Genomic DNA, 72,089 nt, shown 5'->3' on the forward strand with positions numbered 1-72,089 from the left:
ACCTGCCCCACATTTTACCACATTCCCAAAATACATAAAGACAACCTGCACCCCCCTGGGAGACCAATTGTTTCCTCGGTTCAGGGACTGACGGAACATGTTTCAAAGTTTCTTGACTATTTTCTGGCGAACTTGGTGACCAAGTTATCTTCCCATGTGAAAGACACCAAGGATTTTTTGACTAAAATCCAAAATGTACAATGGCAATCTGACTACCTACTTGTTGTGCTTGATATAACGAGTCTTTACACCTGTATTGAACACTCAAAGGGGATAGAGGCGGTTACTGTCTATCTAAAGAAAAGAGAGTTAAGATATGCGCAACACAATTGCATGTTGATTGAGTTTTTGCATTTTTGTTAACTAACAACATTTTCCTTTTTGAAGAAGAATATTACAAACAGGTATCTGGTACGGCGATGGGCACCTGCTTCGCTCCCAGCTATGCGAACTTGTTCGTTGGCTGGTGGGAGTAGCGGGTGCCCAGAACCTATAGGGATGACATATCAAGCAGCTCGGTGATAAAATGGCATCGATACATCGATGATTTATTTATCATCTGGCAAGGGACAGAAGAGACTGCACGTCACTATATCGCCAATTTGAATGAAAACGATCACAACTTGCACTTCTCGTAGACAATTAGTCCAGTGGCAGTGAACTACTTGGACCTGAGAGTGCAAGTTGTTGGGGGTAAGATCGAGACTTCTTTATATCGAAAAGCCATGGCTGGCAATTCGATATTGTATGCAACAAGCAGCCACCCCCCCAAACTAGTGCAAAGCATCCCCTATGGGGAGTTACTTAGACTCAGGAGGAATTGCACACGCAATTGTGACTTTGAAACAGCAGCATCTGAGAGTGTAGCCAGATTCGTTGGAAGGGGTTACAATCCTGTTACCCTGAACAAAACACTATGCAAAGTAAGAGCAATGACCAGATAATTTATTGAGTCAGAGTAAGAACAAGAAAACAGAAGGAGGTAAATTCCGACTGATCACCCCATACTCAGCAGAGGCAAATCATTTAAAAAACATGCTGAAAAAAAACTGGCATATCCTCAAAACGGATAATGTAATAGGTGGGGATGTCCCTGATTTTCCTTTGGTCACATTTAAAAAGGCTAGGTCCATCCGAGATCAATTGGTATGAAGCCATCTGGATAAGACACCATCCAAGACTAACACCCTCAAAGACATGAAAGGTTTTTTCCCCTGTCATAAATGAAAAGCGTGTTGTAACAGCAAAAGGGCGCTTACATATACTATTCAAGGTACTGGTATGGTCAAAAAAATCAGCAAGTTTATTACTTGCAGCACATCATATGTGGTGTATTGTCTTGTTTGCCCTTGTGGGCTGCGCTACATAGGCAGTACTGTGCACCCATTTAAAATGCGGATATTAGAGCACATGAGGGCAATAGACAAGGTGGACCAAGCATATCCGGTCGCAAGACACTTTGCGGAAAAACATAAAAGTGATCGGAATCAGTTACTCTGTTTTGGACTTGATTTAGTCCCTGACAATATCAGAGGAGGGGATCGATTAAAGAAACTTCAAAGATTGGAATCGAGGTACATTATTGACCTCCATACCAAAATTCCTTGAGGTATTAATAGTGGTGAAGACCTGATGGTGCATACTGGCACATAAGTAATGAATAACAACATAATGATGATATTGCCAAAGATGTGGGGACTGTGGTAACTCTATTTTGTATATATGTATATTTGTATATATGCATATAAGGAACAGTGTTTTGGGGCTAATCTGGATGAAATAATGTTATCTTTTTGGATTTAAGATTAATTTGTGATTCTGAATTTCTATTTCAAGTTAAGAGAGGTACTTGGTAGGCTCCATGATTGTAAACATGAATTTGATAAGAGACATTGAAACAATGAAAAAATGAAATAAGAGAAAAGTATAGAAATGTTAATATAGATAAAATGGTATATTATTGGTTGATTTGTTTGAATACAGAACGGAATAACATCAAAGGGAGGATAATGGCCGATACACGGCTCAATTTTGTTTGGCAACCAAGTAATTCAATTTCATTCAAATACTGAGAATTGTATATATGGAATGATGGTAAATTGATTACATCTCACATGTCTGATTTTACTTGGGCAATGGAGTGGATAAAGTGTATGTGGAAATCTATAACATACATAAGATCGACCATATCTATGATAATATACACCACTCCAAGATTGCGCTGGTGAATGTCAGTAAGCCATAAGTTCTTCCTTTATTGCGGGGATAGTGTTTTATAAACATGCCGATGTCTAGTGGCTACTGACATCGAGAAAGGCTGTGTGCCGAAACGCGAACGCGTCTGTCTTGTCTGTTGTGAAATAAAACAACCTTTGGTAATTCAGCCCCGCGAGTGTGGATAATTCTTTTGCGAGTGGGAAGAATTTGGAGCACAATATATATATATAGATCGTGAGCAAGGTGCCAGGAGCACTGAAACGCGTTGATCTTTGTTGTTTCCAAGCTGTGCAAAAGCTGTGAATAAATCAATTGTGGAAGGCAGTGAGTGTGCGCCCATTTCTTTCGCCAAAAACGGAGGAGTGTATCATATGGAACGGCGAGGTTCCGCCGTAGGGAGACGCACCCACATTGAGCGCTCGTAGTGCTGGGGAAGCAGGAACCAGTGTGTGAGGATATATATATATATATATATATATATATATATATATATATATATATATATATATATATATATATATAATATATATATATATATATAACAAGCCTGCGGGACAGGCGAAACGCGTCCGAGGGTTGACAAATAAACTAATTTGTCTGGTACACAGTCTCGCCAGCGTGTGGTTTTTCTACTCGTTGCTTCTGTTAATATATATATATATATATATACACTGAAAAAACCATAGGTTTCACACCAGTTATAGTTAGGTGGAAATTTTACTCGCATAAAACCATTGAAATTCCCACGTTATAGTTAGTTGGACTCACTATAACTTGCGCGTGCAATGCACTTCTGATGACGTCACATATTACATCACTCATGACATGGTCAGTGACATCACTCATGACATCACTGATGACATCTCAAATGACATCACTGATGACAACATCCTTGTGACAAAGTGGCAGACCTCCTATCAGCATAAAATAACCTTTGACACACACATTCAAAAATAGAAACTAACATTTTCTTAAAAAAGGAGAAACCAATACCAATTACAACAACTTATTAGGTAATTCCAACATCTACATACACATCCACTCATTCACCAACAGTTCTATATAGTCACTCATGCATGTACTTACTCATCATATGTACTCATACACCTATACATCCTGTTACACACTAATACTCATCCATATAGTTACTCACACACAAAAAACCATTTACTTGATTATACTGCTAAATACACACCACTACACATACTTCTACAGAAACGGAAACATATTTACTCTCTTAAACAATCAATTATAATTATATGTCATTTGAGATGTCATCAGTGATGTCATCAGTGATGTCACTGACCATGTCATTAATGATGTAATATGTGACATCATCAGCAGTGGATTGCGGGTGCGCGATATATAGTTAGTGCAACTAACTATATATGAAATTTCAATAGTTTTGTGTGAGTAAAATAAGGTTTTGTAAATGCTAATTCCTAACTATATATGGTCTATAACCCATGGTTTTTTCAGTGAATTTTCAAGGTTTTGTAAATGCTAATTCCTAACTATATATGGTCTATAACCCATGGTTTTTTCAGTGAATTTCAATGGTTTTTTAATAGCAAATATCAAAAGCTTTAAAATGTGAAGTAGGTGGTAGGTAAAAACATTTTCGTGTTTATGCATGCTGATGTGCTTTGAACGCTGCCCCCCCTGTTTTCTTTTAGGAGTATTCTCTCTTTGCAGATAGTGAAGGGTAGGGAACGCAGGCCTTTGCCCCCGTTGTAATGCGTCGTGCCTGCTTCCCTCTCCATTTGATTGATTGTTATCCAAGCATTTACTGTTTTAGAATTGGTTCTCTTTGGTTCATTCTCTATTTACAAACAAGCACAGAGTCGCAATACTCTGTTTAGTCTTTGCAGATAGTGAAAAATCGTTAAAAAAACAAAAGGAATCAAGCAAAATCAGTAGGCCACTAATGGGATCTCTTTTTGACCTCGCTAAAATAGAAACATTAGGAACAACCCCTCATGAGAAATATGAAACTAGTGAGAGGAACTGAGCTCAACACCATGATGGCTGCAAGACAGCTCGGCTCCGCCGCCCACCCCGCCCAAAATAACGACAAACACTATGCAAATATTATAAATATATACAACACACCAGCAAAGTAACAGGGTAAAACTTTTATTAAATAACTATTTACATGGCAGCCTGCTGCAACATCGATCCAAATGCATGCCGCCATTCCCGGGATTTCTCCCCGACTACTCTGTGGCCTACGAGATGGATCAGTATGGGCAAATATACACTTGGGGATTCACAAGCAACAACAAGCCTTTGTATTTGGGGCTCAAAATCAACAACAGTGACAGAGAACAGAAGCGAACTAAGCACTCAGGGGCTACGTTTAAACGTAACATCATCTCCCCAGAGGTACATCACCTTACACAGACATGCACTCTGATCTCCTTGGCCTCAGTCAAGCATCAATAGTAAGATTTTCATAGGTGAGTGTAGGTTCATGGTTTTCCATCCACAGACTAAAAGCCTGGAGTGGGACTGAAAGAACCATAACTAGGTAAGAAGGAAGGCAGAGGCTGTAGGAAGGACTCTGGATATGGTATGTTGCTTGGTCCCTGAGATGCTTCGATGTCACTGCCTTGCACAAATGGCATAAGTCCTGCATGTTGGGTGCCATAGTTGAGGGTTCCGAGCAGCGCTTGTAACACTGTCTGAAGCTCATTTGCACCTGCTGCAGCTTCACTATTCTCAAAGTAAGTGGGGGCTGTTTGAGGACCTGACTGCATTGGAAAGCAATGTGATGCGGTGCCTCCCTGAACCGCTTGACGGAGGCCCCCGAGGGGCGGTGTGGTGGCGCGGACTCGGAGGGGGCGCTTGGCTCCTGCCCCCTCCCCAAGTCTTGTTGCCCTGGTGTGGCCTGAGATCGCCCCCGACATAGGCGGCCGGCTCCCGGGGTCAGGCGGAACTTTTTGCCTTTTGGTGAATCTTCCATTCTGGACCTTGTCCCACAATCCGTTTGACCTGAAGACACGTCCTGCGGTGCCCTGATCCGACCATCACATATACCTGCGCCAGGAGACGGCGTGGGGTGCACTAGAAGGGAGAGGCGGCGCGAACGAGCCTCCCCCACCTCCCCAGGTGGAGGTTTCTCAGCTACACCCCAGCGCTTCACTCGACCAGCTGACTTGCGCCCGCTCTTGCGACACAGTGCCTCGCTCGGCCAGCTGAATTGCGCCTGCTCTTGCTATTACAGCGTCTCACCCGCAATCCAACGGAATTGCACCCAATCTTGCGGTACAGCGACAGGCGGCTGCCACGGAGCTCACGAAATGACGGTCGGCTCCACAGACTTGGGCCTGGCCTGCAAGGATGGCTCTGGGCAACCCTGGAACTCGGACGCTTGACTGCTAGGGCATGGGCCCCATTCCCAAAAGCGTCCCCTCAGCCTTGAAGATTCTACAAGAGTCACCGGGGCCCCCGACTCCCGCAGACTTCCGGTGGGGAGCGACTGCCATGATTGCTCGCGGAATGGCCACGACGGAGCCACAAGATGGTGGTGTTCTCATGCTGACGCCAGCTTCAGTCTGAAACATCCAGAAACACTGTAGACTACCAATTCGATCAGTTCCGGTGGAGCCCCAACGTGACCCGGTAGAGAAGAACTTGCCCTCCCCTCTTTGACTGATGGTTCTTGTTGCCTGTCCCTTCTGTTGTCATTTAACAGAACTTTTTGGACTGCTGAAAGGGGTTCTGTTCCGACCGCTGGTTGGTGGAGACATTTTGACTATATTCTGGACCTGCATTGTCGCGTAATGCGTCATATGACGCGTCGCGTTAGCGCACCCGGAAGTGCTCCGGTGCGCGAGGCGCGAAGCGCAGCTTCCCGGAAGCGATCCGGGGCGCGGAGCGTTTAACGTAAGCATAACAGGTCATGTGACTTGTTAATAAAACTTTTCATTGGTTCATTTTACTTTTGGTTTCCTAATGATGGAAGGCTTGGTCATATGACCTAAAAATAACACTTTTCATTGGTTTAGAACATTTTTTTTTTCCCAAATGATGAAAGCCCCACCTTTTTTTTTCTCACTCTGACTTGTAAAGCAAAGGACCCAGATGCATTTACAGTTTATCACTAACAATGTTCCAGGCTAATGTATTTTCCCGGGAAATTTACAACTGTCCTGCAAGTAAAATATTCCTATTTCGAGAAAAAGGGCGTTTCTTCATCCCATGAGGGAGCCGTTGAGCAAAAGAGGCTCGGCCTGCTGTCTTAGTCGCTGATAGGCCTGAATATCGGATTCTTATCGATCACTTTATGTTGCAGGAGTGGAAAACACAACAGCCCTTGACCATTTATCTTTACTGCTTACCTGCGTATTATACCGTTTAACCGTCATGTAATCGGGCTGCTTTATTTCACTTGCCTTTTACTGGATCGAAAACAGTGGCTATTATTAAAAACTTTACCAATCTAGGTACTACTACCATGTTTTGTTTTAAAAACCTTTATTGTGAAAATGTCAGTATACAAATACGGGCCTATAACCACGTGGGCCGGCCACGGAGCAAACTGTAATCGTATATGATGAGGGGACATTTACACTGTAGAAGAACGTAACGGGCGGGCCATTAGGTTGCAAGAACTAAGGTGTCTAACAGTTGCGGAATCGGTGGACGTACATTTTATAATTAAAGTACGACAGGGCCAGTTACAATAAAATTATCTAGATATACATTTGCGGGCAAGTACCATGGGTGACATTAATTCGAACTTTCAATAGTACAGTAATCAATAACACATCAGAACTTAATATCAATAGGGATGTCCAAATGTTCAATCAGTACTCGTTCCCGTCCGCCATGTGCTTCAAAACTGCATACGTATCTCGTGATATCAAGGCTGGGCAACCAGTACACAACAAGGAGTTACGAGTCCCATTTATACCGGCGCCATTTTGGACGAGGCCGGGCAGGTCCAGGATATAGTCAAAATGTCTCCACCAACCAGCGGTCGGACCAAAACCCCTTTCGGCAGTCAAAAAAGGTTCCGTTAAATGACAACAGAAGAGATAGGCAACAAGAACCATCAGTCAAAAGAGGGGAGGGCAAGTTCTTCCCTACCGGGTCACGTTGGGGCTACATCGGAACTGATCGAATTGGTAGTCTACAGTGTTTCTGGATGTTTCAGACTGAAGCTGGCGTCAGCATGAGAACACCACCATCTCGTGGCTCCGTCGTGGCCATTCCGCAAGCAATCATGGCAGCCGCTCCCCATCGGAAGCCTGCGGGAGTCGGGGGCCCCGGTGACTTTTGTAGAATCTTCACGGCTGAGGGGACGCTTTCGGGAATGGGGCCCATGCCCTAGCAGGCAAGCGTCCGAGTTCCAAGGTGTCCCAGGGCCATTTTAGTGGACCAGGCCCAAATCCAAAGAGCCGGCCGCCATTTTGAGAGTCCTGTTGCAGTCGCCTATCGCTGCACCGCAAGAGTGGGCGCAATTCAGCTGGATGGTGGGCGAGACGCTGTAGCCGCAAGAGCGGGCGCAACTCAGCTGGATGGCGGGTGAGGCACTGTGCCGCAAGAGCGGGCGCAATTCAGCTGGATGGCGGGTGAGGCACTGTGCCGCAAGAGCGGGCGCAATTCAGCTGGATGGTGGGTGAGGCACTGTGCCGCAAGAGCGGGCGGAACTCAGCTGGATGGCGGGTGAGGTACTGTGCCGCAAGAGCGGGCGGAACTCAGCTGGATGGCGGGTGAAGCACTGTGCCGCAAGAGCGGGCGCAACTCAGCTAGATAGCGAGTGAAACGCCAAGGGGCGCCCCACTGCAGCTGAGGAGCCTCCACCTGGGGAGGCAGGAGAGGCCCGTTCGCGCCGCCTCCCCCCCCGGGGCGCCCCACGCCGTCTTTTGGCGCAGCATTGTAGGATGGCCACACCAGTGCGGCAAATTGCTGGACACCACCTCGGTGCCATCCGGATCTCGGCGTGTTGTGCTGCCTTCGGCCTATTCGCACATCGGTCCACTACTGACGCCGCCTCACAGGCCAACGGATTTTGTAGGCTTTTTATAGCCCAAAGCCGCATAACAGGTCATGTGACTTGTTTATAAAACTTTTCATTGGTTCATTTTACTTTTGGTTTCCTAATGATGCAAGGCTTGGTCATATGACCTAAAAATAACACTTTTCATTGGTTTAGAACATTTTTTTTCCCAAATGATGAAAGCCCCACCTTTTTTTTTCTCACTCTGACTTGTAAAGCAAAGGACCCAGATACATTTACAGTTTATCACTAACAATGTTCCAGGCTAATGTATTTTCCCGGGAAATTTACAACTGTGCTGCAAGTGAAATATTCCTATTTCGAGAAAAAGGGCGTGTCTCCGTCCCATGAGGGAGCCGTTGAGCAAAAGAGGCTCGGCCTGCTGTCTTAGTCGCTGATAGACCTGAATATCGGATTCTTATCGATCACTTTATGTTACAGGAGTGGAAAACACAACAGCCCTTGACCATTTATCTTTACAGCATTCCTGCGTATTATACCTTTTAACCGTCATGTAATCGGGCTGCTTTATATCACTTGCCTTTTACTGATTCGAAAACAGTGGCTATTATTCAAAACTTTACCAATCTAGGTACTACTACCATGTTTTGTTTTAAAAACCTTTATTGTGAAAATGTCAGTATACAAATACGGGCCTATAACCACGTGGGCCGGCCACGGAGCAAACTGGAATCGTATATGATGAGGGGACATTTACACTGTAGAAGAACGTAACGGGCGGGCCATTAGGTTGGAAGAACTAAGGTGTCTAACAGTTGCGGAATCGGTGGACGTACATTTTATAATTAAAGTACGACAGGGCCAGTTACAATAAAATTATCTAGATATACATTTGCGGGCAAGTACCATGGGTGACGTTAATTCGAACTTTCAATAGTACAGTAATCAATAACACATCAGAACTTAATATCAATAGGGATGTCCAAATGTTCAATCAGTACTCGTCCGCGCCCGCCATGTGCTTCAAAACTGCATACGTATCTCGTGATATCAAGGCTGGGCAACCAGTACACAACAAGGAGTTGCGAGTCCCATTTATACCGGCGCCATTTTGGGCGAGGCCGGGCAGGTCCAGGATATAGTCAAAATGTCTCCACCAACCAGCGGTCGGACCAGAACCCCTTTCGTCAGTCAAAAAAGGTTCCGTTAAATGACAACAGAAGAGATAGGCAACAAGAACCATCAGTCAAAAGAGGGGAGGGCAAGTTCTTCCCTACTGGGTCACGTTCGGGCTCCACCGGAACTGATCGAATTGGTAGTCTACAGTGTTTCTGGATGTTTCAGACTGAAGCTGGCGTCAGCATAAGAGCACCACCATCTCGTGGCTCCGTCGTGGCCATTCCGCAAGCAATCATGGCAGCCGCTCCCCACCGGAAGCCTGCGTGAGTCGGGGGCCCCGGTGACTTTTGTAGAATCTTCAAAGCTGAGGGGACGCTTTCGGGAATGGGGCCCATGCCCTAGCAGGCAAACGTCCGAGTTCCAAGGTGTCCCAGGGCCATTTTAGTGGACCAGGCCCAAATCCGAAGAGCCGGCCGCCATTTTGAGAGTCCTGTGGCAGCCGCCTATCGCTGCACCGCAAGAGTGGGCGCAATTCAACTGGATGGTGGGCGAGACGCTGTAGCCGCAAGAGCGGGCGCAACTCAGCTGGATGGCGGGTGAGGCACTGTGCCGCAAGAGCGGGCGCAACTCAACTGGATGGCGACTGAAACGCCAAGGGGCGCCCCACTGCAGCTGAGGAGCCTCCACCTGGGGAGGCGTGGGAGGCCCGTTCGCGCCGCCTCCCCCCCCGGGGCGCCCCACGCTGTTTTTCCGCACAGCATTGTAGGATGGCCAGACCAGTGCGGCAACTTGCTGGACACCACCTCGGTGCCGTCCGGATCTCGGCGCGTTGTGCTTCCTTCGGCCTATTCGCACAACGGTCCGCTACTGACGCCACCTCACAGGCCGACGGATTTTGTAGGCTTTTTATAACCCAAAGCCGACTAAAAGACAGGCCAAAGCAGCCCATTGTTGCTACTCCGGGGAGGGAGGAGCAAGGACAGTGTCAAGCGGACGGTGAATGCTTTGAGATGGATGTTGCAGCAGGCTGCCATGTAAATAGTTGTTTAAAATGTTTTTTTTTAACGTGTTTACTTTGTTGGAGCGTTGTATATATTTATAAGTTATTAAAGTGTTATAATCCTACTACTTTGTTGGAGTGCTATATATTTGTAATGTGACACATTCTTGTGAAGACTTTGATGTACAGAAAGGCATCCCTGGAATCTTCCGTTTCAGGCTCGGTCCCACACACCCTAACAGTGAGAATCCCCTCCCCAATCACACTACAGGATCGTTATCAGATAGTAGGAACGCGTGTGGTGTGACGAATCTCATGGGGTGGGGGCCTTGATCTACTGTAACTCCTTTGAAGAGGGGTGATTCTTTACAGTTGGGGCCATAAACTACATCCGCAGGGCTCGGTGATAGCCTGGGACCGGCCTGGACAATCGGACACAGAGGAAGAGGAGTGTCAGAGGGTGCGGTAGTGAATAGGGTGAAAGGGAGGTGTCAGGCGGGCACGGGGTGTGATTCTCAGGGAAGAGCAGCGCAGATGGGGGAGGTTTATGGCCCATGCATGAGAGAGAGAGCGGGGGTGACCAGTGCGTGGGGGAGATGCTTGCGAGGGTAGGGAGCCGTGCTGAGGATCGGCGGCGTGCAGAGAGTGGGTCTGTTCAAGGCATCTAAAATGGCTGCCGTGCACGACAAAAGTGTGGCATTGGAAAAAAGGCAAGATGGCGCAGACAATGTTTATCAATACGGATTAATTTTCCATCGAGAGAACGGGGGAGGTCAGAGGGGGGGTGTTCGTAGCGCCAGGGAGACGCGCTGGGGACCGGCGAGGGGCAGAGGGGCCATAGCGCTTTCAAAATGGCTGCTGCTTGCTAGAGCGTACGTGCCTGAGTGGGGACAAGGTGGCGCCGATTATGTTGACATCGCAAACCAGATTTTAACACTTAGACATGAAAGTGAAAACTGCACCATTGCTCCCCCCCCCGACTGACACCCTCCTTTGCCTCAGCTTGGATCATCATTTGCTAAAGTGTTCAAAGACCCCACCGTGAGTATAAGCACAACCGGGGCCTTACTGCACACCCTGAGAGAAACTACGCAGCAAGACAATCTCTACCTTCTCCCTTTTCCATGTTCCAACGCTTTGAAATGAACAATATATTTACTCGCAGTGACAAAATGGCGGTCAACACTTCCTGATTTCCTTCGAATCGAACGTTAACAGACGTCACGCAGCAAAAAAAAATTTCCGCCCACGCGCAGCCGCTGGAAGACATGCATCAACATATATGAGCATCCTTAGCCACCCTCAGAAAACATAGGGGGTCAGGATACGTCTCCCATGCCCCCTTAAACCCATTTCCCACATTTTTTTTCCTCCATCTTGTGATTTAATTAAAACAAAACACAAAATGGCGAATTCCCGTTACGCTACAGGTTTGCGACCCGGTTCGCGTACCGGGAAGCGCTTCTACCACGAAAAATCAAATTTTTTTATTTGCCCCACGGGACCCTTTAATAACCCCAACATCATTCCTAGGGGGTCAAGAGGGGTCTACCTTGCCCCCTTTCATTAAATTCCCCCTTCGTTTTTCTCCACCTCTTGTCTCTCGATCCTACCGAGAGACAAGATGGCGGTCGTTCCGGACTGTTTACAATGTTGACAGACACCGGAGAGCCAATCAGCTTCGCTTCGCGAAGTTCCGTTACGCGTCAAGTACGCAAACCGGAGCGCTACCCGGAGCGCTGTCACAGATATATCTGTTTTTTAAAACGTTAATTTCTCAAAATCCACTGGAGCACATATATTGAGACCTAGCAAAGGGACATCGGGCTAACAGTCCCTACAATTTTGCCAAGTTTCGTGCAAATCCATTCAGCCGTTCGAGCTAAAAGTGAGGCCAACCGCCCTATGGAAAACTCAATGTTAAAAACGCGTTTTGGGACCCCCCTTTTTTCTCGCCCCCCCTTGACGAAATCCCCCCAAATTTTCAGGGGCTGCTCAGAAACAAAATGTGCAATTTTCCTGAAAATTTCAGCCAATTCCGTCCACAAACGCCAAAGTTATTAGACATAGAATTTTCAAAAATCCCATAGGAAAAAAATCCTAACTATACATACCTACTGGCGACCGCCAGTAGGTAATATATATATATATATATATATATATATATATATATATATATATATATATATATATATATATATATATATATATATATATATATATATATATATTTCTATGGCAAAATGAAACCCCTCATTTTGTTCCTTTTCAAATTAAATGTATTAAGTGTTACCACTTTGTTCCAATCAAGATGACTTCAGGGGTGCCATACTTTTGTCATAAGTAAGACTGTTAGCGTTCTAGTTGTTCTTTAGAACACTCTGGGACATTCTGTCATTGGGCTATAGTTGGGCTACATCTGGCTGATATTTGGGCTACATTTGGGCTCTTTTGTCTCTGGTGGCCATCTTGGGAGACTGCATATCAGAATTTTTTTAATGAAATATAAGAGGATTTGAGAAGTCACTAAAAATGTGCCCTAATTTTTCTTTCTTCAGCACTAATCATAATTTCTATGGCAAAATGAACCCCCTCATTTTGTTCCTTTTTCAAATTAAATGTTTTAAGTGTTAACACTTTATTCTAATCAAGATGACTTCAGGTGTGCCATACTTTTGTCATAAGTAAGACTGTTAGCGCTCTAGTTGTTCTTTAGAACACTCTGGGACATTCTGTCATTGGGCTATAGTTGGGCTACATCTGGCTGATATTTGGGCTACATTTGTTTTTTTTGTCTCTGGTGGCCATCTTTGGGCTACATTGGGCTACATTTGGGCTCTAACATATATATAGCCCAATGTAGCCCAATATATATTTTTTCAAAGTTAATTTTCGTAAAAACCACTGGGGCACATATCTTGAGACATAGCAAAGGCACATCGGGCTACCAGTCCCTACAATTTTGCCAAGTTTGGTGCAAATCCATTCAGCCGTTCGGGCTAAAAGTGAGTTCGACCGCCCTATGGAAATTAACATGGGGAAAACACGTTTTGGGAACCCCCTTTTATCTCGGCCCCGCTTGACGAATCGCCCCCAAACTTTCAGGGAAGGACCGAGGCTCCGCGAGGCAAATTTGAGGAAATTTTCAGGCAGATTCGTCAACCGACGCCAAAGTTATTTACAATAGAATTTTGAGATTTTGCATTGAAAAAAATCCTAACCATAACTACCTACTGGCGACTGCCAGTAGGTGATATATATATATATATATATATATATATATATATATATATATATATATATATATATATATATATATATATATATATATGCCACGTGACTCCTCTGGATCTCTCGGTGTTTCTCGCGCACATGCAGCACACCAGCAAACAGGAAGGAGACGGACCACGTCACATCAGCAAAGATGTTTTTTATTCGGTACAACAGAAAGCAGCTACGCGTTTCTGGCAAGGTATGCCCTTGTTCACGCTGCAACAAGTACATCAAACTGAATGCTTTTTAAATGCAATTTACAAACAGTGACCACCCCTTCACAGTGACATAGTGCGTCATGTGACTTAATAGATATAGAAAACATACTACCACAGTGAGTGCGAGTACATTTAGTGATAAACACCAAAAGAAATAAACATCACTGGTTAAATCCAGATATTGACACTAATAGACAATAATACATCACTGGTTAAATCCATTCAATCTAGATGTACTTTGAGAGACCTGTCAATTATTTACTAGCAATTTTATCTCATTTTCATTGAGTACATGTTAAATAGCTGTAAATAACAGGAAATTCTCACATCAAAAATTAGGACCATTGGTGTTTCTGTTTGCATAACCATGGTAGTATGATAAAGTGCTAAGTGAAAAAGGTAAAGTGCTAAACTCTGAAACAAGTGCTTAAAAAGAGAAAGCTGTACATATTAAAGTGCAATACCAATCATTATATCTAGTACGATAAGAATATATCCGATCACATTTAAATCTTACATGGGTTCTGATTACCTCAACATTTCATGTATATGTTTCGTACTTTAATAATAATAAATAGTATAAATAATTTAAAAGAGCTCCTTGAACATCAAAATTACACCCAGATTTGTGATAATCCAATTGAAGATATATATACACACACACATCTCAGTTTGATTGGCATGTATATACACATATCTATATTACATATTTACAACCCACAACAATTTATGGATACTTTCTTTTGTGTTCATAACCAAGATATTCATCATCTTATCAACTACTCAGCAATGTAAAAAAGTAGAAAAGTAGAAAAGTAGAACCATAGAAAAGTAGAAAAATTATATATATGTATATACATTGAATCTATATACACACATATAAATATCTCTCTCAGAGTATCTACATATTCATGATATCAAAAATAGGAAGAAACTATACATGATTATTTACAACTTTAGCAAGCAATGTGTTCAGACCCACTCTCAACCTCAAAATAGGGAACCTAACTAAGAGGGAGATCAAAATTACCATTTACACATGGGTCTGAGATAATGGACAGGGGATATGAATGGAAAGACAATAATATTTTCTACAGAAAATGATGCATCTCATCTATATTGTTCAAACCATTAGGCCAACGCGTATCAAGCTCCAAAATCATCCTAGTCTCCAGCTGTCTTAAAAGTGATTCCCTGTCTCCCCCTCTTTTCAAAGGTGGCACAGCCCCGATCACAAAGTACTTTAAGCACGAAAGATCTTTATTGTGTACTCTTTTAAAATGGCGTGCCACCGGGTAGGCAGGGTCACTATGCAAAATTGCGCGCAGATGCTGCAAAATCCTGACATGCACCTGCAGCTTGGTGCTACCAACATATTTTAAGCCGCAGGTGCAAGCCAGGACATACACAGCAAAATCTGTTTTGCAATTAAAATTGCCCAAGATCTTTCTAGGTTCTGTAGAAAAGGGAGTCATATATTGTGTGGTATTCTCACCAAATCTACAAGCGCGGCAGCTGGAACATTTGAAAAAACCCCTAGAAGGTTTCAGCCAGGGGGTTTTAGCTTTCAATTCAGGGGCAGGTTTGTCCAATGCGGACCCCATGCTTTTAGCCCGTCTGAAGGTGATGATTGGATTTGCTGGTAACCTGGTATTCAATATGTGGTCACTTAACACTATAGGCCAATTCTTTCTAAAAATTGCTTTTAATTTCCTGTCTTCGCTGCTAAAAGCTGTAATCATTCTGGGGCCCTCTTGTAGAGTGTCAGGAATAGTGCAATTTTTAGATTGAGATTGGAGGGAAGGGAATAAACTTTCTCTAGATCTAACTTTAGATTTCTCCACAGCTTCCCTGAGAATTTTATCAGATCAGCCCCTGGCTTTTAATCGTACCAACAATTCATCTAAGCATTGTTCAAAGTCGGTAGGGCAACTGCAGATTCTCTTTAATCTCAAAATCTCTCCATAGGGTATCCCCACGATGGTGTGTTTAGGGTGCATGCTGGCGGCATGTAGGGTCATATTACCAGCCGTAGCCTTCCTATGGAGTGTGGTCATAAGTTTGGCATCAGACACATAGATCTCTACATCTAGAAATTGCATTCTAGTTTGGCTGATATTGACAGAGAACTTGAGATTCATGGAATTGTTATTCATGTCATCTATAAACGACAAAGCCTCATGTTTAGACCCTTTCCACACCATGAATATGTCATCTATATACCTCAGATAACAAACAATATGTTCCCTCATGGTGATGGGGTGTGAGGCGGTGAGGACCTGCTCCTCCCACCAGCCTACGTGTAAACACGCATAGCTGGGGGAGAAACAGGCCCCCATCGCTACCCCTCTCATTTGCCTATAAATCTCCTTGCCAAATGTAAAAAAGTTATTATGTAGACACCAGTTGATTAACCCTAAAATGACCTTATTATGCTCGTAAAAAGTCATAGGTTTCTTGTCCAGGAAATATTTGATTTCATTCATGCCTTGTTTGTGGTCGATACTCGTGTATAACGATTCAACGTCCAACGATATCAGCCACATGTTCTCTTCCCAATCAATGCAGGCAATTTTGTCCAAGAAATCACTGGTGTCACGAACATAACTATCAAGATTTTTTACTATGTCCTGGAGAAAGAAGTCTATGTACTGGCCAACGTTTTCGCCCATGCTTTTAATGGCAGAAACTATTGGCCTGCCCGGCACAGGTGTGACTCCTTTATGCACCTTTGGGATCAAATACAAAGATGGCATTCTGGGAAATTCTGTGTTCATGTATTTGTATTCCTCAGTGGAAATCAGACCTTCTCTCTTCCATTGAGATAGTAGTCGTTGCAATTCACCTTTGGCATGGAGGTATTCTTTTTGGTTAGAGACTTTGTAGCATAAGGGATCTGAAAGTTGTCGTTTGGCCTCTAGAATGTAGTCTTGTTTGGGCCAAATTACTAGGTTGCCACCCTTATCAGATTTTTTATCACAATTTCATGATTCTCTCCAAGTTTCTTTATTAGTTTGCCATACTCCATTCGCATGAATGTAGTTTTTTTCTTTGATTTAGAATTAGTTTGTTAGTACAATTTTTTGATATCATTTGTCACACAGTCATGGAAGTCGTCGATAGCGTCTTTTGGTGTTACGGGAACAAATTTGGATTTGCTTTTAAACGGACTGAGACCCGCTCCCTTTTGCAAGACAGATATCTTGCTGAGTCTTGCCTGTGTGGAAGCATCTAAATCCGCCTCAGTGTCGTTGGTAGAGGTATTTAAATCATTTGCATCCAGAAAAGTATGGACATCTGAAGCTGATAACATGTTCAAATTGTCAATAGTCGTGTCTTCACATGTATCACTAGTAGAGTCTTTGATAGATTTGAGCGCAAAGTGTTTTTTCAGTTTTAATTTTCTAATGAAAAAGAACAAATCCACTCTAGTCATGGTATAATTAAAACTCTGAACAGGACAAAAATTCAAGCCTAATGACAGTAGTTGTTGCTCTGCCTTTGTTAGTGTTATATTAGAAAGGTTTATAATTGTATTGTCATCTAGCGGCGTCTTACCCATGGTTTCTTCTTTTTTGTTTGAACTGGGGCGCCATTGTTGCCGCTTGCGCCTTTCTTTTCTTCGCTTGTTCCTTCTTTGTCTGTTCGCCACGATTTTTGCCTTGGCCCTGGTCTCAAAGTCTGTAATCTCTCCTCTACTATAAAATCCATTTCCTGCTGCAAGGTGAGTTTGGTTAGTCCTTCCAAGTTTAAATCCGAGCACATAGAGGAAGAGGAAGTTAGATTTTCACTTGAGTTGCTTATTAGAGAGCTTGCATCTGAGTCCAAGCTGCTACTCTCAACAGTGTCATCATTAGTCACATTTTCACCTCTGCCGTTGGTTTGTGTACCACTCCCATGTGCGCCAGAACTCGTACTGGCTTTCATGGCAGCACGTGAATCCGCTGTAGTAGGACCTTCTATGGCATTTTTCTTTTTACTGAAGGCTTGTCTTTTGACGGAGTCGTATTTCCGTGAAAATGTGAATATTTTTCCATCCCGGTAATCATTAGCATCCCGGGTGAACTTAGTTGCCTTCCGAATTTTAATTTTTTCTTCATGTTTTCTCAGCCTTTCATTCATGATATCCGAAAGCTTTTTTATTTCTTCCCCTTCCGCATATGTGGATAGTTCGTTTTCCAGAGCTCTGATTTCTTCTAACAACCTGATTCTGTCTTTGGCAGCATACTTTATTAAAATGCAGACCAGATTCATGGATGCTGCCAGGTTGCTCTCCCCCCACTCCTGTAACATGGCGGGGTCTGGTTTCTCGAAACTTGGGGCTAAGAGGATACGCAGCGCACGAGGGACCCGTCTAACCTCCTCATACTTGCTTAAAGATTTATGCTCCCACCACTTGGTGCACTCGAGTTTCTTTAACTTTTCTAACTCCTTAAAGATCGTTTTCAAATTTCTTGTTTGCTCAGTTTGAGTGATTCTATTAGGCACTCTGGTATTGCCGTTTTCGCTAGTTTCAGCATTAAATAGATTCATAGCAGCTTCCTCACGCTGTTTATCCAGCTCGTCAGACATAATGTTTTCTTTTCTGTTTGTAGCGTTATCCGAAAAAATGCAACACGTTTTCCGTCTTTCACCAGATAGCCACCCGGGTTTCGTAACATGTGTGCAAAGAGTTATGCTGTGTAAACTTCCCCACCTGGAGCAGGCTCTTGTCACTCACCGATCAGTGAAGGCAGGATCCGCTCTGTAAACCGCGCCCTTCGACACGGACCACACCGCAGTTCAACCGCCGTTACGTCTCAGTGTTCCTTGATGTTTGCCGACCAGGGGGCAGCCGCCGAGATTCCCAACAGGACGTTTCCAGACAAAGTCGATTTGAAGGCGGCTACCACAGCGCGAGAAAGGGGTCCGGTACGGAGACAAATCCACCTCCGTTAAACATGCCACGTGACTCCTCTGGATCTCTCGGTGTTTCTCGCGCACATGCAGCACACCAGCAAACAGGAAGGAGACGGACCACGTCACATCAGCAAAGATGTTTTTTATTCGGTACAACAGAAAGCAGCTACGCGTTTCTGGCAAGGTATGCCCTTGTTCACGCTGCAACAAGTACATCGAACTGAATGCTTTTTAAATGCAATTTACAAACAGTGACCACCCCTTCACAGTGACATAGTGCGTCATGTGACTTAATAGATATAGAAAACATACTACCACAGTGAGTGCGAGTACATTTAGTGATAAACACCAAAAGAAATAAACATCACTGGTTAAATCCATATATTGACACTAATAGACAATAATACATATATATATATTCCGAAACGCGTCGGGACTATTTCAAACACGCAACTGCCCATACCAACTAACGCCTAGGGGAAGGCGCACGCAGGCTCGGGTGCTACCCGCTACTTGGACAACCCCACGGAGTGGAATATATATATATATATATATATATATATATATATATATATATATATATATATATATATATATATATATATATATATATATATATATATATATATATATATATATATATATATATATATATATATATATATATATATATATATATATATATATATATATATATATAGAACGAAGACTCCTGACCGCCAAGGGTAGCGGTTTCAACAGGCGTAGACCTCCACTCCAATGATGGGTGTTTTTACTCGATCTTAGCAAACACCAAAAAGCCACATCACAAGTTTTTTATTCGGTACAACAGAAAGCAGCTATGCGTTTCTGGCAAGGTATGCCCTTGTTCACGCTGCAACAAGTACATCGAACTGAATGCTTTTTAAATGCAATTTACAAACAGTGACCACCCCTTCACAGTGACATAGTGCGTCATGTGACTTAATAGATATAGAAAACATACTACCACAGTGAGTGCGAGTACATTTAGTGATAAACACCAAAAGAAATAAACATCACTGGTTAAATCCATATATTGACACTAATAGACAATAATACATATATATATATTCCGAAACGCGTCGGGACTATTTCAAACACGCAACTGCCCATACCAACTAACGCCTAGGGGAAGGCGCACGCAGGCTCGGGTGCTACCCGCTACTTGGACAACCCCACGGAGTGGAATATATATATATATATATATATATATATATATATATATATATATATATATATATATATATATATATATATATATATATATATAGAACGAAGACTCCTGACCGCCAAGGGTAGCGGTTTCAACAGGCGTAGACCTCCACTCCAATGATGGGTGTTTTTACTCGATCTTAGCAAACACCAAAAAGCCACATCACAAGTTCCTGTGCCAGTCACATTTTCACCTCTGCCGTTGGTTTGTGTACCACTCCCATGTGCGCCAGAACTCGTACTGGCTTTCATGGCAGCACGTGAATCCGCTGTAGTAGGACCTTCTATGGCATTTTTCTTTTTACTGAAGGCTTGTCTTTTGACGGAGTCGTATTTCCGTGAAAATGTGAATATTTTTCCATCCCGGTAATCATTAGCATCCCGGGTGAACTTAGTTGCCTTCCGAATTTTAATTTTTTCTTCATGTTTTCTCAGCCTTTCATTCATGATATCCGAAAGCTTTTTTATTTCTTCCCCTTCCGCATATGTGGATAGTTCGTTTTCCAGAGCTCTGATTTCTTCTAACAACCTGATTCTGTCTTTGGCAGCATACTTTATTAAAATGCAGACCAGATTCATGGATGCTGCCAGGTTGCTCTCCCCCCACTCCTGTAACATGGCGGGGTCTGGTTTCTCGAAACTTGGGGCTAAGAGGATACGCAGCGCATGAGGGACCCGTCTAACCTCCTCATACTTGCTTAAAGATTTATGCTCCCACCACTTGGTGCACTCGAGTTTCTTTAACTTTTCTAACTCCTTAAAGATCGTTTTCAAATTTCTTGTTTGCTCAGTTTGAGTGATTCTATTAGGCACTCTGGTATTGCCGTTTTCGCTAGTTTCAGCATTAAATAGATTCATAGCAGCTTCCTCACGCTGTTTATCCAGCTCGTCAGACATAATGTTTTCTTTTCTGTTTGTAGCGTTATCCGAAAAAATGCAACACGTTTTCCGTCTTTCACCGGATAGCCACCCGGGTTTCGTAACATGTGTGCAAAGAGTTATGCTGTGTAAACTTCCCCACCTGGAGCAGGCTCTTGTCACTCACCGATCAGTGAAGGCAGGATCCGCTCTGTAAACCGCGCCCTTCGACACAGACCACACCGCAGTTCAACCGCCGTTACGTCTCAGTGTTCCTTGATGTTTGCCGACCAGGGGGCAGCCGCCGAGATTCCCAACAGGACGTTTCCAGACAAAGTCGATTTGAAGGCGGCTACCACAGCGCGAGGAAGGGGTCCGTTACGGAGACAAATCCACCTCCGTTAAACATGCCACGTGACTCCTCTGGATCTCTCGGTGTTTCTCGCGCACATGCAGCACACCAGCAAACAGGAAGGAGACGGACCACGTCACATCAGCAAAGATGTTTTTTATTCGGTACAACAGAAAGCAGCTACGCGTTTCTGGCAAGGTATGCCCTTGTTCACGCTGCAACAAGTACATCAAACTGAATGCTTTTTAAATGCAATTTACAAACAGTGACCACCCCTTCACAGTGACATAGTGCGTCATGTGACCTAATAGATATAGAAAACATACTACCACAGTGAGTGCAAGTACATTTAGTGATAAACACCAAAAGAAATAAACATCACTGGTTAAATCCATATATTGACACTAATAGACAATAATACATATATATATATTCCGAAACGCGTCGGGACTATTTCAAACACGCAACTGCCCATACCAACTAACGCCTTGGGGAAGGCGCACGCAGGCTCGGGTGCTACCCGCTACTTGGACAACCCCACGGAGTGGAATATATATATATATATATATATAGAACGAAGACTCCTGACCGCCAAGGGTAGCGGTTTCAACAGGCGTAGACCTCCACTCCAATGATGGGTGTTTTTACTCGATCTTAGCAAACACCAAAAAGCCACATCACAAGTTCCTGTGCCAGTAATCCATCTTTATTCCAGCAAAGTGAAAAGGTCGAGGGCCCTCCCTGACGGGTTTCGCTCCGCAGGCCGAGCTTGATCACATGACGCGTCAGGTGTAGGCAGTGCAATAAATTGAAATGAAAAGCCCAAGCGCCTAAAGAAACAGGACGCAAGGGTTGCAACAAAGCAAATGGGCCACCAATTCACAGTGAAAGCAATAGTACAAAACAATGATGTTTCTGATAAGTGAACATAAAGACACAGTTAGAGCATAGTGCTCAAATGACATATAAGGATGGCGTCACATAATCAGGCTGACAAACAAATTCAGGGAGTAAATCAACTGAAATAAATTGATTCTGTTGGTCTCATCTAGGTTAATATACATAAACCAAAATATAGAACAAATCTTAAGTTTCAACATAACAAAATGCAAATACAGCAAGTGCCCTGGAATTCTAATGCTAATGCATAGAAACATTCTAAAAACGATAAAACCAACATGTCATGCTCCCTGGGCTAGTTGTCAACATCCCTATCACTAATGCATTATATGTCTAAGTGTCAACAAAGTGCCACAGTGCTAAAGTGCAAATGCTTAAAAACAATTTCATGATCAAATGAAAAAATTGTCAGGCTACAGAAAACTCAATTTGGAAACCTACAAGAGAGAACAAAAAAGATGCAATTTCACATTTTGATATTTCAAATTTGAGAGTAATAGTCAGCAACAGCAAATCCCAAAGGAAACAAATCACATAAGAAAGAAAACTACGTTCATACAGGCTAAGGCAAAATACACACAATTTATAGAAAGTGATGTAATTCATCAAACACATTTAACCCTGCAGGGGACCGGGTATCAAGCAGCAATATGAAATATGCTTCCCTTTGGCGTAACAATTTTTCGCGGTCACCACCTCTGCCCGGGTTGGCTACAGAACACAATAGGGTGTATGTGAGATCTTTTAATTTCTTGTCATGCACCGCTTTAAAGTGGCGAGCCACTGGATAGTTCATATCAGAGTTAACTATGGCCCGGATGTGCTGCAAAATGCGCTGATTCGCTGGTAATTTGGTGCTTCCAATATAAGATAATGAACATGTGCAGGTTAGCTGGTAAACTACAAAGTCACTGCGACATGTCAGATGTTCACATATTGGAATCAACCTGTCATTGAAAGCCGAAGCATAATGTGTACCGTTGACTGCAAAAGTGCAGGCACGACAGGAGGTGCACCTGAAAAAACCTGGTCTGTTAAGCCAATTGGTTTTGGGTGAAAGTTCAGGTTGGGTTCTATCCAGTGAATCTTTCATAGACGGAGCCCTCCTGAAAGTAATAGCTGGTGATTTAGGTAAAAATGGAGCCAGAATCACATCAGTTAATACAATTGGCCACTCCGATCTGATGATATTACTGATCTTGGATGTTTGGGAACAATAGGTGGTGATAAAACGAACAGAGCCCTGTTCGTTGGATTCGGGGATCTCATTGTTTCTAGAGATTAAGAGTTCCTCACGAGGGCGAGCAAGTACCTTGGTAAGAGCCTGATCCAAAATGACTTTGCTATAGCCACGTTTGAGGAATCTTATCCTAGATTCCGTTAAGCATTTGTCTAAGACATCAGGACTACTGCAAATACGTTTGATCCGGATGAATTCACCCAGAGGGATGCTGTTGATAGTGTGTGGAGGATGAGCACTGCGGGCATGCAAGATCGAATTACCCGCAGTGCTCTTCCTATGGAGTTTGGTGTGTATGGTGTCATGATCAATATAGACTTGGACATCCAAAAATTCAGCGGAATCAGATGTTATATTTGCAGTAAATTTTAAATTCCTGTCATTGACATTAATGCCATCAACAAATGAAGCAGCCTGTTCTTTGGTACCCCACCAGACGATAAAAATATCATCAATAAAGCGCCAATAATGCGCCTAATGGGGAAGCCAATGTGCATGGGTGACCCCAAGGACATGCCTCTCCCACCAGCCAACATGGAGACATGAGTAGCTGGGGGAGAAGCATGAACCCATGGCCACCCCGCGTTCCTGATGGTAAAAATCCTTTCCAAATTGGAAATAATTATTGAAGAGGCATAAACGTATCATTTCCAACAGCATGAGGTTGTGATCTCTCAATGCTGCCTCTCGTCCATCCAGGAAATATTTAACTGCTTCTAGGCCCTGGTGATGGTTAATGCCGGTGTAAAGTGCCTCAATAGCCATCACCAGGAAACAAAAATCAGGACCCCAAGTGATTTGACTAACCTTAACCCAAAAATCTGTAGTGTCTTTCAAAAAGGAAGGAAGAGAAAACATGTGTGATTGAAGAAAAAAATCCACATACTTAGAAATATTTTCATTCATGCTGCCCTGAGCGGAGATGATGGGACGACCCGGGACAGGGGAAGAGCATTTGTGGATTTTGGGTAACAAATAAAAAAGTGGGGTGATGGGATGTGATACATTTAAGAACTCAAATTCATCCTTTGTTAATAAGCCAGTTCTATACCAGAGATTAATAGCTTTTCTAGTTGTTTCATGGCTTTTGAACATCACAAATTTAGTGGATCTAGTGTAGCAGAGAGGATCACAAAGTTGTCGGGACGCCTCCGCGATATAATCAGACTGGGCCCACAACACTGTATTTCCCCCTTTGTCCGCACTCTTCACTACAACCTGATTGTTACCCTGGATTTTTTTCACAAGTTTGTTGTATTGAACATTGTTAAAATCGACTTGTTCCCTCTTCTTCAGCACCGATCTATTGAGTGCCTTCAGTTCTGTGATAATCCTGTCACTGAAGACATCCAATGCATCTTTGGGCATCAAGGGCAGGAATGTGGATTTGCCTCGAAAGGTGGTAGGGGGAGAACAATTAACCTTAATGGTTTGACTCACTGTCAAATCAGTTTGCGAGTTGTCTTCATTAGCTAAAGACAACAGCGTTTGCAGACCCTGCAAATGTTTTACCTGCAGAGCTTCCTCATTTGATGTTTCTGCCTCACCTTCAACATGCGCAATTGGATTTTCTGGATGAATCAAGAAATATTTCTGCAATTTGATTTTTCTTATAAATTTAAAAACATCAATTCGCGCTTGAACATATGAGAAATCATTAGGTGGACAGTACGAAAGTCCTAAAGAGAGGAGTTGTTCTTCCGCCCTGGACAAAGTCAAATCTGTTAAATTGATCACAGTATTGTCTTGTTCACTGGTTAATTGTTCCAATTTTTGCGAGTTTTGCCTCGCCTTCCACCTCTTTTTGGCACTCCGTTTCCTGCAGCGGCGTTTTTGACTACCACTTTGTCTGCTTGGGGAGGAGTGTTCCGTGAGCGCAGAGAGTACCTCCGGTCCTCGCTGACAAAATTTAACTCATCAGCCATAGAGAAATTAGTCAGATCAATTGGAGTTGCATCAGCGTTTGGCAAACTTTCCTCGGAACCACTGAAGGATGCTACTTCATTCCTCACCACTGGACAGCTAGCGGCCCCTTGATCAATAGTTGTGGTTGTTTTTTGTTGGGCGGACATGGCTTTGCGTTTGTATGAGTCGTATTTACGTGAGAAAGTAAAAATACGACCTGTCGCGTAATCCTCTTTGTCCCTTGCAAACTTACTGATTTTCCTTTCTTGAATAGTTTGCTCCAACTTAACAAGTCTTTGATCAATTTCTTTACGGGTGTTCGCTATTAAATCAGTGTCACCAGTTGCTTCCAAAAGTTCATTGACCTTTGCTATTTCAACTAATAATGTTTCTATATCAGAGTGGGCAAATTCAGTCAAAATTAATAGCATATTTCTGGATGATTGAAGGCTATTCTCTGCCCATCTCTGAAGCATTTTGGGGTCCGGGTTTTCATAAGTGGGAACAATCATTACTCTCAAACCCCGGGGCACTCGATTAACCTCCAGATATTTGTCCAATGATTTCTTTTCCCACCACTTGGAAAGTTCACTACGAAGTAGTTTCTCTAAGGTTTTTAACAATTCCTTGGTGCTGTTGTTGACATTTAAAATGCAACTTTCTTGATTAGTTGTAGAAGTCACAGTAGGCAGGTTTCCGTACAGAGCCTCCGCTGCCATTTCCCTACTCCTGAGAGTGTCGGTGGAACACATGTTGCAACTAATATACACGGCCAAATATGCCGTTGGATTACTGATGTGGCTGAAGAATGAACAAGAAGGTTCTTATGGAGTTATTAGCCCAAACCCGCTTAGCTTAATTGAACAAACTGGTGCGCGTGAACAGTACCTTGCCAGATTCAGCTCCGGGACGCCGAGTGAAGTCGGCCGACTCCTTCAGCTCCGAAACACACCTCCGGGTCAGGATACTAGATAGCGCCAGGCAGTATAATTATTCAGTAAATAAGTCGCGGGGGCACGGTATAAAGTACTCAGAAAGTCCAATTGAAGAACGCCGAGGCGTTTCAGTTTGCAAAACACACCGTGCCTCAAACGATGGGCGGGTGCACGAATCCGGAAGCAAACCAATCCCGGTAATGAAATTGAACGAAGACTCCTGACCGCAATGGGTAGCGGTTTCAACAGGCGTAGACCTCCACTCCAAATGATGGGTGTTTTTACTCGATCTTAGCAAACACCAAAAAGCCACATCACAAGTTCCTGTGTCAGTAATCCATCTTTATTCCAGCAAAGTGAAAAGAGCGGGGGCCCTCCCTGACGCGTTTTGCTCCGCAGGCGGAGCTTGATCACATGACGCGTCAGGAGTAGGCAGTGCAATAAATTGAAATTAAAAGCCCAAGCGCCTAAAGAAACAGGACGCAAGGGTTGCAACAAAGCAAATGGGCCACCAATTCACAGTGAAAGCAATAGTACAAAACAATGATGTTTCTGATAAGTGAACATAAAGACTTATATATATATAAAATATATATATATTCACTGAAAAAACCATAGGTTTCAGGTCATATATAGCTATGAATTAGCATTTAAAAAACCATTGAAATTGCTCCTATATAGTTAGTTGTACTAACTATATTTCGCGCAATCCACTGCTGATGATGTCACATATTACATCATTCATGACATGGTCAGTGACATCACTCATGACATCACTCATGACATCTCAAATTACATCACTGATGACATCACTGATGACATCATCCAGTGACTGTGTGTTTCTGTAAAGTTTAAATGTTTTACATATTGAAGAATGAGTGGATGTATAAGTGTCTGGATGAAAGATTCAGTAGGTACATGGCTGAATGTATGAGTGAGTGATTAAATGTGTCTTACTGAATGCATGGGTTAGTGACTAAACTGTCTGAATGTGTGCATCAGTATGTCTGTTGTTGTGTAAGCTACTGCATGTGTTGATCAGTAGCTATATGAGTGGCTATATGTGTTATTGATTGGTTGCCCGAGTATTTGTATGGGAGACTAAGTGTGTGTGTGTGGGTAGCTGGCATATATAAATGACTATACATAGGAGCCACTGATTGTGCGAGTGGCTGTATGGATCATTGTGTACTTGTATCAGTAATTGTATAACAAAGTAAGTATGTGTTAGTATATGTTTGAATAAGTAAGGTGTTGTGTGCATAACTGTATAGTTGAGGAAATGAAAGTGTGATTGATTCTTTGCATGACTGACTAGATGTGTGAGTAACTCCATGGATGAGTGGCAGAGTGTGAGTGTCTGTATAGGTGTTTGAGTGCAGATGATAGTGTTGTATTGATGAGTGACTGTATGTATGAGTGATTCTATGGGTAAATGATTGGATGTGTGTATAGACCTAGCAATCAGTGTGTGCGTATGTAGTAACTGATATTGGTGTGTCAATGGTTTCAAGAATGGTAGTCTGTGTTTAACACTGGGTGTATCAAAGGTTATATTAGAGTATGAAGAGGTGCATCGTATTATCACATGAATGATATCATCAGTGATGTGATCAGTGATGTCAATTGAGATGTCATCAGTGATGTAATCAGTGATGTCATTTGAGATGTCATCAGTGATGTCATCAGTGATGTCACTGACCATGTCATGAATGATGTAATATGTGACATCATCAGCAGTGGATTGCGGGTGCGCAAAATATAGTTAGTACAACTAACTATATAGGAGCAATTTCAATGGTTTTTTAAATGCTAATTCATAACGATATATGACCTGAAACCTATGGTTTTTTCAGTGAACTGCACAGTTTTTTAAATGCTAATACCTAACTGTATATGACCTGAAACCTATGGGTTTTTCAGTGAATTTGCAAGGTTTTTTAAATGCTAATTCCTAACTATATATGACCTGAAATCTATGTTTTTTTCAGTGAATTTGCAAGGTTTTTTAAATGCTAATACCTAACTATATATGACCTGAAACCTATGGTTTTTTAGTGAATTTGTAAGGTTTTTTAAATGCTAATACCTAACTTTGTAAGGCTTGAAACCTATGGCTTTTTCAGTAAATATATATACTTAATATAATATATATCTAATTTTTATTTTCAAGTTTTTTTTTATATGATTACAGTGTCCGCGCTCCATGAACGCTCTGAGCTCTAACCCCGACAAATGTTTTTAGGTTTCTAAAACATAATATCTACGTTTTTAACGTAGATTTTAAAGGTAGACAATATCTGCTTTAATGTAGAAAATGTTTTTTTTTTACTTTTAACAACAGTATATTACTTTTTGAAGTAGTAACAAATCTTGCGAGGGTAGGTCACACATGCACGCAACGTAAGAGCTCCGTCCGTGCACCATGAAAGCTTCGAGCTCTTACCCTCGAAAGTTTTATAAACTTTAAATCGTTATATCTACGTATTCATTGCACAATGTAAAGGTACACATTATCTGGGATAATAAAGAATATGGTAATTTAAACTTTTAAAGACCATATATAACTTTATTTAAGCAATTATAAATCTTGCTCGGGTGCGTACTACGTAAACGCATCGTAAGATGACGTTAAGCGCTCCGTAAATAGAGCGTAAACGTAACGTAAGCTTACGTAAGCGCTCCGTAAATGCAACGTAAGCGCTCCGTAAGCTTACGTCCAACCATGTGACCTTAAACCAACAGATTTAATTGGTTTATAATACTTCCTACTCCAATTGTTGAAAAAACCCTCCCATGTTCATCATTCTTCTTTGACTTTCAGAGAAGCAACACCTTTTTTCTACAGCTCCTAGCTACAGAAAAATACTTCCAAATGGCTGAACATCCAGAGTCTGACCATTCTTCTAATGAAGACTTTGTTGAAGAGGACCCTCACCCAAGTAAGAAGAAGGAGTCCATAGTCTGGAAGTTTTTCAGCTTTCCAGAACATCAGAAGAAAGTAAATACACCACTGGTCATCTGCAAGATCTGTGACACAGTGTTATCTAGAGGAAATCCTAATAAGAAATATTCATTCTGAACCCACAGCATGGAATGCCATGTAAAAAATATACACCCCAACAATTGGAGTAGAGCTGTGGTGCAAAGATCTCAGGAGCAGGACTCTTCTTCTTGTACATCTACAGCAAGAACCGGAGTACCACCAATGCCATCTTCAAAGGTGGCGAACATTCAGCCAGATCTGAAAAATGTAATGATGCAATGCATACATTGCAATAAATTAGTAGCCTTCGGACAACAGTCCATTGTAATTTTGTAGAAGAACAGGAACCACAGATGCAACAATTCTTTTGTGTAAACAGTTCATTCTTCTACTTCATCTTCAGAAGAGTTTGTTCCTGAAACCCCTAGAACACAGAGAGAGTCCATAGTACGGAATTTAAAAAAAACACAGAAAGAAAGAAAAAGGTAAATGCGCCTTTTGTCACATGTAAAATCTGTCACACAGTACTTTCAAGAGGGAATCCACAGAAACAGTACAGCTTTGGAACTTATAGCATGAAATGCCATGTCCGGAATATACACCCAAACAATTGGAGTAAAGCTGTAATAAAAAGATCATCAGAGGAGCAGGGCTCAGCTCCCAGCACTTCCTCTGAAGCAACAGCACCACCAATGCAAGCATCAATGGTTGCAAATATCCAACCTGAACTTAAGAATTTAATGATGCAATGCATTCGTTGCCAGAAACTAATAACCTTTGCACAAGAGTCCATTCAAGTTATCCTGCAAAAAACAGGAAGCACAGGTGCATTACCAGGAGCATTTTTTCTTTTCTCTGAAGATTGTCTTCTGGATGAATCTTCTAATTCAGTCCTCTTGATTTATAAAGCTTGCTTATAAACTCTTTGTTTGCGGTTCTTGGTAGGCATAATCTATTATGACTCTGTAGATATTTACAATCTGTTGAAAAGAAAAATATAACATATTATAGACCACTACTAACATAGTATATTTTTTTTTTAATTTAAAGTATTTGTATAGCGCAACTGATACCTTGCAGGTTTCCTGGCGCTGGAGAATACTCTAACTGAGGAGAACAAGAACGGGTAGCAAGCGGGAGGAATTAGCAATTACATTAACTAAACAATATAAACACTAGTTCACATCTCTCTTTGTGTGTCTCATATCACTCTCTGCCTGCACCATCTCCCTCTTTGCATGCCTCATCTCACTCTCTCCTTCCACCTTGTCTCTGTTTGTATGTGTGTGTCATCTCAATCTCTGCTTACACCATCTGTCTGTTTGTGTGTGTGTCTCATCACACTCTTTGTGTCTAAAACGATATACCATACTAAATGTTTTTTGTTGCAATGTCTGGCTTTAAGTTTTTTGACAAGGAACAAATATAAATGTAAATATGCTCCTTTTTTACAAGCGCCTTGCGCAACCTTTAACATGGGTGCAAGCAGTGAATATTTGGAGAGGGATAGGAATAGCAGATAGAAAACAATATGAAGTGGTGTGGGAGAAGCATAAAGAATTTCACTAAAGGCATCAATTGAGATGGAATATAAGATAAAGAGGGGCATATTTACAAGCCCCTTCAACAATGTTTAACATGGGTACAAGCAGTAAATGCATGCAGAGTGATAAAATTGGCACACAGACCAGAATATGAAATGCCTTGAGAGATGCGTAAAGGATTTTACTAATGGCATAAATTGAGATAGAATATACAAAAAAGAGAGGCATATTTACAAGCCCCTTGCGCAATGTTTGACATGGGTGCCAGCAGAAAATGCATGCAGAGTAATAAAATTGGCACACAGACAAAAATATGAAATGCCTTGAGAGATGCGTAAAGGATTTTACTAATGGCATAAATTGAGATAGAATATACAAAAAAGAAAGGCATATTTACAAGCCCCTTGCACAATGTTTAACATGGGTACAAGCAATAAATGCATGCAGAGTGATAAAATTGGCACACAGACAAGAATATGAAATGCCTTGAGAAATGTGTAAAGGATTTTACTAATGGCATAAATTGAGATAGAATATACAAAAAAGAAAGGCGTATTTACAAGCCCCTTGCGCAATGTCTGACATGGGTGCAAGCAGAAAATGCATGCTGAGTAATAAAATTGGCACACAGACAAGAATATGAAATGCTGTGAGAGATGCGTAAAGGATTTTACTAATGGCATAAATTGAGAAAGAATATACAAAAAAGAGAGGCATATTTACAAGCCCCTTGAGCAATGTTTGACATGGGTGTAAGTAGAAAATGCATGCAGAGTAATAAAATTGGCACACAAACAAGAATATGAAATGCTGTGAGAGATGTGTAAAGGATTTTACTAATGACATAAATTGAGATACAATATACAAAAAAGAGAGGCATATTTACATGCCCCTTGCGCAATGTCTGACATGGGTGCAAGCAGAAAACGCATGCAGAGTAATAAAATTGGCACACAGACAAGAATATGAAATGCTGTGAGAGATGTGTAAAAGATTTTACTAATGGCATAAATTGAGATAGAATATACAAAAAAGAAAGGCATATTTACAAGCCCCTTGCGCAATATTTACTATGGGTACAAGCAGTAAATGCATGCAGAGTGATAAAATTGGCACACAGAAAAGAATATGAAATGCCTTGAGAAATGTATAAAGGATTTTACTAATGGCATAAATTGAGATAGAATATACAACAAGCATTTACAATGCAACGGTCTCGCCTTTGCAAAAGTTAGAGCTATTGGCATTGTAAATGACAACATTTTTATTTATGTGTTGGCTTTGAAAACAGATAAATAAATGGCATTGTCATTTACAATGCCAATTGCCTAATCTCTCGCAAATACGACACCTATTGCATTTGCACCCATACACGCACACACACTGAGCCACACACACAGAGCCACACACACAGAGCCACACAAAACCGGGTCACAGGCAGGCAACAGAGGCACAAGCAGGCAACAGAGGCACACAAAACCGGGTCACAAGCAGGCAACAGAGGCACAAGCAGGCAACAGAGGCACACAAAACCGGGTCACAAGCAGACAACAGAGGCACACAAAACCGGGTCACAAGCAGACAACAGAGGCACACAAAACCGGATCACAAGCAGGCAACACAGGCACACAAAACCCGATCACAAGCAGGCAACAGAGGCACACAAAACCGGATCACAAGCAGGCAACAGAGGCATGCAGCAGTGTCTCCTAAATCCTTCCCTTCCCTTGCCCAGCCTGATGGAAGTGCTTGTGAATGTAGGTGATTATGTTCCTACTCTCTCGGAATTGAATTCACATTGCCAAAGCTCTGGAAGTCAAAATCTGCTCATTTAGCTTTTCTGTCAAATTTGGAGTAAAAAGGCCCAAAGATTTGCAGGAATACCTATGGAAGTCATAGCGAGGAGGAGAAAAGTTAAAGTGGGATGGCAGGAGACCTTTCTTAGTGAGGCCTGGAGAGTTGGCATGGCTGTTAGGCCAATAGATAGTATTTCTTATTTCATGAGTGGAAGAATACTGATGGAGTATGGGAGTGGGGGGGTTGCAGTAGGATGTGATGTATCATTTTTATATTTTTGAGGGTGGATATCCTTATTACTTCACAAAGTGGAGTGAGGCAGCAGGAGACATTTTTATAAGTATTATTCCAAAACTAAATGCCAATACTGCCAAATAATTTCACATCACTTATTTCTTATCATGCATATGAGCAAAACTATACGCAAGAAGGAATTTTTATCTCAGAATTAATCAATTCAAAGTTGCATTTTATTTGCACATTTCTTCTTTTTGTATTTTTTCAAACCATTTTTTGTTTCAACGAGACTTTTTTGTGAAGCACATTACAAGTAAACAATACAAAAAATAAACAAGTCACTACTTACTTATATACACCATTCATACCAAAAGACATTGCAATCATACTATAAGCACATTCACACTACTAGCAATATAAAAGGGAATACATTTTTCATACAAATATATACAATTCATGAATTCAGCTCGCGCCCGTTCTTGTCACATGCAACAACTCAATCTGCCCAGAATATATATTACAGCTTTAATATCACAGAGGGGAAGCTCCCTCCTGGCAATCACACTCGAACTAACAGTTCCGGGGAAAGCAGCTCGGCCCTTATACGTTTACCAGGACATATGTGGTGCATCTAAATAAAAAAGTTAAAAAATCACAGTACGAGTCGCTTGCAGCTAACTTGTTCTACAGCAGAAGACGAAGACACAAATAGTGCATTTAACGCCTCAAACAACTGCATGAAGCACACACCATGTCCGTCTCAGCTTTGCTTTCTGCAGGACAGAGCGCAGCACCTCCCAACCTTTTATTTACTACTCACAAACTATTGTTCCCTCTCCACGCTGGCTAGCTTGTTCGCGAGACTGAGTCCTTGGTTGATCTCAGAGAAGTAGCAGCTCTCTGATTTGTACAGTGCGCTGCAAGAAAAGCTGCAGAAATCCCCAAAGCTCCATCTGATCTTTTGTGCAGAAGAAGGAAGGGCAGGCAGAAAGCTGTTAAAAATATAGTAGGAGCCCCGACGCATGACTGCTTCATCCCGTCACAGAGAGAAAAGTAAACAGTAAATAATGGGCGCGCAGATAATGGACCGCAAAAAGATTCGTCAGGGCAGTTTAAGCAGCAAAACAGGGGGGTGCTCGGCTTACACGCATGAGTCCAAAGTTGCCGCAAAATCTCAAACAAATGAGCACACCCGACAAATTTCTGAAAACAACTGTGTGTAATACTCAAAAAGGCAGCAAACGGTAATCAGAGACAGGAAATGTCAGCTGATAGTTAAAACATGTATGACTGCGAGAGCCTGTTTTTTTTCTTGGTCGCCGATGGTGCGAAATGTAGGCAACTGCTTGTGTGTGTGTGGACATGTACGTGCTTTCTAATATGAAATGCTGTAAGAGATGCATAAAGGATTTTACTAATGACATAAATTGAGAAACCTGACTCATTTTCAAATTACAACAATAATGAAGCCCAATATGCTGGTTATTCTTCCCAATACTGCAAACAGCACCCTCTCCATATTAAAAGAACCATTACTCACCTTTTAAATCACTTTTGAAAATGTAGAACAGTGTGAAACACACACCAGATTTTCTTATGCAGAATCCCTGAACTGCTGCTCAGACACTGGAAACAGAAATGGCACAGTTTCCAACTCATTCTTCTCACTTATTTCTGCTCATAACCAATGAAATGTCTTCCCACACTATTTCAAAACTAAACTAACATTTCAATTGGTTCTACATTTCCACACTTTCAAACTCACATAATATTCACCCATCCCCCTACTGCTCATTCAACCTGTTACCATGGTAACTCCCACCTAAGGAAGAACAGAGTTTAAAAGTTCATCATACTATGTTGCAAATGAATCCAGCAAGGTTGTTAGGGATTTCAATATAACAGCTAATCATTTGCAATGTTCCTTTCAATGACCTTTTCTGAACCATTAGAATTACTTCTTTTAAAAAACAAAACTATGCACCCTAATATGCTCTTTTGTATTTTCAGAAAGCACCAATCATTTCTTATGCTTCAAGTGCAGTGAATGTCCTCTTCTTTTTTTTCTAAACTGCAAGCTTTCCAACTGCCATTTCATTTACAGCCCTCATCTGAGTACAATCAGATCTGCCTTGAGCATGCTTTCAGTATGGTTTGTAGGACACAGCTTTGTATTCTGGTCGGAAAGGTATGTAACAAACAGAGGAATTTTAAACCTTGATTTACCAAATGTGGATATTTTATGGATTGGCCAGAGAGGATTGAGATGTCACCAATTGATACCATTGGTGAAATTCTTCATGCATCTCCCACACCCTGACCTCATAATTATGCACTGTGGTGGAAATGACTTATGCACTTTGACTGGGGTTGGTCTGGAAATGCTATTGAAGGACATATTTGGACAATTGATGTCACTTTTTCCTCAAACTGCTTTTGTCTATTCCAATATATGCCAAAGGCAAAAATGGAATTGGTCCAATCAATTTTGTCCGCAGATTGAGAACGCAAGGAAACATGTAAATAAATCTGTTTCTGCATACATGAGAGACTATGGAATGGGTTGTATATACCACAACAACTTGCGTTACAACATGCAAGGCATCTATAGGACAGATGGTGTACATTTCACTGATGAAGGGAACAGAATCTTTCTCTGTAACATCAGACTCTGCATTGGTACTTACTTGTAGGTACCAAAAAAACACAATGAACACAACGGCTCTAGTTAGAGCCAACTAACATGTAAACACTCAAATATCATTTTTAACTTTATTCTTTTTATTAATTTTTACCGAGGTCCGCACACCGAGCACTCACCGAGCACTCACTGTGCATGAATCTATTGTGTTTTCTTTTATTTTTTTAAAAATAAACATTATTTTTAACCTTAGGAGTCCTTGAAGGACCCCCTGAGAAGGCCTAAGTGGTCAGGGACACTCTACCATACCCCCTTCCCACGTTTTAAAGTTATATTTTTCACTGTCTTCTGAAACCACAAAATGGCGGCGATAGGGTTCGCGGACCTATTGGATTTAAAAAAAAAAAAACGAAATGGAAATGGACATCGTCGCCTCTGTAGATACCTTGTATGTTGTAATGCAAGTTATTGTGGTATATTGAATCCATACTGTAGTCTTTCAGGAAAGCAGAAACAGATTTGTTCACATGATTCCTTCCTTTCTCAATGTGTGGTCAGAATTGGCGTAGGGAGTCATGAGTTCCTACTCTGGTGAAACACACTTGCTGTTCTATATACTTACTTATGTTGTAAACTAATGCATCAGAGCCAGTCAGTGAGAGAAACGATGCAAGACATGAAGAACACAAAATTGTATCACTTTGCTACTACCTCATAAATTAAATTTAAATAAGTAACATTTTCAAAAAAAAATTCTTTACTAAATGAAAATTTATTTTTCAGAATTTTCATAATCTAAAAGAACTTGTAGCATTTCTTCATCAGGAATTTCATCCGTCAAAGTGCCTGAAAATGATTCGTCAAACTCAACAATGTCTACACATTCCATTAATTCCATATCTAGTGTTTCATCAAAAAAATTTGCCACGGTATCTCCTTCATGTTCTTCATCATTTGTTTCATCTATAGAATCAATAAACACCACAGAACAAGTTGCCTCAATAAACGTTGCTGTTATTTCAAAGAAGATGTTGGTAGGCTCCTCATTTTCATTCATCATTTTATGTTAGTGTACTATTAAAAGAAAGAGAAACAGCGCTTACTGCATGATGATCCTCAATAACAGTCACAAAAAGTTCTATAACAATGTCAAATGACTCTTCATTTTCAGCCATTATTGATGTTAGTGTACGATTAAAAGAAACAGAAAGACAGTGAGATGGTGCAGGGGAAGAGTGAGATAGGGCAGAGAAAAACTATTAAATTCTATTAGAAGAGTCACTACTGTGTAAATCTCACACCAGAAATTGAACACCAAAATTTCCTCACAAAACTACCTCAGACACTATAGTCACAAAATGGCCGTGTTTCCCTGGACAGTGTATAGTATCAAGCAAGAATTAAAAATATAAAGCACTGCATCTGATGTTGCCCTACTCAATTCATAAGTATAAAAGAAAAAACATTAAATAACTAACAGAAAACATTTTTCCTATAAACTTAAAGTGAACAACAGAGTTCTCCTTACAAATTAACAACTCACCTTCTAGAAAACTGTTGAACAGTAAATTCTGTCTCAATCTCACACCTCAGAAGTATACCTCAAACACTAAAATCTCAAAATGGCTGTGTTTCCCTCTCATTTCTCATACATATTCAGATACCCAGCCAATCAAATTTTATCACACACAGAATCAAAACCAAAGTAACATTTTAATTGGTTCAAATTATCAACACTTTCAAACTCACATAATCTTCAACCTAACCAATACCAATTACCATACTAACTCTCCACAAAACACATACCTAAACCCAAAGGTGAAAGAGTAATCACTCAATGTTGCACTCAACCAACATCTAAACACTGAAACTTGTTATTTTAATGTATTTCTTTTTTGTCTTTTTGAGCCGCATTCCGCGCACGATGCGCGGACCCCGCGATTTTTTTACATTTTTTTTTTCAAACTTCGGGGTCCTTTATAGACCCCATGACAAAACCTGGGGGGCTAAGGAATCTCTTCCCTGCCTCCTTGTCAACTATTACACTTCTGTTTACAACCACTAGCATCTGCCACAAAAACAAGATGGCGGACAACACTTCCTCATTTCGACTGACTGGAATGTTGGCAGATGTCCAACAGCCAATCAGAATTCCGCACGCGCACGCTAAGGTCCGTGCACGTTCAAGGACAGTGCAAGGACGGTGCACACCCGTGCGCGCACAGTGTCCTGCTTATAGATATATAATTTGAAAAAAGTCAATTTTCTCAACAATTACTGAAGGGATTTTCACCAAATATTCAAAAGGCACTTCTGCATACCAGGCTCTACCATTTTGCCAAGTTTTCACTAATTCCATTCAGCCGTTCGGGCTGTAGCTGTGTCTAAAGGTCCTATGAAAAATTGCATTGGACTCAATTTCACATTAAATTTTCTCAAAAACTACTGGAGGGATTTACACCAAACATACAAAAGGCACTGCTGCATACCAGTCCTACCATTTTGCCAAATCTGGTGTAATTCCGTTCAGCCGTTCGAGCTGTGGCCTTGTCAGAATGTCCCTATAGAAATTAACATGGGGAAAACATGTTTTGGGACCACCCTATTTTCCTGGCCCCCACTTGACGAATCCCCCCGAAACTTACAGGGAAGGAGCGGAGCGCAGCGAGGCAAATTTAAGGAAAATTACAGGCAGATCCCTCAATCGACGCCAAAGTTATTCCCAATAGAATGTTCGGAATTTCCTATGGTAACTAGGTCCTAACTATAGATACCTACTGGCGACCGCCAGTAGGTAATATATATATATATATATATATATTCTCTTTCTGTGAAGGAGTCTGTTTGGGATACAAATCAGCGTGTTCACCAGTGGCGCGCATCAAAGGCTCCCGCTTTCTCAAGAGGCCCTGTACACGCTGGATCACTGCTCGCAGTTGTTTCTTCTCCGGGGTACCGGAATATACAGGGCCCACCACGGAACAAAGGAAGAAGTATGACGGTGATGATGCCACTGTGCATCACGTCGGGCAGGTATGATTGCCATGCCCCCGCCAGAAAGGATTCCGATGCTAAGTGGTTTAAGCGGTTTGGGGACTGGAGGAAGCGCCACTGCCCAAGTGTGTTTTTGAACTTTGGGGCCAATTCACAGACATTGCAGCACAGTTCGTCTTCCCCACTCCTTCTGCGATACTTATCAGAATCTTGCTGCTGCATGCTGGAACCTGTAGGCGCTGATGACCTAGTAGACTACAGGAAGTATATGCATTGTGACAACATCGGTGTGGGAGGGGCTGCAGTCCGTGGATGAGGAGAAGGCTGGACATTAAAACCTTCGCTCACACCCCTTCCCTCAAACACTTGCACCCGGCGCTGAAGAGGCAGACAATGCCGAAATGCATCCGCCATCATGGGTGACAGAACTCTACTCTGTGTGGGCAGTTAATTAAAAGCGCTTCTGAAATTTTCCTCAAGTGTGGCCTTTTCTCTTTCTGTGAAGGAGTCTGTTTGGGATATATATATATATATATATATATATATATATATATATATATATATATATATATATATATATATATATATATATATATATATATATATATATATATATATCAAACACACAAGGAACCCTTTTGAAGAAGCCACACACGGGAAAGTTCACTCCGTCTTTATTCAGGATTACAGGTAAGGGTACGAAGCACCTTTCTTTCACAGGCAGCCTGACGCGTTTCGAATGTGGTCCATTCTTGTTCACAGGCAATAACTAACCATGTCCCACAGCTGCGTTGCCTTCATATCCCCGTTTGGAACTAAAAGTCCCGCCCATGGGGCGTCAACAGACAAGTGCTCTTGGTATTTGTAGTTCTGAAGACAGGGATCCTTCTCCAGTGAGCGCCGTGGGTATGGGAAGTTAAAACAGTATTACCCCAGTGGGTTTGCAAAAGGGGTGCAGTCGAAAATCCTCCTGTGTTACACAATCCTGAAAAGCGGTGTCTCCCGTTCGTGATGCGCAACCTGGGTTGGTCACACAATTTGATCCGCAGCAGCGGAGGGGCATCTTCGCGACCGGGCTGGCCGCCTTTAAATCAAACACACAAGGAACCCTTTTGAAGAAGCCACACACGGGAAAGTTCACTCCGTCTTTATCTCGCATTTGTGTGTCCTCCTTTCCACTTGGATTTTATCAAGGTTTTATTGAACAGAGAATGCATCCACTGGGAAAATACCGGCACTACAGATCCCATAAAACGCTGCTGTGATGAAACACGCCCAGTGGGCGGGACTGTTTAAAAATTGTGCGCTATTCACGGCATTCTCGTGTGACTGCAACCGTGCCATTGAGGAAGAGAGCTTTGCTCTCGAAACGCGTCTGGCAAATTCTGTTTGGCTGACACTGATGCTGGAAACCTGCTGGCAAGCTAACGAAAATTAAAAGGCATTGAATCCATTTCGTGTGTGGTCTCTCTCCAAAAGGGTTCCTGCACTGTGTGACTGATATATATATATATATATACACATATGTCTAAAACACCCTCTCCAAAGGAAAAGGCAGTGGCCACGGTAGGGGAACAGCTTGGTGTCTATTTATTATATAGGCAGATGGGCGTATGCATTTCGGCCGTGTGGCCTCGTCAGCACCCAGTTTGTAACAAGAGGTGAGTAAGCTGCCCGAATGGTCCTGCCCCAACTAAAATTGTTCTGGTTGGCTCCACCCATAAGCGGAGATCAATGTCACCTGCTTCAGTTTACCAGTGGTGGAACAAACTGCAAATCCCAGCATGCAGTAGTTTGCCAGGATCGAACGGCCGCATGACCGTGGGAACTGCAGGCACCTCGAGCAGCTCTCTCCCAATATCCCGCAATGCCCTCCACAACATCGAAGCTCCTTACGTCCCCTGACTGCACAACCACCGCAATCAGGTATGTTTTCCACGGGGACAAGTCCGACATTGTGCCTCGCCCAATGCAGAGTTCATTGACTCCGGCACCGCTTCTGTTGCTTCTGCGTGCAGTGGTGGGCCTGGTCCTTCCGATAGCTCGGATTAAAAAAAGATTCTGCCGAAACAAAACAGCGCCAGTGATGACCAGGTCAGCTTGTGTACAGGGGTCTCTGTTGCACGCCACTGGCTAGCAGTGCAAATTATGTCCAAAACACCCTCTACAAAGAAAAAGGCAGAGGCCACGGTAGGGGAACAGCTTGGAGTCTCTTTATTGTAGAAGAGGTAGATGGGCGTATGCATTTCGGCCATGTGGCCTCGTCAGCACCCAGGTTGTAACAAGAGGTGAGTAAGCTGCCCGAAAGGTCCTGCCCCAACTAAAATTGTTCTGGTTGGCTCCACCCATAAGCGGAGATCAATGTCACCTGCTTCAGTTTACCAGTGTTGGAACAAACTGCAAATCCCAGCATGCAGTAGTTTGCCAGGATCGAACGACCGCATGACCGCGGGAAGTGCAGGCACCTCGAGCAGCTCTCTCCCAATATCCCGCAATGCCCTCCACAACATCGAAGCTCCTTACGTCCCCTGACTGCACAACCACCTCAATCAGGTATGTTTTCCACGGGGACAAGTCCGACATTGCGCCTCGCCCACTGCGGAGTTCATTGACTCCGGCACCGCTTCTGTTGCTTCTGCGTGCAGTGGTGGGCCTGGTCCTTCCGATAGCTTCGAATCAAAAAAGATTCTGCCGAAACAAAACAGCGCCAGTGATGACCAGGTCAGCTTGTGTACAGGGGTCTCTGTTGCACGCCACTGGCTAGCAGTGCAAATTATGTCCAAAACACCCTCTACAAAGGAAAAGGCAGAGGCCACGGTAGGGGAACAGCTTGGAGTCTCTTTATTGTAGAATAGGCAGATGGGCGTATGCATTTCGGCCGTGTGGCCTCGTCATCGCCCAGGTTGTAACAAGAGGTGAGTAAGCTGCCACGAAAGGTCCTGCCCCAACTAAAATAGATCTGGTTGGCTCCACCCATAAGCGGAGATCAATCTCACCTGCTTCAGTTTACCAATGGTGGAACAAACTGCAAATCCCAGCATGCAGTAGTTTGCCAGGATCGAACGGCCACATGACCGCGGGAACTGCAGGCACCTCGAGCAGCTCTCCCCCAATATCCCGCAATGCCCTCCACAACATCGAAGCTCTTTACATCCCCTGACTGCACAACCACCTCAATCAGGTATGTTTTCCACAGGGACAAGTCCGACATTGCGCCTCGCCCACTGCGGAGTTCATTGACTCCGGCACCGCTTCTGTTGCTCCTGCGTGCAGTGGTGGGCCTGGTCCTTCCGATAGCTCGGATTCAAAAAAGATTCTGCCGAAACAAAACAGCGCCAGGGATGACCAGGTCAGCTTGTGTACAGGGGTCTCTGTTCCACGCCACTGGCTAGCAGTGCAAATTATGTCCAAAACACCCTCTACAAAGAAAAAGGCAGAGGCCACGGTAGGGGAACAGCTTGGAGTCTCTTTATTGTAGAATAGGCAGATGGGCGTATGCATTTCGGCCGTGTGGCCTCGTCAGCGCCCAGGTTGTAACAAGAGGTGAGTAAGCTGCCTGAAAGGTCCTGCCCCAACTAAAATAGTTCTGGTTGGCTCCTCCCATATGCGAAGATCAATGTCACCTGCTTCAGTTTACCAATGGTGGAACAAACTGCAAATCCCAGCATGCAGTAGTTTGCCAGGATCGAACGGCCACATGACCGCGGGAGCTGCAGGCACCTCGAGCAGCTCTTCACCAATATCCCGCAATGCCCTCCACAACATCGAAGCTCCTTACGTCCCCTGACTACACAACCACCGCAATCAGGTATTTTTTCCACGGGGACAAGTCCGACATTGCGCCTCGCCCAATGCGGAGTTCATTGACTCCGGAACCGCTTCTATTGCTCCTGCGTGCAGTGGTGGACCTGGTCCTTCCGATAGCTCGGATTCAAAAAAGATTCTGCCGAAACAAAACAGCGCCAGTGATGACCAGGTCAGCTTGTGTACAGGGGTCTCCGTTGCACGCCACTGGCTGGCAGTGCAAATTATGTCCAAAACACCCTCTCCAAAGAAAAAGGCAGAGGCCACGGTAGGGGAACAGCTTGGAGTCTCTTTATTGTAGAATAGGCAGATGGGCGTATGCATTTCGGCCGTGTGGCCTCGTCAGCGCCCAGGTTGTAACAAGAGGTGAGTAAGCTGCCTGAAAGGTCCTGCCCCAACTAAAATAGTTCTGGTTGGCTCCACCCATATGCGAAGATCAATGTCACCTGCTTCAGTTTACCAATGGTGGAACAAACTGCAAATCCCAGCATGCTGTAGTTTGCCAGGATCGAACGGCCACATGACCGCGGGAGCTGCAGGCACCTCGAGCAGCTCTTCACCAATATCCCGCAATGCCCTCCACAACATCGAAGCTCCTTACGTCCCCTGACTACACAACCACCGCAATCAGGTATTTTTTCCACGGGGACAAGTCCGACATTGCGCCTCGCCCAATGCGGAGTTCATTGACTCCGGAACCGCTTCTATTGCTCCTGCGTGCAGTGGTGGACCTGGTCCTTCCGATAGCTCGGATTCAAAAAAGATTCTGCCGAAACAAAACAGCGCCAGTGATGACCAGGTCAGCTTGTGTACAGGGGTCTCCGTTGCACGCCACTGGCTGGCAGTGCAAATTATGTCCAAAACACCCTCTCCAAAGAAAAAGGCAGAGGCCACGGTAGGGGAACAGCTTGGAGTCTCTTTATTGTAGAATAGGCAGATGGGCGTATATATATATATATATATATATATATATATATATATATATATATATATTTAGGAAACTTGTCACACACCGCAGACTCGCACTGCTCGATTAGAAAATGACGAAGAGTGGACCCAGTAGTTGCTGGTGCAGAAGAGTGGTTTATTCCATAAATGCCAGCGCTGCCGCCATGACGCGTTTCGCCTCCAAGGAGGCTTGATCACATGACAAACTACTCGCCTACAAGCAGACAATTTAATATATATATATATATATATATATATATATATATATATATATATATATATATATATATATATATATATATATATATATGTATATATATATATATATATATATATATATATATATATTAATTACCTACTGGCGGTCACCAGTAAGTAGTTATAGTTAGGACCAAGTTTCCATAGAAAGAGCATTTTTTGTTTTGCTTATAACTTTGGTGTCATTTGATGAATCTTCATGCAGTTTTCAAAACTAATTCTTTGTTCATATCAGCTCCTATGTGGAAAGTTTGGGGATGATTCGTCAAGGGGGGGCCAAGAAAAAAGAGGGGGTCCCAAAACGTGTGTTCACCATGCATTTTCCATAGGAAACTTTAGACAAGGCTACAGGTCGAACGGGTGAACGGAAGTACCCCAAATTTGGCAGGGAGAAGGGTCTTGGTCTAGAAAGCTCGCTTATGTTTATTTGGTGTACATCCATTCAGTAGTTTTGGAGAAATATCGAAATTTACAGATATCGATATTTGGGAATTCTGCCATCTTATTGGCTGAGGCGCTACGAGCACGAGCTTGCTGCTTATTGGCTGCGAGTGTTTGCAACTAGGAAGCGTTGGCAGCCATTTTGTGATTCAGTTGAAGTGTATAAGGGGCAAAAAGGGTGAAAAAAGTAGGAATGAGGAGGGTAGGGCACTTTAACCTCTTTGGGGGGGTTTAAGGTGTGCTATACAGGGGGTGCGAAGCGAAGTATTCACCCCCACCAGTGTGAAAGTGCTGGGCTACGGAAATTAAGTGAGGTATTGCCTAGAGTCTGATGCTGCTAATGTGAGCTGCTGCGGGACTTGGGGATTAAAGCGTCAGGCAAAACTGTGTGTCTTATGCTGTGAAGTCATGCGCCTTGGCCGCTGCACTACACCTGTGGAAGCAGTGTCAGCACGTGTTTATACCTACTAGGACGAACTACTGACCCATTCTGGTCTGAAAGTCCTGGGCTACGGAAAATATGTGAGGTATTGTCTAGAGTCTGGTGGCTGGGTCTGGTGGCTCAGTGGACTAATGCGTCCATTGCAAGGGCCTGTATTTGATTCATGGTCACAGGTTCAAATCCCGGGTGGATCCACTCAGCCTTTCATTCATCTGAGGTCAATAAAATGAGTTCCATTGAGTTGGGTAACAATTAACATCTGTTAATTAGCGCCAAGAGACCTCTGGGTGAACGTGCGCTTTACAAATACACATGTTATGTTATTATGTTATTAGTCTCATGGTGCAAAGCTGAGCTGCTGCCGCACTCGGGGATGAAGGCGTGAGCCCAAATTGTGTGTCATATGCTGTGAATTCATGTGCTCTGGCCGCTGTGCCACATCCGTCCATGTAGTGTCAGCATGTAGTTATACCTACTCAGAACTTGGGTTTCGAGCATTGTAACTTGTGTATGGTGCTTAGGGGGTGTTATACAGGGAGTGCGAAGGTAAATTCACTTGTATCAAATCAATTCGGTATTTGTAAAGTGCAAACTACTCACTCCTACGGGTCTGATGGCGCTGGGGGCGTAAGCTGAGCTGGTGCCGGACTCGGGGATAAAGCCGCTGAACTAATGACCCCTACCGGTCTGAAAGTGCTGGGTACGGAAATTATGTGAGGTATTGCCTAGAGTGTCATGCTGCTAAATTGAGCTTCTGCTGGACTCGGGATGAGACAGTGAGCTCAAACTGTGTGTCCTATGCTGCGAAATCATGTGGTCTTGGCGCTGTGCCACACCTGTCCAACTTGTATATGGTGCTTAGGTGGTGTTATACAGGGAGTGCGAAGGTAAATCAATACTGTATTTGTAAAGCGCAAACTACTCACCGCTATGGGTCTGAAGGCCCTTGAGGCCGGCGTGGAAATTATGTGAGCTATTAAGTGAGCTATTGCCCAGAGTCATATGGTGCTGAGCTGAGGTGCTGCCGGAGCAGGGGATTAAATTGTGAATATGAACTCATGTTTTCTGTAGTATCAGCATGTGTGCATACGTACTAGGAGGAACTTTTGTTTTAAACCGTGTGACGTCTGTAGGGTGATTGGGGGTGCTACAGAGGGAGGGTGAAGTTCAATTCTGCCGTTTTGAATCAATCCGGTATTTTTAAAGTGCAAACTACTCACTAGTACGGGTCTGCAGGTGCTGGGGGCCTGTGTGAAAATTAAGTGAGCTATTGCCCAGAGTCACATGGTGCTATCCTGTGCTGTCGCTAGAGCCGGTGATCAAAGCGAGCGCTCTGTACTGCAAAGTCAGATGGTCTGGCTGCTGCACCACAGCTGTGTGGAGAATACATTTTTGAGAGGGTCCGGGAGTTACTGTTACCTGGCCCTAAAATAACGGGCCTACGTTGTCAGTAATAGGGTGGCTCTAAAAAGAGCCCTTGTGTTCATTAGTTGGAGCTACATGTAGGTGCGGATGCACAACTTCAAGTTATTCAGAAAAACTCTGTTTGCTTGATCTGTGAAGTGTACTCCATCACTTCTGTAGATATCAGCCATATCAAAACGTATGTTGTTGTTGTAGATCAACCCCATTCTATGGTCTCTGAGGTATGCAGACACAGCTTTGTTGACATTCTTCCTAGATTTTTCAATCTGAAGACACAATTGTTTTGACCACTTCTGTCTTTGGCGTATATAGTGGAATATACAAAGAAAGTTTGACACAAAAGTAACATCAATTGTCCAAAAGTGTCCTTCATTAGCATTTCCAAACCTACTCCAGTCAATGTGCCACCACAATGGACGATCATGAGGTCAGGGTGTGGAAGATGCAAAGAGGTTTTAACCAAAAGTAGCAATTGCTGCCACTTCAATCCTCTCTGTGCAAACCATTTAATGTCCACATTTTGTAAACCTAGGTCTAAGTCAGTACGTCTCTGTTCTTCATACTTCTCGCACCATAAAACAAAGCTATGACCTACGATCCACACTAGCATTTTGAAGGTAAGGCTGGAAGGTATGGAAAGATGTCTGTAGCTCATGCAGTTTCTTCGTAGAATAAGAGATATGTTTAAAGATGGGGAACTACTTTTTTTTGCCATACAAAATGATACCTCATTGGGAGATTAAAAGCATTGTTTTGTAAAAGTAGGGTGCACATTCGTTTTGTGGAAAAGCATCTTTGTGATTGGTTAAGAAAAAGCAGTTTCAACGTGGAGTACATATCATAGGATAAAATTTTCTCAACTCAACCACACCTGCTACTTGCATTTGGAAGGCACTGTTTGAACTTAAAACAATCGTGAACTTTTAACCTACACGTGCTGTTAAATGTTCGAGAAAATGTTGCAAAAAAATATTGCTAGGTTTGATGAAAATTGCTGAACTTTTATTTTTTTTAAATCAATTTTATTGAGTTTTGAATAGAACATGGAAAACAGCACCATTCAACGGGGCAGATTTACAATAACTGGCGCAGTCCTGCATATCAGCAGGGATGCGCCAGTTATTATGCGCCACGGCTCTGCCACCATGGATGCGCCACATTTACAATGCGGCACACCATGGGGCAAAAGCGGCACAGATGCATGACGCATCTGTGCCGTAAATGCGGCGCATTGCTGGAGTTGAGCAGTGCTCTGGGGTGCCCTATCTTTGCAATGCTGAGTCAATCCTTACGCCTGCTTCAAGCAGGCGCAGGGTTTTGATGCAGCGTGGGCTCAAAAGTGACTGAGTGAAATCTTGTAGATTTCACTCAGCCACTTTTGGAAGGAGTTCCTGCGACGGAACACCCCTCCACTCCCCTGCGCAGGAACGCCTACTTCAGGAGCAGGGCTTTACAAAGTGACGCATCTCCCAGATGCGTCACGTTGTACATACCCTGCCGCATGGCAAGTGACGCTACGACGGCGTAAAATAGGCGTAAGGGGCTTGTAAATCTGCCTCTACATCTTTAAAGGCAAGACCAAGGCAAAAACACTTCACATTGGCATAAAAGGATAGACACACCTACGTCCAGTATTGGCATATCCACTGTCAATCTGGAGATCAAATCAACGCACATTAGTCGTTTAGCAATCCGACCCATTTGCCCCACATTCGGCGAAATTTCTTAGAACATCCCCTGAAAATTGATAAACTTTTAACCTGCCCGTGTTGTAGAATGTTCTAGAAAGTGTGTTGATAGAATACGTTACACTTCTGACTTCTATGTTTTCTTGAATATTAAAAAAACTGTTTATGTGGAAAATTAAAAAGAACCAATAGAGAGAAGTTTTGAAACCTAAGAGAATCAAGGAAGTATTATAATTTGTTCATTACATGTATTTATGTGTGGAGACACAACAGCACCAGGAAGAGGAAGAAGCAGGCAGTGGGAGTACGGGGGGAGATGGGCACAATGGCACACATGCACATTAAGTACAGCACAGGTATAGACAAACAATGGCCAAAATGAAACACAGCAACAAGGAGCACAAGTCACACAACCTGCCAACATCACACCAATGAACCAGCATAGAAGTGAAAACCACACTGCCTGAAAGAGAGAATGGTGAACAAAAACTCACATGAAGGGACATCTCACACATATTGCAGCACACACATACGAAGCAGAGTACATCAACATCCAACACAATGTTGTCCAAACACAAACATTCGTACAATTGAACACAGAAGGGAAATGCACTTGCCGGTGGCGGGTAAGCGTCAGTACGAAAGAGGCACATGAGAACGCATAGGTTCAAACCCACAGTCTGGATGGGGTAGCAATTCACGTATGGTAGCCACAGAGTGCGTGACACACACATTGGCATACAAATCCAGACACAAAACATATGGAGATAAGTGAAAATGTGGAAACATTATTTGAAAAATGTGTCAATGCAGCCAAGAGTAGTGCCACAATATGCAGACAAATGCAGCAGCATGCCTGAATAATTATTATTATTTAGAAGCTTGAAAAGCGCGCGGCTACCCCCGATGGGGGTGTCCCGGCGCTATAGACCACAGACTTGGGAAGAAGGAGTGCTTAAAGGGAGGGAAAACAACCAAGTTTTCAATTTGCTCCGGAACAGTGATTCAGACGAAATAAACCTGAGATCTAGTGGAAGGCTGTTCCAGAGTTTAGCTGTTATGACACCAAAAGCTCTGCCACCCATTCTAGAGCGGCGAAAGCGAGGTACAACCAGGAGACACAAGTTGTTAGACCTCAGAGATCTGACCGATTGGGTTAAGATAAGTCTCTTTCTCAAGTATCCCGGGCCCAAACCATTAAGGGCCCGAAAAGCAATAGTCAGAACCTTACACTGAATACGACGGGCAATGGGAAGCCAATGTCGCTTCTTGCGATAGAAAGTGACAGAATGTCGATAAGGTATGTTGCCAATCAGTCTCGCCGCCGCATTTTGAACGATCTGCAAGCGTTCAATTTGGTACAAGGGGGCACCGGCGTAGAGACTGTTGGCATAATCCAAGTGTGACGTGATCAGGGCATTAGTGATGGTTCTACGGGCCTCCAGCGGGAGGTATGGGAAGATCTTCCTAATCATACGTAATTTCCCGAAGCACGCTGTCGTGACCTTATTAATTTGAACTTTGCAGGATAGGGCGTTATCGAATTGGAAGCCCAGGTTACGTACTGTTTGGACCGGAGTGGGGGAGGATTAAGTATCGTCGGCCACCACAAAATGGCAGGAAGCGAGGTTTTCTGATTGAAGAACAAAACCTCCGTCTTGTCAGTATTAGGTCTGAGATGATTAGCGGTCATCCAGGAACATATATTGCTAAGACAATGGTGACAGCTGGCAAAAATGTAGTCAGAGTGATCTCTAAATGAAAACACAAGCTGAGTATCATCAGCATAAGAGTTCACTCTGACAACGCAGGATTCCACCATCTTCGCCAGAGGAGCGAGATAAACATTAAAAAACAGGGGGCTCAGGGCTGAGCCCTGAGGCACGCCGCAGAGAAGGGGTTTACCCTCTGATTCAAAAGGTCTAAGAAAGACCTTCTGGGTCTGTCCTTTAAGGAAGGAGCTGATCCAGGTCAGAACCATGCCACCCATTCCAGTCTGACTTAGACGATCCAATAGTATCTCGTGAGATACAGTATCGAAAGCGGCAGATAGGTCGAGGAGGACCAACATGGCCTCCTTGCCCCTATCCACACACTCCCGGATCGTCTCTGAGACCTATAACAGAGCAGTTTCGGTACTAAAACCCTGCGAGTTATGTAGCAGTAAGTTGGTTTCTAAATATTCCGCCAGTTGTTTCTGAACAGCCTTTTCCAGGATTTTAGCCGGTTTAGGGAGAAGAGAGATGGGACGGTAATTACTAAATTGCACCGGGTCCGCGCCAGCTTTCTTCAAAATGGGAACTAGCATAGCCTCCTTCCAAACAGATGGAAAATGGCCTGTGCACAGCGAAGTGTTCCAAATTGAAAGAAGCGGATTAATCAATAGGGGTGCCAGATTGCCCATCACTTTGGCAGGGACCGGGTCTAAAGGGGAACCAGATTTGCACTGGGAAAACAAACTCATTGAAGACTCAGTGGTGAGCTCCTTGAAGGACACCAATGATACTTTCTCCGGGCCCCTGTCACTGGACACAGGGGGGGCCATAGCAAGAGAAAAAGAGGACGTAATATTACTAATTTTATCTAGGAAGTAGTCCGATAGTCCATTACATAAGGCCTGACTAGCGGTACTCTGAGGCATCATAGCAGGGGGGTTCACAAAATCCTTTACTATACTAAAGAGAGTTTTGGGAGAGTTTTCTGCATTCTTAATTTGTAAAGCATAGTAGTCTCTCATGGTAGATCGTTTTAATTTTTGAATTTTTTTTAGAGCAGTCTTGTAAGTAATTTTAGACTCAGCGTCATAAGCTTGCTGCCATTTGCGTTCTAGCTGTTTACAGCGGCTCTTTTCCTCCTGCAGTGCAGGGGAGAACCAAGGAGCAGACGGTCGGGATCTTGTGGAGGTGATTGGTTGTAAAGGGGCAATGGCATCAATGGCAAGCCGGAGGGAGTAATTCAGTCTGGCCACTCTTTCATCAAGGTCATTAGAGAGAGGGTCAGGGTGATAAGAAAATACAGGATCCAAGGCAGTACAGGTGACTTTGTGCCATTTTCTCCCGTACTCCCTGTCAAGTACTGTAGGACTGGGTAGTGAGGGGAGGGTTAGATCAAAAGGGAGGAAGTAATGGTCTGACCAGGTGAGGGGAAGGGCAGAATCCACTGTGATACCAGGATGATTTGAGAAAATTAAGTCAAGAGTGTGAAAACGTAGGAAAACGTCCATGTTCACCTCGGGGTAGTCCATCACCAACACACTTCAGTGTCAAGCAGCGTTGGTTTTCCGCACCTCGGACATAATTCAACGCCAATGTAGTCATGTCTACTGTTGTTTTGAGACATGTGAGCAGACAGAGCCGGCTTTAGCGCTGGTAGCGCCCAGTGTGACAATCCTTTTTAGCGCCCCCACACCCTATGACTGCCTCCTCGGATTCTCTTACTACCACCAGGCAAAAGTGCTTGTCATCGCTCCATTCATACGTTATTATTAAATACAAAGCCCCTCCTGAGATCCGTGCCCTCCTCTAGAGGTCAGCGCCTGGTGCGGCCGCACCAGTCATGCTGCCCTAAAGCCATTTCTGTGAGCAGATGTACAATGCGCAATGATGCGGCGGGAAACGTGCAATGTGGCACATCGAGTCGTGGTTGCAGGTACCATGTCACTCGTCCTTGAATGCGAGTGCAGCTGCGTAAGCCACAATCTCTAATGAGTGATGGTTGGCCACAATATTTGGCATGTCATCGACGTAATCCACCAGGTGACCTAGACAGATGTGCTGACTCCAACTGTACCCAATGTGCACCATAGCAGAATCGTGAAGTGGGTCAAATGGTCACAGCATACTACGACAAGTGCAATCTCCCAGGCCCAGTTCCCAACATGCATGCCAAAAATCCATACATGCAATAACCGGGCATCACCATGACACTCCTGGTCGTGGGCCAATAGGGGGCGCACATACCCGTCGTAATCCATGTCAACTACCCACTCGTCGGAAAGGCACACGTCCATGCACCACTCGGATAGGCACGTGCGACATTGCAATACAGGTTGAACGCAGGTGACGTCCGCAATGCGGAAGCTCAGCCGGTAAGTGATCCGCAGTACTGCCAAAGGCAGTGCACCCAGGACAGGCAGCAGACGTGCAAGGTATAGGTGGACGTGAATGGAGTTGACTATGTGTTCGGGATGCCCTGCCATTGCGTCAGTGACTCTGCTTGTAGCTGCACTGGTTTGCCGTGTGCCAGTGTTGTGGATGAAATGGCACAGCTTGGTGCAATGACCCAGGTGTTTGTGCAATGGGTGCAGGGCAGGGGTGTGATGGGAGTATGTGTGAAGGCCATTTCACACACGCTAACTATGACAAAGGACTTTTGAGTGTGGGATGTGTACTCGCTGTTCTCAAATCAGGGAGTGTGTAGTGTGGGATACAGATGCAAATATTATCTTATGTTTCAGGGGGGCTGGCCACTTACAAGTTCCTTCTTGGAGCAGCAGATGTGCTAGCGCAAGCTAGCTCAGACAAAGAACCTTGGGTGTTGTGGGATGTCTGCGACCCTGGTCATTATGGATGAGATGTCCAGCACGTGGCACATGGGCGGGTTCACTGTGTGTTACGTTGCCAAAAAGCTGCTCTTCCCTCCCCCACACTTTTGTACAGTGCGCTGTTGTATCTCATGCAGTCGTACGGCACACCATTGTAATGCTTGCATTCCAACGACACCCTGACATTGCCGTTTGGAGGTGGTGCATGCCCCTTTACAAGATCGACTGCTGCTGCCCTTGCGGCGGCCACACCAGAACACACAGACACAATACCACACTTCCTGCACACAGACATATTGCAACTAAAGTTGAGATAAATCTTACACACTATTCAGAAGCTGGTGCAAACTGCAGACATCACCAGTTTTCCCGTGATAAGTGCTCCAAAATTTAACACCATGGTGAACACCACCAAATAACAGGAAAGAGCCACACAGCAGTTAAGAAAACAACCAAAAACGTTATACATTTTTTTTTCAAACTTTATTTTTGTATAAACATATATATATATATATATATATATAAACGATAAACAATTTTTAAACTTTATACATAAACGATAAACTAATAAACAAAATTTTACAAAAATAATACAAAACAGCGGAACACTCCTGTGGGGACCATGGATGTTGACGACAGAGTCTGGAAAATAAAGCACAAAATAGGGACGTGTGTAATGCGCATATCAAAGGCGTGAGACACAGAGAAGGAAAATAAAGCCTATAGAGGGTTAAGAAGACCAAATGCTCCCAATCTGTGCAGCTCAAGTCAACGTCACGTGCCTGTGCACCTTTGCTGACGCTGTCTCTGGCCTACACTGCTTATTTCTCTTCTAAAATACTTAACGCGACTAATAAGTCGAAAGAAATTTTCAGGATTGTGACTGAGTTGTGTAATGATGAGAGAACTTCTCCCCCGGTTGTCCCCTCACAATTGCTCTGCAACTCGCTGAATGACTATTTTAATGATAAAATAGTGTTGATTAAGGATACTCTATCCAAGCTTCCAGTTTGTGTCCTGATAGATGATACCTTTTTAAACCCTCTTACTTTGCATTCCTTCCCCTTAATCACTGACCAAACCCTTCAAGATTTGCTCACTAGAGTTAAATCAGGATCTCCTCAGGATGTCTGCCCTCCCCAAGTAATGAGAAAAATTGGTCGGGCATTCCCAAGTAGCCTGATTCCTCTGCTTAATAACTCCCTCATGTCAGGGAATGTTCCTAATAGTTTTAAACAGGCCTTATTGATCCCTTTAAAAAAGAAACCTGGCATTGACTCCTCAGACCTTTCTAATTATAGACCAATATCGCTACTGCCTTATTTATCCAAAATATTGGAGGCGCATGTAACCAACTGCCTATCAAGTTTTGTGGAAGCCTCTGGCTATTTACAACCCAACCAGGCAGGTTTCCGGCCTGGTCACTCTACTGAGGCAGTGATATTGGCCGTTCAGAATACTTTAAGGTCTAACGCAGACAGGGACTTGCACCAGGCTTTGGTGTTATTGGACCTGTCTGCCGCGTTCGACACGGTTGACTATACCATCCTGGTCAACTGTGTCGAACAGGCCGGTCTTCGGGACTTGGCCTTGGCCTGGCTCAAGTCCTTTATTTCAGGACGTACCCAATCGGTTCGACTGGGTTCTTTCACAGCCCCTAAAAACATTTCCTTTTGTGGGGTTCCTCAAGGATCCTCCTTGTCCCCTTTATTATTTAATTTGTATATGCGGCCTCTGTTGTTCTCCCTACGAGAGTTTAAGGTTGATGTATATAATTATGCAGACGACCTGCAGTTGGTTTTTGTGCTAAATTCTCACAATGCTGCCGAGGAATTTCGAGCAACTATGTCTTTTATCCAGAGGTGGATGTCTCTAAACCACCTTAAGTTAAATCCGGGAAAAACGGAGCTCATTCTACCTGGGAAGAGTGAGATCAGTTGGAGTCCTAGCTTTTGGCCGTCGGACATGGGCTCGCCCCCAAAAAAATCCCGTACAGTAAAAAGTTTGGGAGTGACTCTTAGTGAGGATCTTACCTTGGAAAGTCAAGTCGGAACTGTGGTCTCCTCGGGGTTTTTTCAATTGAGGAAGATCAAGAAAATAGCACATCTCCTTACAGGTTTGGCCTTAATTCAGACAGTTCGTGCTCTAGTCCTATCTCACATCGATTTCTCAAATGGCCTCTATTTGGGGGCGCCTATTGGCCAACTTAAAAGATTGCAATACTTGCAAAATCAAGCTGCGAGACTTATCTGCAAAGTCCCGAAGTGGGAATCAATTAGACATGGACTAGAGAGATTGCACTGGCTGCCTGTGGAACAGAGAGCTACATTCAAGGTGGGCTGTATTGTGTTCAAGGCTTTGGAGGGTAAGGGTCCCATGTTCCTTAGACTACTACTGCGCAAATACAAACCCTTGTGCAGCTTGAGATCAATTCACAAAGACCTACTTGAGGTCCCTCGTTTCAAAAAGAAACGTCAGGGAGGCAGCAGTTTTCAATTTTTAGCTGCTTCGTTGTGGAATTCCCTCCCTTTGACTCTGCGACACAGTAAGGACCTCCTTGCCTTTAGGAAGGCATTTAAAACTTTTCTTTTTTCTCAGGCTTATTGTAAACAGTGATTGTATGTCTTCTATGTATTGTTATGTTTGACTCTCTCACCAGCGCCAAGAAGCCCTTGGGCGTATGTGCGCTTAACAAATAATAAATAACATAACATAACAACATAACTGTGGAAGACAATTGACACGTGATGCCAACTAACCCTGTTCAACACAACCTGATCCCACATGTGTAACTGTGTCCTGAGTCCTGAATGGCAGCGAACCCAACTTCATGTCAGTGACCATAGCACCAGACTCCCTACAATCAGTAATATTATTTGCATATGGAAGGCCAGCGACACGTGATGCCACTGAACCTACACTACCCAGGCCGGTGGGGCCACCAACATATGCAGGTGGCTGTGGGCCCTTGCTCACCGCTACCTCTGGCCTACACTGTGGAAGACAGGTGGCACATGGTGCCACTAACGGTCTTCAACACAAGGCGATCACACATGTGGAACTGTGTCCTGAGTCCTGAATGGCAGTGACCCCAACTCCATGAGACAACCACAGGAGCAGACTCCCTTCGATCAGTGAGGCATATTTCCATATGGAATGCCGGCAACAAGTGCTGCCACTAACTCTGTTCAACACAAGCCGATCCCACATGTGTAACTGTGTCTTGAATGGCAGTGACCCCAAGTCAGTGGCAGCAACCACAACACCAGACTCCCTTCGATCAGTGAGGCATATTTTGATATGCAAGGCCGGCGACACATGGTGCCACTAACCCTGTACAACACAAGGCGTGAAATGTGCTGCTACTAACCTTGTTCAACACAAGCCGATCCCACATGTGTAACTGTGTCCTGACTCATGAATGGCAGTGTCCCAAAGTCCGTTGCAGCGACCACAGCACCATACTCCCTTCGATTTGTGAGACAAATTTCCAGATGCAAGGCCGGCGTCACGTACTCCCACTAACCCTCTTTAACATAAGCCGACCCCACATGTGTTACTGTGTCCTGAGTCTTGAATGGCAGTCACCCCAAGTCTGTGGCAGCGACCACAGCACCATAATTCCTTTGATTTATGAGGCATATTTCCATATGCAAGGCCAGCGACACGTACTCCCACTAACCCTCTTTAACACAAGCCGATCCGACATGTGCAACTGTGTCCTGAGTCCTGAATGGCAGTGACCCCAAGTTTGTGGCAGCGACCACAGCACCATACTCCCTTCGATCAGTGAGGCATATTTACATATACAAGGCCAGCGACACGTACTTCCACTAACCCTCTTTAACACAAGAAGATCCCACATATGTAACTGTGTCCTCAGTCCTGAATGACAGTGACCCGAACTTCGTGACAGCGACCACAGCACCAGACTCCCTTCGATCAGTGAGGGGTATTTGCACATAGAAGGCCGGCGACACGTGGTGCCCCTGAACCTGCACTACGCAGGCCGGTGGGACCACCAACGTATGCATGTGGCTGTGGGCCCTTGCTCACCGCTACCTCTGGCCTACACTATGGTCAGCATGCCTCACAATTTAGATAAAGTCCTGATTACACATGAGGCAGTACAGTAGGCAACACACATTGCTCCCAGTGAGGCCGTCCACACCAAGCACCATCACAGGCTCATACAGTCTCAATGCTGCTGGTGCCACTAACCCTATTTAACACAAGCCAATCCCACATGTGTAACTGTGTCCTGAGTCCTGAATGGCAGTGACCACAGCACCAGACTCCCTTCAGTCTTATTTGTTGTTGTTTTCTTTAAATACATTTTTTTTATATGTAAATCTATACATGACTAAGATTTTTCTTTGTCCAACCTCACAGGGACACTTCCAGCCCCAAGAAGGTTGTTGGGGGTATGTTGGTAATGTGGGAAGAGGGTGCGTTACCTGCTGATGTGGGGAGAGGCAGCGTCAAAGGGGTATCTTTAACAGAAAGAACTCCGATATGTTTCCACAAATGCCTCAGACAGATGCCAGCCAACGGACTGAATCACAAAATGATTCTTCAATACTTATGTAGTGTGAGTTATAAACAGTTTGCACCCAGGCTCGCAGAGGGACAGCTGTGGCCCATCCACTCAAATCACAGACGCAGAACTATGAGCCGTTCGCGTCATTGTAGCTATCCATGCCCTGTTCCGTCGTACGCCACGCCACTCCGATTACGTTCCAATGTTGGCCCCACATAGCTACCTGTCACAGGCCTACTCGCTGCTGGTGTGCAGGTCAGTGGTCTAGTTCTCAACATCTCACGGCTACTCCCTGAGGGCAGGGTTGCACACACTCCACACCCATCTGGCACTTGCGTCACAGGCCATGTGACCATGCAAATATAATAGATCGACAACGTCACATTCCTTATTGCCGGTGCTGACTGGATGGCGGGCGCTCCACGGGTCTCAACCATAAAGAGTCCATGTGAAGATTGCATGCCCAACTGAGGTATTTCTACACATGTTTGTTGAGAAGTCTTTTTCTTTTGCATAAACAGTAAAATGAGACAGTGGCCATGGTCATGGTGGATCCCCCAATCTTGATTATATATTATTATCATAGTATACCTGTAATTGATGACAGTGTAGCATGGCTGGAAGTATGAGGAGGATGGCCCCATTGCATTAGCCAACCAAGACCATAAGTCCTTTATTGACCAAATATTGCACCCACTTTAATAGTTGAGAATCATGGTGGCTCTGCCCCTCCATCACAAAAAGTTTGCCAGCAACAAAATTCCCAATGTAATATTTTGACAGAAGATACTGTAACCAAACTGTAGTGATGTTTGGTGGTTGTATTTAAAAAAACAAAAATAATAATAATAATAGAGGAGGCATATCTGGCATCTAAAAGGTGTAATTTATTTCTAGCCGCACAGAGCACCAGTGCTGGGGCTGGCAGTTAGCGGGCTAGCTGAGGGGACTTGGGAGCGGTGAACAAAGAGGGAGCCTCAGCGGTGGCAATTGTTTTTAATTTGTTATGACAATGTTGGTGACAGATATATTTTCTTCTTTTCTCATGTACACATTTTATAGGTCCCCTGATATCTGTGAGTCAAAAAAGAAAAAAGGTCCTGAGGAAGGTGGTTTACCCACCGAAACGCGCGTCGACCGACCTAGTGCAGGGGTCTCGAATCTCCTTCTGAGACCCTAGTATTGGCATTTTTTGATCTTGTCAACTAATACTCAGTTTCCCCTTTTTCCTTTTTGTTAGTGCGGGTTGATTGCAGTATGTATGTGTGTATGTCAGTGATTTGAATTGGGTGCTCGATATCAGGTGGTTTTCTTAAAATTAATTACATATTATAATTGTGTATATATTTTCAATCATTGGTGTGTTAATAATTGTACTCGTTCTTAAAAGCAAAAAATATTCACTTTAAAAATGTATTTATGATGAACTGTCTCTTACTTATAAAAAAGAAATATGAGAAATTACATTAAATGAAAATTAAAATAATGATAAAGTAAATATCGTCATATTATTCTGTCACCTTATTCAAATAAGTCTATGCATATTGTCAAGTGAAGCCCATGACCACTGAAGGAACATCTTCTCTAGAATGAACAAAGAGGGAGCCTCAGCGGTGGCAGAGACAGACAGTGATAAGTCACATTGTTTGCTCATTGACAATTAGCAATATACTCACTGCAAGGCTTTTGACTTGTGAATACCCCACTTTAGCAGATTCAGTTAAGTAGCTATGGCCTCTTCTGTCTGCAACTCAGCAAACAAAGGTACATAAATGAACTTTAACAATGATGGGAAAGGGAAAGGATGGGTGAAATGTATGTAATACGAGTGAAAGGATGCCTGCCTGGGTGTGTGAAAGGAATGCTCGGGTGGGTTAAAGGCAAAGCAGGATGGTTGAATGGGTGAAAGGATGCCGGTGAAAAGTTCACAGAGAGCCATGTTTGGATGGATGGTTGGATATATATGTATGGATGGGTGGCTTTCTATGGTGAAAGACTGGATGAGAGAATGTAAGGCTTAAATGGTGCGTATCAAAGCCAAGGGTGAAGATTAAAAATGCTAGAAGAACAATGCAATGATCAATGGATAATTGCTTGACTTTTGCAGATGGGATAGTCTGTGTGACGAACATGCCGAAGCAATATCCAGTTCCTTAAGCCTTTCCCTGTACTGCAGTACATCCCTTTTCTCATCATCAACTTCTTATGGCAGACAGAAGGTCCGCATGATTAATTTTATACATGACGTGTAGCATTTATATTATTAATTTGCCTTGTAGTCAGGGTAAACTTGAAAGGCATTTTGGAGAAGAGAAGGGCTATTGAAAAAAGATAATTGTCTACTACAAATGCCCCAGTTGCAGACTGCAGAGACTAGCAATGCATGGCTAAAGAGTACAACTAGGGAGTCAGCTGAGCTAGCATACCGCAATTAATTAATTTAGCACAACAAGAGAGAGAAATTGAATACTTGTACTCCATAGTGCATAATGATAATGCCTTCCTCATTATTGAGATAGTGATTTATGTGTATTTTTCCATACAAAGTGTTTGTTTAGGTACTTATTACTAGGAAATCCTTCAAAAGAAAAAAATAACTGTTTTTTCAAACTGGTGTGCTGCTGTGTTTATTCTGCCTTAATTCCTGTCAGAAACTTAGTGCATTTGCCATTTGCTTTTAGTTTAATGTGTGGGTAATGGCTGTGGCTCTAATTACATTAAATCGAATGGCCCTATGCGACCATCAATTTACTGCTGCTGTGCCACCCACTACATATTTTTAAACATGTTCTTTGCACAGAGCATTGTTTATAATCTGTATTTTTTCTTTTTAGCTATTCCTGGTCATCGTCTATCTCGCCAGGATATAGCAGCCCAGCTGCAGCAGCAGAAACTGGAGGTGATACGGACTGTGTACAGGTGGTTGGTAGCCCTGGAGGGGGAGGAGGCAACAGCAGCTGCCCAGCGCCCAAGCCAGTCCCCACCAACAGCGACTCCAGCCTCTCAACACCGGCACCACAGTCCGCCGCCCACCACCAATCCTTCACTGCTGCCCCACTCAGGCAGCACTTTACAATGCTGCATCCCGTCGAGGCTTGCACGGATAGAAGCCTGGCATAGCCAGATGGCCGGATAACTAAAGGAGCTCTTTGGTCTTGCCCGCTTTGTATAGTGCCCTTCTGCCTCTTTTTAAAGTTTTGTTTTGTTGGGTGGGGCTTAATGTGGGAGATGGGACCTGGACAGTTTAGGCTTCCCAAGGTGCCATGGTGGTGGTAGTAGTAGCAAGCTACTGCACTAATGGTGAAGGAATCAGAAGCTAGGTCCCACTCGCACCTAGGTGAACCCCAACTGTACGATTTTAATCGGAAGGATTAGTAATCTCAGGCAACTACATTGAAATAAAAACTGAGTTAGTGTGGGCTACATATTATTATTAGGGCTCCATGTTTTCTGTTTTTACTGATTTGTACAGATAAATACTGACAGAAAACCATTTATTTTCTTCTCTGTATTTATTTTTAAATGTGGATGAAAGCAGATTTTAGGTTCTGTTTGAGTGATTCTAAATGCTGTCAGTTATGACTGACAGGGCCAAAATTTGTGCGGATTGACTGGCAAGGGGAGTGTGTATACATCATTGAACCCTGTCAGGAATTCAGGCATGAGTGCACATTAACTAGTTAACTAAATGCAGAAATATACACATTTCAGCTTCCTTTTTTCACAAAACCTAAAATAAATATGGATAAATACAGTAAAATTAGCAAAAAACAAATATGGATGAATACAGACGGAAATACCAAAAACATAAATACCATAAAACCGGCAGCCCTAATTATTATATCAGAGCTTCACAAGCAATTGAGATCAGACTACCCAACAAAGAATACCTGATAGTGAAAATATAACATGCATTACCAAATTATTCAGACCAATGGTTAGCTAGTATTTAGATTAAAACAAAAGTTACACTTGAATCTTGAACAGAACTCAAAGTCTGGAGTGGACATGGTTAAGCATTTACGTAACGCGACACATAATGCCTGAATGATGATGCTAATGAATGATGTTCTTCTATATCGATCACTTTTTATGCGGGGGTGGAAAAATGGGGCCAGTGGGGGCTATTAGAAATAGAACTGAAGATCCTGCACTGAGTTGGTGTTGCTTTCACCACATCTGCCCCACCAAGTGTGTCATCAGTTAATGGTGTAAATTATTAAGTCACACCTCAATAAATTACACAGCCCGGGGGAAGAGGGTTAGGGGTTTGACGAATGGATGGGAAAGGAGATTATGGGAAAGGTGTGGCAAAGACAAACCCTACACAAAGACAATATTCATCTGGGCAATGAGCACCCAACCATCATCAATCTGCTGTTGGATGAAACGGAAACAAAGGAATGACTATGACACAGTTAACTTAAATGTTCTGTCACCTAGGTTTGAGAAAATAGTAAATAAAAATTTTGTAGGAGTGAAGAAAACAACACACACAGTTCTAAAAAATGATTGTTAAAAGAAAAATGATACTGTATTGCAAAAATGGGAGTTGCACCTGTATTCTTCTTGGATTGTCCATCAATCTTGGGTGCCTGGCAGAAGTGGTCCAGTAAGATATGCATGAGTGTTATGGTTCTTTTGCCTTTTCTGCAGGAGAAAAGAAGGCCTGGGAATTGTAAAACAGAAATTATATTGTAGAATAAAGGAGAAGGACAGGAGGTAAACTTCATGTGGAGTGCACCAAGCAGACTCAGACGCAGAGCAAGAGAATAGTCCTTTGCAAACATTCATTTTCTGACTCATGTGCGATCAATTAGATGAAACCAATTACAACAACCAACAATCACAGACAAGTGGCCGTATGTATCAGGCTGATCAAACTCTCAACTGTCATGATCATCATCATAATATGTAGCCTAGCGCGTGCATAATGTGATGATCACCACATGTCTGTCTCCAGTTACCTACAACAGGGCCCCTACCCAACCACCACATAGTTTCAAATTTAATCCAGCCAGCACACACACTCAGCAGCATTGCATTTCCCAAATCATGTAATCAACGCACCTCTCACCAGTCCACAGAGTTGGGTAGGCCTCTTGGAGTCATCACCATGTTGGTTTCCGTGAAGCTGATAACCTCCTTATTCTGGTAGTTGTTGAAGTTGTCACTCCTTGAATCCTTCCATCCTCCTCCTGATTCTGAGTACCAAATATGTCCAACTCTGTACCGACTCCAGTCCCAAATCAAATGAGAGAGATTGATAATGCTGTTGTTGAATATCAAGAGAAATATTAAGTCATTTGTTGTGTAAACTAGATTTGTGTTTGTTAGCTAAAGGGACTGGTTGGGTCTTTCAGGAGTGTGAGTCAGAAAACAAAGCAGTATGGATCCGGCAAACACATCTCACTAAGTATCAAAGGGGAAGAAAGCAATCACCTACAGAAAAAAATGTATCAGATCACTCATTAGGCCAGTTGGTCACCATCATTGTAAATCATCACAAACATAATCAAGCTTAATAATTATTGTTAAACACCCACTCTCACTGTATATCACATGAAGCATCTCAACACTGACAAACAGCAATCACTCATAGATCACTCATTGGTGCATTCCTTACCTGTTCCAATTCCACAGTGGTACATTGCTGATCCTCTTTGATTCACAAAACACACAATGGCCAGTCTTGTGAATGAAATGTTCTAGGGCAGTCCTGCTAGGGGATTAAAGAAAGGATAGGCATGTGATGGAGGCAGGCATTGACTCTCCAATGTCCATGAAGGGAATGTGGGGGTAGGGGTTAGGCTTCTTCACTGCACACCAGTCCAAGTCCAATCTGGCCATACATGTATCCAAAACACTGGGGCTGTAGTAGTCAGGGAGACACAAACAAAATAATAAAATGTTCATGTTCCCCTAGCTCTAACCTTTTTTTTCTTTTTGTCAAAGCAGTTTGATGATAGAAAGTTCTATGGTGGCCCAGGCCTACTCAATAGTCAGGGAAGTAGAGTTTGTCCTCAGACTCAGGTTGCTCACCCCGAAGTTGGTCAGCTAATATACTTCCATGACCTGGGTCTAACCAATCACCCTCATCCTACTCCTGTTATATTTCAGGTATGGTGTAATTCAGTGGTATAAAGTGCTGATTCATTTTGTTCATAGTTAATTTCTCTAAGTTTTGGGGTGAGAGACTGGTCCTTCTCACTGTTACAACTGCACTAGCTGCACTGAACACATACTCAACAGACACACTGACTACAGGGCAAGCCAGATACTTTATTGCCAGCCTGCTAAGCACTGACTATTGGCACCTCTTCCCATGCCAGTACACCAATGGGTTTTGAACAAGGTATACCTCTGTTGGGTCATCCAGATAGGCCTGAACCATCCTCTCAATAGTCATTGGTGCCCCACCTTGCTCAACCTCTTTTGCCATCGCCTCTGCACTGGACGCAAGCCCTGCCTTTAAAAACCAATCAAATGCAGAGATTGGGGTCTATGCTCCTCTTCCTGTTGTTGCTGGTATTCCTATTTTTGGTTTTGGATGCTGTGAAAAAACAGCACTGCTCTCAGGCTCTGAAGTTGAAGGCTGCACCACAGAACTTGTGCCGTTGAGTGGGCCTCTAATTGCCAGCCGCTCTTTTTCTAGGTTGCTAGCTTGCTCAGCAATCCACATCTTGTCGTTTTAAACATCCACATTTGAAAAAGGAATAAAAGTGGACAGTAATTGTTTGTACTGTGGCTCAAGATTTGTGGCACAGATGTAATGTTAAGATGACACAATGTTTCTTTGTACCCTTGTATTAACATATCAGCGAAGGATTAAACTTCCCTTCAACTTATGCATATCTTTTTGTTCTTCCACACCTGTGTACATTTTAGACACCTCCTTTAGCGGTTTCTGTATGCAACAACAGGATAGCTTGGCCCATTGTGCAGTCCTCCTTGCTGACTTCTGGTGTGAAAACCTTAAATAGAAGCAGCATCTCTGACAGCATCTAAGCCACATCATTCAGAGTGGGGTAACATTGGTCTCCACTGGGGCTGGGCTAACATCCATGATTACTAGCTCACCGTCATCCTCCTCTTGTTCATCCAGGACTCCAAGGCTTTCAGGAATCTTCCTTTTCACTAGCCTCTCCTGACTTGTCTCAGATTGAGGCGACATCCCTATGGAGTCTTGATCATCAGATGGGGAGCTCGGAGAAGAAGATAGTGGAGTGCCCCTGCCTATCCTTTTTTTGATGGAGAACTGGAAGACAATGGATTTTCTGAAAGAGGCGCTTCTTCTACTTCAGTATGAAGCTCAATCTCCTGAAGTGCTCCTACTTCAGCAGGAACGACTATTGTTGGTTGAGGCTGTTGTTGTCCACTTAGATGAGTTTCTGCCAACGATTGGGTACTACTTGGCGGCAGCGATCAGTTCAACTCAACATCACTGCTTGTCGGCTTTGCCGTGATTAGAGTAGCCGCCCCTGTACCAGACATGGACTTGGGCCTAGGTTGGGATGGACCCATTGATGCGGTAGGGCTTCTCTCAGCTTTGCCCTCGTAGGCCGGTGTGGCATGCACAAGTTTGAGGAAAAAGGTTCTGGTTGACATGCCAGTGGTAGAAATTGGCATCTTTTTCTCCTCCCCACTGGCCACTTTCTCAGCAGCACCTTTCTTTGGGGCCATCTTGAAGCCTTCAGTAGGCAGTAGCATTTAGCTTCACAAGATGTAGAGATGCCGGTGTTGTGTGGTCACGCGTCACGTCTTGCACAGGCCTTCTGGCTGGCAATTCTGTGGGTGATATCTCTTCTCTTGTGCACCTAAAAGCAAACAAGAAAGAAGAATATTAGTGAAACATGGCATGGTTGCAGTTGAATTAGTAGTACAAACAAACAATGTTGTTTAGTGTGGTTACTTAAGTTAAAAATAATTACCAATATAATGTATCCATTCATAAAACCACACCAAACATAAACCTTCATGTACACTCAGGAAGGATAAGAAAGAGCAACAACAACATAGAGATGTAACTGTTTGCTTTATGTACATCAAGTTGAGATGCGGCACTCAGGGGTGCAGGTGATAGTGGAATAATCCTTAAGAAAGGAATGGCGTTGTACGGGAGTGCACCTATAGCAGACATGGGGTGGATGCCGGAAGTTAGGAAAATTTAATAAAATGTGCATTTTTTTTTAAATGGAAAAATGAGAAAAAAATTATTTAAATTAACAAGCAATTGAAAAAATAACAAGAAATTTGATTTTTTTTTACAATATTACAATTAAATTAAAAAAAGTTTGTCCCAAAAAATTATCCCCCCAAAAATATTGCTGATGTACTAGGGGAAGGAGGCTACCATGCTAGGTTTTTTAGATTTTATTTCCTAACTATAACTTTCCTGTCACCTTTGTTTTCTTCAGTGAATTTCTATCTTTTCTTAATGCTATTCCCTAACTATAGTATCCCTGCAACCTTGGTGCGAGGGTGTGTGTGAGTGGTTGTGTGGGTATGTAACTGGGTGTGTGTGGGAGTGGCTGTGTAGGTGTCTGAGTGGCTGTTTGGTTTTGTGGGTCTGTGAGTGAGTAGTTGTATGGGTGTGTGAGTGGTTGTGTGGGTGTGTGAGTGTGTATGTGTGTAAAGAAAGCTGTGTGGGTCAGTGAGTGGATGTGTGAGTGGCTTTAAGGGTCTGTGAGTGGGTATGTGAAAGCTGTGTAGGTCTGGGAGTGGGAGTGTGAGTCGTTTTGAAGGTCTATGAGTGGATGTGTGAGTAACTGCATGGGTGAGTGCATGGATATGTGAGTGGGTGTGTGAGTAGTTGTATGGGTGTGTGAGTGAATGTGTAAGTTGTGTGAGTGAGTGGGTGACTGTATGGGTGTGTGAGTGGGTGTGCTTGTGGTTATGTGGGTATGTAAGTGGGTGTGTTAGTGAGTGTGTGAGTATGTGTTTGGTCTCTATGAGTGTATGCTTTTTTAAATTGGGGCCTGGATCTCCAGATCCTCCCCAATCCGTGAGGATCCAGGAAGGATCCGCGACTCCTGACATGGTAATTAATAAATGGTTTTGATCAAATACTTACCCATGAGGGTTTCCTTGGAGACCCCTCCATTAGTCCCATGGGGTCAGGGTACCTCTACCCTGACCCCTTATATCACTTTTCAACATAATTATCCCTACAGGGAATGGAGTCCCAATGAACAAAATGGAGGCTGCAACTTTTGTCTCAGGTGACGGCCAGCCAATTAAGGCAACCACGTTCCTCTATATATAATTTGGATTTTCGTTAATATCTCTAAAACTACAGAATGGATTTACACCATATCAGAAAATGGCACTTCGCTGTACCAATATCTGCCAAATTTGGTGTAATTCCATTCAGCAGTTCGGGCATAGCTGTGTGTAAAGTCCCTATGGGAATTAACATAGGGAAAATGTGTTTTGGGACCCCCCCTATTCTCAGCTCCTGATTGATGGATCACCACAAAACTTTCAAGACTGCAGCTGAAGTGAGCGTCATATTAGTTTTGAAAATCTCATGAGGATTCGTCAAACTACGCCAAAGTTATTGGCAAAAAAAATGCTCTCTTCCTCTGGAAGCTAGGTCCTAACTTAATACCAGATCAGCCTTTGGAATACTGAGATGTTAATGGAGATGACTAACGTGCTTTTAGATAACAATGTTTTCTTATTTAAAGACCACTGGTACAGACAGACCCAAGGGGTGGCAATGGGTTTGATATGTTCCCCTTTGTATGCCAACCTGTTTATGGAATGGCTGGAGAAGGAGTGGATATAGAGCACTAAAGGTATGGATTGGAATGACTCCATTTTATTCTGGGGTAGATACATAGATGATTGTTTGATGATATAGACAGAAGAGCATCATATATTTGGATATGGAACTTTTTATATTGGAAAATAAGGTACAGAGCAGAGTGTTTCGTAAACCTACAGCATGCAATGCAATCTTACATGCGTCAAGTGCACACCCAAAACATCTGATTAATGACATTCCTTATGGTGAATTTATATGCGCCAGATGCTACTGCAGTGTTGAGCCAGACTTCAGGGAGTGCTTGCAGTGTATGGTATCAAGATTTAAATGCAGAGGTTATTGTCATAGCACTGTAAACAATGCTCTAAATAGGATTACTAAGGTTAGTAGAGTAGACACTCTTAAGGATAAGACTAGGAGAGGCAAAACTGAAACGGTCCCTCTATTCACTGATTACAATGCACTCCCTAATATTCTCACAGGGAGTATGAAAAACATTGGCACATACTCCATGCAGATAAGACACTTGATGATTTCACATCAGCCTGATGGAAAATAACATATCGTAAAGGCAGATGCCTGAAAAGTCTTTTAAGTCCTAGTTACCCCAGGAGGGTGGTACAGAAACACTGGCTCACATCACATACATTGGGTTTTTTCAAATGTGGCCACTGCCCGATGTCTCGATGGGCTTTGGACAAAAAGAAAGAATTCAATGGGCCTAACAACAAAACTTATAATATAGAGGCTAATATTAACTGTAAAACCCAATTTGTGGTGTATGCCATTGAGTGTAAATGCAAACATAAATATATCAACAGCACCATCGGAGCCTTGAAAGACAGGGTTGGTGAACATATGAGGGCTGGGTGGTTTCTTTTAAGTCCGTTTTCAATGTCAGCGGCTCCCAGAGCCTTGAATAAGGATGTACGGTCACGTTCCCTTACACGCGACGTACTCGCGGACTCTGGGATAGCATGGAACACTAAATGTACTGATAAGCACTTTGGGTCTGCAGCTATTACAAGACTGAATTCTGTCCATACGGTGAGGCGGTATTTCACTATTCTGACATCCTCTCGCTCTTCATTTTAAGGATCGGGCACAAGGATAAAGTTGTCTCTGTAATTGGAACATAACATTAAGAAGAAAACACAAATATATATTACGGATTTTGGTAGTTGGGAGATAATGTTTGGATGACTTTTAGGTCAGAATTATCACCGAAGTAAAGGTATGCCCAGCCTTGACAGTATTGCATTTACACCGATCAGGTGATGAAACTTGTGGGACTAACTGTGATCACACAGTGACCACTGTTTCTTTTTTAATTTTAGGACTCTAGAAGGAGTTATATTAGGTATTGTATTGTGAATTACTTGTTTCACCATATTATTCCCGAAATGAGGGAAGCACTTGATATCCATTTGATTTAGGCTCACGGTTATCGGCAACACAATGGAAGTTTCCCTTCTTTAATCTCCTTTTTTACGTCTCCAATTTATTTTAAAAAATTAATTCTCTGCTAGAGACAGGAAACTGTATTACGGGTCTTTTACCATTTGCATTTTCTCTATGTTACACTAATTTTCTTACATATATTTATTAATGTATCATGTGTATTGCAGTGGCTCTGGCACTACAATGTACGCATGGGTTTCCACAAATGCATAAAATACTAGGAATACTCTTTGAACCTAATGAATGGTACCAAGTCACTAAGAGGTGATCACATTTACATATACTGCAACCTCATACACTACAGTTGTTGTATTTATGTACTTTCTTAGCCCTGAAAAAGTCACAGGATCACTTCCCATTAAGGTGACGAAACACGTGTTGGCTAAGGCTACGAAAGATTCAATTGGCTAAAAAAGTACACCATTTACTGAAGAAAGAAAACAATAAAGAACAGAAAGAAAGAAGACAACTGTTGACTTATATTTGACTATACACTTTGAGCGTGAGCAGGGGATCATTGTGACTAATTCCAATATATTAATTAAGCATTTCTTTGTTAGTTGTCCCTTTCCAGTGGTTGAATCAAATCTCATCATACTAAATTTCTGTTATCTCTCATTTAATTTCAATCTGACTTTTTCTAAAAATATTGCAATTACCGGTAAGAAAGGGAAAGAGATGTATATCCGTCTTTAATCCTATGTGTACCCATAGTTCTTCTACAGAGTTAAGGCCTACCGGATGTTTGGTCTGTAAAGTTACAATGTATTTTGATTCCATCAGCCTCAATTTTCTCACCCGGTTTCCTCCTCTCTCATTTTTCCCAATTTGGTCTAAACAGAACAATCTTAAAAGTGCCTGGTTGCTGTTATGTTGTGTTTGAAAATGTCTTGCAACTGGATAAGTGTTATCATGATTGGTGATTGCCCTCATGTGTTGTAATTCCCTCTTTTTTGCCATGTTTGTTGTACTTCCTATGTATTTCTTTTCACATGGGCAAATGAGGCAATATACCACATGATCAGAATTACAATTGAGTAGTTTTGTGATTTCTCCTTGTTTTTTTGATTGTGTTATCTGATATGTGTGGGTTTTCCTACTGTACTCAACAGCTTTGCATCTTAAGCAAGGAAAAAATCCTATCACTGGGTCCTTATATTGTTTCATGCTTGAGTAATGACTGTGGACCAGTAGGTTCTCCAGTGCAGTACTTCGCCTGTATGAAGTCTGTGGAGATGTTGTTAAGGATCCCTCTATTGCTGGATCTGATTGTAAAATATTCCAATTACGTCTCATTATCTGGAACAGTTTTGATGCTCTGGTGGAATAGTTTGTAACTAGTCTAATAGATTCTTGAGTACATTTTCACTCTCTTTGCTTATTTGTTTATTTTTCCTAGTAACAGTTGCTGTCTCGTTTTCTGATGTACCTTCTCCCTTTCTTCTCTCAGAACCTTTGGTGAGTATCCCCATCTCCTGAATCTATTAATAGTTTTCTCTACTGCACATAGCTACTCACAGGAAGTGGAGAAATTTCATTTTATTTATTTATTTATTTATTTATTTAATGGTTTTTATAAAGCGCGTAGTAACTCAAAAGAGCATCCCAGCGCTTTATGCGAAGCAATTCTCCCAAAGGAATGCTTTTGTTTAGGCTATGTGGATGATGGCTGCTTGCAAGCAGTAGAGAATTGCCAGCGGCTGGTTTTCTGTAAAGGGTACTTTCTAGTCTATTCCCCTCCACGCATACTGTTACATCTAGGAACGGGACACTAGTATGGCTGATAGTACTTGTGAATTTGAGGTTCAGATTGTTGCTATTCAATTTCATAATGTATTCTTCTACCTCCTTACGTGTACCCTTCCAGATTATAAATAAATCGTCTATGTAACAATTCCATAATACTAGGGACTCCATCCACCGCTCATTCTCTCCGGCACAGGTCACATGCTTCTCCCACCAGCCCATTAAAAGATTTGTGTAACTGGGGCACGTGCCCATGGCAGCCCCCTGTTTCGGTTGATACAGTTGTTCTGCAAACAAATTATTTTATTATACAGGCAAAACGTTGTTAATTGTAAACGCATAGTGCTATGTTCATAAAAGTTTAAAGCTTGTGCCTTAGAAAACTTTACACATCCTTCAATCCATCTTCATGAGAAATGCACGTATACAGGATGGCAATGTGTAGAGGCACCAGTAGGAGACAATCTTCCAATCTTATCCCTTCAATCGGCCGCAAAAGTCTTTGGTGTCCTTGGTATATGAACTTATGCTACAGACAAAAGGATAAAAGAATGAATCAACATATATTGAAGTGTTCTCCAAAAGGCTGCATATGGATGAGACAATAGGAAGTCCCGGTAGACAAATGGCATCCTTATGTATCTTGGGGATGTGGTAAAAGTTGGTGTTCTTGGATATTCACAATAAATATATTGACATTCATTATAATCTAAGGTTCCTTTATCTTTTCAAGAGATCAGTAATTTGTGAAACTCAACTATACATTGTGAGTAGACTTTTTGTGATACTGGTTGATAACATTCTGGGTCCCCAAATTGTCTCAAAGCTTCATTTTGGTAGGCTTCCTTTGTGAGTAACACCACATTACCACCTTTAACAGATGGTTTGAAGTCTATTGACGTATCATCTTTCAATTTCCGTGTTGCTTCCTATTGTTGTTGTGCCAGATTCTTTTCACTTAGTACTTATCTAATACTTACATTTGAAATGCTGATGCCTTTACCATTCATACATTTGCAACAAAATCATTGTAAAGGCATGTGTGGTAAAGGCATACGCACTATAAAATTCCTGCTTGGTAATGGTAATGCATGGTAATGGAACCCTACTTTGTAACAGCCGTGTTGTAAAGATAATTTGTAGTAACAGCCACGTTCTAATGGCTGTTTCCCAGTTTATCTTGTTGACCCTATCAAAAGCGGACGTAAGGTCTATAAAGGCCAAATGAATCAATTCGGGCAGAGCTACTGCTTATGTATTGACGAACTTTGGGGAACTAACCATTAGCCTGACACTTTGGGACCATTACCTGCTCTGGTCCCTAAAAGAACCTGGGTTTTATCATTGATGACAATCTCTTTCTCAAATCTCAGGTGTCTGGGGTCACTGCAACCTGCTTTGCGGTTCTCAAATGGCTTAAAAAGATCATTAGGGTAATTCTACCGGTAGCCCAGAGAACGGTAATGCATTTGTTGGTGACTTCCAGACTAGATTACGGCAATGTCTTGTACTTCGGCGCAGATAAAGCCTCAGTCCATCGTCTGCAGCTCATACAGAATGCGGCTGCCTGCCTCCTTTTTCGGCTGCCTAGACATCCCTCAGCGACACCTTTGCCTCATAAACCCCACTGGCTCAAGGTGACCAAGAGCATCGAATTCAAGGCATTATGCTACATGCTCCGGGCCAAACATGGTTTGGTGCCCTCTTACATACAAACCCTGGTGAAACCTTACGCGCCCGCCCGACAGTTGAGATCAGGTATCCTTTCACTGATTTCTGTGCCCAGGTTCCATCTTGCTTGTGTGAGAGGCCGCTCGTTTTCCTACTTGAGCCCTAAACTTTGGAACTCTCTTCGAATGGAGCTCAGAACGTGTCACTCATTCCTAGCCTTTCCTAAGAATCTAAAGACTTTCCTTTATATCCAAGTATAATTCTACATCCTGGGCTGTCGTCTTACAGCCTGTGGTTTTTCTGTTGTCCTGTCCAACGCTGGGAAACCATGTTGGGTAGCTGCGTGCTCTATGAATCTATAATAATTATAATAATGATCATATATATATTCAGGTACTGGTCGATTGTTAGGCTTCAAGCCGTATTGCGACTCTGAGAATATATTATTCTCGTTTGCCCTCAAAGGTAGTCTATCCAACAGCACTCTCCCCATGACCTTAACAACAGAGTCAATCAAATATATCAGTCTGTAGCATCACGGATTGTCTTTACCACCTTTCTTGAAACCAGGGACTATTACTGTGGTATTAAATGAAGATGGAGGACCGCCCCTAACTGCTACATTTAAAATCAATGTCCGTTCTGTGCCCCAAATCTCAATTTCGCTAATAAACATGTCAGGGTCGATTGGGCTAAGGCTGACGCCAAAGCCAGGCAGAAACCACCAATCTAGTCAGGGCAAGGAAGTCACACGCCAAGATAACCCCTGCTCACCCCCTTGGTAGCTTGGCACGAGCAGTCTAGGCTAAACTTGGAGGCAATGTGTAAAGCATTTGCGTCAGCGCACAATAGCAACAACATACTAGGTACACCACAAAAGAGACTCCACACAAGGTTATTATAAAAATACCTTTTGTATTGTAAAAGCACATCAGATAAAATCACACATATACATGGTGCCAATTGGCACGGGCAATATTCACATGGGATTATTCACAAGACAGGGCCACAAGGGCCACTGTCACAATCAGCACATT

Source organism: Lissotriton vulgaris, chromosome 3_1 (assembly GCF_964263255.1).
Source record: "Lissotriton vulgaris chromosome 3_1, aLisVul1.2, whole genome shotgun sequence".
Taxonomy (NCBI): Eukaryota; Metazoa; Chordata; class Amphibia; order Caudata; family Salamandridae; genus Lissotriton; species Lissotriton vulgaris.